At 39.3% G+C, this 63,507-nt stretch overlaps 1 protein-coding gene across 2 annotated transcripts; it reads right to left on the reverse strand.

The window, feature by feature from the left end:
* Positions 1 to 17,722: 17,722 nt before the first annotated feature.
* Positions 17,723 to 51,732, reverse strand: GXYLT1 (glucoside xylosyltransferase 1). 2 transcript variants are annotated; one of them, XM_059816633.1, is made up of 9 exons: positions 51,556 to 51,732; positions 50,996 to 51,027; positions 44,165 to 44,281; positions 31,284 to 31,458; positions 30,153 to 30,278; positions 29,034 to 29,285; positions 21,421 to 21,544; positions 20,958 to 21,130; positions 17,723 to 19,443 (listed from the first exon to the last, which is right to left on the reverse strand). In XM_059816633.1, the coding sequence occupies exons 1-9, from the start codon at positions 51,730 to 51,732 to the stop codon at positions 19,282 to 19,284; spliced, it is 1,338 nt and encodes a 445-aa protein (XP_059672616.1). In that variant the 3' UTR covers positions 17,723 to 19,281. The 2 variants fall into 2 exon arrangements, with proteins under 2 accessions (XP_059672616.1, XP_059672617.1); XM_059816634.1 differs by lacking the exons at positions 44,165 to 44,281; positions 50,996 to 51,027 and adding an exon at positions 44,106 to 44,117 and having other exon boundaries at positions 51,512 to 51,732.
* Positions 51,733 to 63,507: the final 11,775 nt, after the last annotated feature.

Raw genomic sequence — 63,507 nt, forward strand, 5'->3', positions numbered from 1 at the left:
TTCAGCTGCAAAGGGAATCTGTGATGAGAAGAAATATAACCAGAAGAAAAGCTGCCTGTGGTAGAATGGTAATCTCTTGTCAAAAAGTGCCTTTCATTCAAGTACAGCAACCTCACTGGCATTTCCTGCTATTTCAGCAGAGTCCTTTAAATGACAGAAAAGGAAGATAGTTTATTCCTAAATGGATGTTCTTTACAGGCTATTTGCTGTTTATATTCACATTCACACTGTGCCAAGAGTACAGCCATGCTTAAACTCAGAGACCTCTAAATATCTCATTCTCCCTGTACATGGCGTAATTCTCTCCCAAGTGGTATAAACTGGTGGGAGAACCTGTCAACATCGGCCCAAACATAAACAACACTGAAAGCAAGGTCAGAGAGGGGAGGAGTGGGCAGATGTTGAAGGTAATTATGCAAAGTGCACTATGACAATTATACAGTTACTTCTAAGAAACCCTCCTCTCATCCTCCATCGACTTCCCACATGCAGGTTCCTGCTGAGAACAGTGGTCTCGTGGTCATCAGAGCCCTCACCCAGAAAATTGGGGAAAGCGAGATTGGACCATCCTCCTCTATAAAAAATTTCAGGTGAAAGACTGTGTGTGCCCAAACAGCACTCCATCTAGCAGCTTTACAAATCGGGAAGTAATTTTACGTATACAGCCTGTACCAGGTTACAAATGTGAACTACACAAGCAGGTTCCAGCTTTCCTGTATCATTGCAAATCTTCATGCCATGAGTGATTCAGGAGGATGGTCTTAGACACAACATGCTAATCTCAAAGTCCGTTCTGTGGCAGAAGCAATGATAACTCACTTTACAGGAGGGAGGAGTCCTTATCAAGGGATTTTTTAAATTTAGTGCATGTAATGTCCTCTGCTGGGGACAAAAAGGGTTTGGGAAGAAACACAGAAGGACCATCCTTCAGGACAAGTACAACCATGGGCGGACACTTTATCCTGAAACCTTATCCTAGAAAAATCCAGCATATGAAAGATTAGCCACAAGAGTCCCTTAAGCTTTTTAACTCAAACCCTGAATTCAGATTTACAATGGTATAGGACTTCTAGATGCAAGAGCAGATGCCTTTAAACAAATGTACTACAGAAGCACAGAAGAAAACCAAAACTGTTTCTACAAGCAGGCATAAAGACAAAAATGTCTGCCAAAATAACTTTTACTAAGGTAACGGAGAGGTTCCAATTTTTTAATTTTCCATATATGCTAAATTGACATGGTGAAGGTTTCCTTGGGGACAACAGATCCCTGCCCACATACTATCCCCAAACTTCTATCACTTTTTTTTATACATGTGTGCCAAACAATGTCTTTCTTGCTATTGACACAGACATTTCTCACTATGAGTGAACAAACCAACTCCAATTGCCTAGACTATCCTGTTAACTTTCCACAATATGAAGTTGCTTGAGTTTCAGGGACAAGACCTTAGAGATTGCTATCAAAAGCTAGAAATTGTGGTGACTTCATACAGGAATGAAGGAAGTAGAGGAAAGATAATTTTGTGGGCACTTGGGGTAATCAGGATGCTTAATTTCTCACCTTCTGTAGTGCCCTCAGGCTGAGGGACAGAGTGGAGGCTTCTGCCAGATAGCCTCACCCTGGTATCAGGAAAGTGTCTGACATGTCTCAAAGACAAGTGCAGGCAAGAAGACCTTAACCTCCTAGCTTGCACAGAAATTGATATGAGGCTATCCCCATGGGGAAAATGATCTTTAGAGTATTGTGTCATTACCCATTGATGATCTGATGGTGTAAAATATAAGGCTGCCCACTAGGTGATGACTGGCAGGAGGGTTTGGCTCCAGCCACGTGGCATCCAGAGAGTCACCGTCTCAAAGAAAATACCCCAGAGTCACTGCTGAGCTGGATTTGCCATAAGCGTAAGGGAGAGCCTTCCACTGTGCTTGTATTTTGAGGACATTTATATGCAAGCATTGATGTATGAGTAATCAAACATGCTGGGCTTTTAGGGGACTGAAGTGGGCTAATTTTAAACAGCTTGGTTGACCACAAGAGCATGACTAATAAGTCAAATGGCACTATTTTTACTGATTTTTGCATAATCAAGAATTTTTCAGGATAAGGATGACTTCAAGTCATTAACTTCGGTGTTGTCTTCTTGTTTTTCATTTGAAGTTCTTTCAACTACTTACTCAACAAATCCCTTATACGGCCTTGACATTTACTCTTTTTCAACAAGTTGAAAAAGAAAGACAATGTTTATTTCCACAGCTTATTTGATACAAGCCTGTATTCAGCCCTGGATCACAAGACAGTAGGTGGGAAGTAGTGAATACTGTTTCCACAATGCTGAAAATGAATGCAGATCTTGAATATGACAATTTGGCAGACAGTTGTTCAAGCTGCTGTCTGCCAGTACTTACAAGCATGCACAGAGCACAAGTGAAAGGAAAGTAACTTTTGGAAACTTCCTAACTGATTTTGTTGGGCTAGATGGATTCCTTCCCAGAAATGAAAGATAGAAGGGCCTTATACCAGTCTCTGAAGTTGAAACTTTTTATTTTAATCATGCAATACCTAGATAAAGGCCTTCTTTTCTGATCAAAATGATATTGGCAAACTGAAACTGGCAGCCAGAATTAGAAATGCTGACTGAGGAGCAGACGTAGAGGTAACCATAATTCAAGTATCAGCTAACACTTTCAGAAGAACAATACTCTATATATGCAATGTGCAGATGTTATAACAGTCAGTTGACTGAAGTTAATTTGCTTTAGAATCATAGAATACCTAAAGTTGGAAGGGACCCACAAGGATCATCGAGTCCAACTCTCTGCTCTTCACAGGACCACCTAAAATTAAACCATATGACTAAGAGCATCATCCAGACGCTCCTTGAACTCTGACAGGATTGGTGCCATGACCACTTCCCCAGGGAACCTGTTCCAGTGACTGACCACCCTCTCAGTGAAGAACCTTTTCCCGATGTCCAGTCTGAACTTCTCTGATTGTTGTTAGATCACCTTAGAGGCTACTAACAAGAGTAACTAACACACAGTGGATTTTTAAGATCTATTAGCTAGGAAAAAAAAAAATTAGAATTACGGTTGTATTTGCATCAGAAACCCTATTACAGGATGTTTTCCTGCTCAGTCAGGAAACAGAACACGTATCACTTCTATCTAGTGATTGCTCTTAGAATAACCACAGACCAACACTTAGCAATTAAATTATTCAAGCAATAATTTCAAAGAAATATGTTTCAGAAAAAAACAACATTCTTTCCTGGACATATTCACAAGTAGTTGGAATGGAAAGGAATAAATCTTAAATGGATCCAGCGTTGGCAGGGATTCACCTTAGCTCACATCAGGAGTCTGCATTGTGGCACTTGCTTCTGAGCTATCTTCCTAGTCTGTATCAGTAGGGAAAAAACAACTACTTTTAGAGTACAATTTATTTGATTTATGTTATATGTCTACCTTAGGATGAGATGACTCATGCTGCAGAATTCTGGAAATCCCTATTTTCCTCCTTTCATTTAAATGGTGGTCTACCATCATTAGTTCAGAGAAGTTTGATGCTATGAATCCAACATATGTCTTCAGTAAAGAAACAGTAACATTTCCTCATGCATGGACTCCTTCATTATGTAGCACCAAAGAATATTTGAAAAGCAGTCCCTGGCATATTGTAGAAATAACAGCTGAAAAAACTTCACTTCCATTGCAAAGTTGTGAGTGTCAGTATTAATGAAGTGAGAAAAAAGAATTGACTGGTAGCTAAATTTTGCATGGAAAGAACAGAAATAACTATAGGCTACTTCAGAACAGGTTATCCAATGTAACTATACATAAACCGTTAGGAATAATTACATATTTCTGTATCAATACAAGGTTGCAACTTAAAGGACTGCCACATAAAAAGTAATCTTCTACAGGCCAGCTCAAGGACACTGCAGAAAAAAAAAATAGGGCACTCTGATGGAAATAACTCTGACTGTACCATTATTAGGATTTTTTTCTTCACTGCAGCAGAAACATTTACATGGAAAGAACATCTCCGTTCCTCCAAAGTTCATCATTTGCTTATTTCCTCATAATTTGCTGAGATATCATAATTAGACTGTTAAGGAAAAAATAAACTGCAAGACACAAACTGTTCTGAAGCAGGTACTGGCCTGGCCAGCAAGGTTTCTCCTTGTTGCAGTCTGAAGGGAATGGGTGTCATGCACACTCTCTGAAGGGTTTAGTTTTCAAATATTTTAACAAGAGACAACGGGCACAAACACACACAGGAGGTTCCCTCTGAACATCAGGAAACAACATTTTTACTCAAGGGTGACCAAGCACCAGCACAGGTTGTCCATGGAGGTTGTGGAGTCTCCATCCTTGGAGATATTCAAAAGCCATCTGGACAGAGTCCTGGGCAACCAGCTCTAGGTGTCCCTGCCTGAGCAGAGCAGTGGGACCAGGTGACCTCCAGAGGTCCCTTCCAACCTCAACCCTTCTGTGATTCTGTGAATTTTTAGAGGTTCTAGGAGCTACTTTGCTTGTTACTATTCCTGACCTGCATTTGGTCTCTGCTGCTTAGGCTCCAAGACATATTTCTTCTTATCCAGTTTACCAGGTATTTTACGTCCATGAAAAGTGGGTGCAGCATTTGCCAACATCAGTCATTCAAGTCTCACAAGTTACTTCTTCTCTGTCATGCCTATGTTCAATCAGGGTATTAAACCATTAGAAGCTGGGGAAGGGAGTGTTCTTCCTTATGTCTTTGTATTCATCATCCTACACACGCAGAGGCAACTTTTTGCACAAAATGAAGGTGATAGGGGTAGGGGGCATTCATTTTTTGTTTGATTTAATACCATATCATAACCTCTCGCAACCTTGTAGCACAACCTGAAAGAGAATAAAGGACTGGGGTATCTTCTCTTTTTGACAAGATGTCAGACTCCAACACATCTCCAGGACATTAGCTGTAAGATGATATTATGGCATCTGCACTTACTAATGTGAGCTGACTTGAAAGGACAATCTACCAGACAACGCTTCTTTCCACACACCCCACACTCCCCAATTCACATGTCCCTTCCTCCTGCACACTGACTATAGCAGACTTGAAATCTGTTGATTCTCCTGGAGGAAATCTCCTATACCAAACTGGTTAACCTGCTTCATATTGTCTGTGTGAACACACAAGGTCAAAGACTGGAAGCAAAGGCATTATCTTCTGGACCAGTTCATTAAAGTTTCACCAAACCTGGAGGTGAAAAGACGCAGAGAGTTAGCTGCAGATAACACCAGCTTTGTCCAGTACTCCATCTGGCAGACAAGCATCTTACAGAGTGACACAAAGAAGATGGTGCCAAGTGAAGTTTTCAGCAAGATAAAAATAACAAAAGGTAAAAATTAGAAATGACTAAATTATGTAGGAATTACTATAATGTTCATATTGCAAATTGACAAGTATTACATCTGGAGGGAAAAAAAAAATCCCTGCAGCTGACAGAATGAAGGTCTAAGAATACAATGCTGTAATTTTTTTAGTAACTTAAGAGCAAAGGAAATAAAACTGGTTTCACTATTAATGATAATGTTGTTGATAATGCAAAAACATTCAATTAAGTCTCTGCATTCAGAAATAAAATACGTTTGTGTCACATGAGGATGTTGAAATACTTTCCTGTCCATTAGCAAACCAGAAGAAAGTTAAACAAAGATTGACCAGATAAAAATATTTCAAAATCAGCAGGTCCAGACAATTTACAGTAGAAAACCATTAAAGAACTTCCCGAAGAATACTGCTGTTGCTAGTTCCAATAAATCTTAGCATTCCCAGAAAATTCCAAAAGATAGTCTAAATAAATTTAGTACTATTCAAAGTATTAAGTTACTTGTAGTCAGACTACTACAAGACTATTCCCACATAAAAATAATTACAAAAGTTGCAACACACTTAACTGGAATAGAATTAAAAGAAAACACTACAATCAGAAGTAATCAATGTGGTTTCCAGAAAAATAAAGCTTGTCAAACAAATCTGATATTTATTCCTGAATATACTTTTTTGTTCCCTGAAGCTGAAATTACGCTATGCAGAGAAAAAACAGAAATATCAAAAGCTTGCAGGATTAACTGGACACCCTCAACAAATAAGCTTTTATAGAAAAATATTATCAAGGAGCTGTTACCAGTGATGTTATAAAGGACATAACATTATTAAAAGCTTTCATTGGTGATTTGGAAGCAAATACAAAATCATGGCTGATGAAGTTTGCAGATGACAATACCTGGCAAGATGATAAACAGTGATAACAACATCAGTTGCACAAATGAATCTGCATTACTGTGGTGAAATGGCACCAGGCTGAGCTCATTTTAACAAAGACAAATGCCACCACATCGAGGAATGTAGATCTTGGGTTGATAGTTGGACTTGATGATCTACAGGTCTTTTCCAACCTTAATGATTCTGTGATTCTGCGTGAATGGAAAGTAAGCTAACACGAGCATTCAATGTATAAATTCAGAAAGGACCAGGAAAATTTTACCTATGTATTAGAATTACTAAGTCCTTAACTATACTGAAATCCTGTGTACCATCCTGGCGCCCATATTTTAAGGATGACTCTGGAAAATTGATGAGGGTAGAAAAAAAGAGCCACAAAACTTGAATGACATATGTTTTAGCGAGAGAGAGTTCATGAGCTCAATTTGTTTGGCTTATCCAAAAGGAAACTGAGAAGTGATTTGATTACAACATCTAAGTACCTCCACGAGGAAGAACTGCAGGATATTAAGGAGCTCTTTACCCTAGTGAAGAGAGGCATAAAAAGAAATCAATGGCTGGAAGCTAATGCCAGAGAAATTCAAATGAGACGCGAGGCACACACTCACCACTGTGAGAATGATGAACCATTGCAACAAACTGGCAAAGGGAAATATTTTCCCTCTTCATGCCTTCAGACCACACTGGACGTTTCTCTGAAAGGTGTGATTTAGCTGGACACAAGTTATGCTTTAGTCAAACAAATTATTGGGTTCAATACAGAGGTAACAGGGAGAAATTTAATGGCTTGTGATATATGACAGATGAGACTAGATGAACTAACACACACCCCAAGGCTAAACTCTATTAATCGATTTATCAGTGCTTTATGCTGCCATCCATTGCTACAGTATCTGAGCACTTCCATATTAAATCAGTAGCAACAGTAAAATCCCTCGTGGGCTTCAAGGAGCTTCTGGAACTTTTGCTTTTAGGAGTAAAACTAATTAGGGGAGGATTTTTGAGGTTTTCTAAAGGAGGTCAGAAGGTCTGTATTTATCCTTCTTGTTATAGACTGCATATTACTGTATTTCCTTTGTGCTTACATAGTATTTTGAAGCAGTGAGCTAGTGATTTCAGTCAGGCACAGTACTGCTAAATGGTTCTGTCTAAGAAACACTGTTACGTTTGTCTCCTCTAACACTTGCAAATATGCCAGTGGGTATCACGACAGAACTGTCTTCAGAGCTCTGCTTTTCAGTGTTGTTTAGGGTAATGGACACTTGCGTTAGCGATACTTGTGCTGTTTTTGTCTGGGGTAGAGTTAATTTTCTTCATAGTAGCTAGTATGGGGCTATGTTTTGGATTTGTGCTGGAAACAGTGTTGATAAAGCAGGGATGTTTTAGTTACTGCTGAGCAGTGCTTACACAGGGTCAAGGCCTTTTCTGCTTCTCACCCCACCCCACCAGCGAGTAGGCTGGGGGTGCACAAGAAGTGGGGAGGGGACACAGCCGGGACAGCTGACCCCAACTGACCAAAGGGATATTCCATACCATATGATGTCATGCTCAGCATATAAAGCTGGGGGAAGAAGAAGGAGGGGGGGACATTCGGAGTGATGGCGTTTGTCTTCCCAAGTAACCGTTACGCGTGATGGAGCCCTGCTTTCCTGGAAGATGGCTGAACACCTGCCTGCCCATGGGAAGTGGTGAATTAATTCCTTGTTCTGCTTTGCTTGCCTGCATGGCCTATGCTTCATCTCAACCCATGAGTTTTCTCACTTTTACTCTTCCGATTCTCTCCCTCATCCCACCAGGGGAGTGAGCGAGTGACTGTGTGGTGCTTAGTTGCCAGCTGGGCTTAAACCATGACAATACTAAGAAAATGTTTGCAGCCTCAAACAGTCGTGATTTAGATGAAGAGTAGTAGTAGGCGCAATGCACCATATAATCTAGTCCTTAAAAACGACATATTTTCAGAGACAAGATACCACTCTAAGATGATAACATGTCTGTTTACAATTCTCATTCCAAAGCAATTGGATTTTTCTATCTAACAGTTATTATAGACCTATGCTATAGGATGTCGTGTCCTCAAAATACATGTATTTTGCAAAAAGGTATTAATTCAACCTTAGAGTCTAAAAATGATAAAAATACAAAAGTATTTTTTGTACAAAAGTTCTTCCCAACGTACTATTTGACAAGTGTACATTAACAAAGCAACTTCTATTTAATTTAGACACTGCTTGAGGTCTAAAATACCAAAAATAGAGCAAATTCTCTAGATGTTTCATTTTTCTTACAATCACAAACTGTTAACACTTCATTCTTCAAGCTAAATCAATTTACATTAACTATACCCTATCATTCTGGCCAAAGAAAGATCAAGGTAGGCAAACAGGATTACTGCAGAAGTGCACTATTGATCTATTTTTTAAGCAATATCCTCCTATTACTTATTTCTGCTGTTTTATTCACTGTTTTTATGGACTTCTCAAAACCCTGTGTGTTTCAATGGGCTGTTTGCAGCTGTTAATTTTTCAGCCAGAACAATTTTACATACTGTGCCCTCTCTATTGCATTTTGTAATCCCTCCAAAACTTTGTTCGGGCTTTTTGAAGTCATAAATCAATTTTCTCTTTGTAGATGCACAGAAAGAAGAGTTGACTGAAGATCACTTTTCTCTCAGAGGTTGACCAGCACCTACAGGAACAGGGCAGAGACCAAGCCCCTCACGGCACACCAGGTGCGCTGGCTCTTGTCTTTTGTTCATGATGCTCTCTGAAGCCCTGCTGAGCCTGTCTGCTTCAGGCAAGCAGAATAGCTCAGATCACCTCTATTTAATTGTAACAGCTTCATCGGCCAAGCTTTCTTCCTGAAAGCACACCTCCAGTAAAAAGCCTTTATCTCTACAGAAAAATAAAAGATTAAAATTTTGTAATAGTCTACACAAAGCTGAAAGGAAAATGAAGTTTATTCCCTGAGCTACAGCCAAGATACACACAGTCCTGCTTAGAAACTACTTTGGGTCAAGAACATGCTTACGTGCCCAGACATGTGCTCATCCATTAGCACCGTGGAGAAAGCAGCATGCCCACGCCAGGCTGCCCTTTTGGCTTGAAATGGTAGTTAGATTATTACAGCAAACAGCCCAGTTCTGAAAGCACACACCTGGTGGCAGAAGCAATACTGGCTAATGGGCATTAACAGCCACCAAGATCCAGAAAGATCATCATGAGAAGAACAGATGGAGTGACACCAACTCCTGGAAAAGACAGACAGTAAGGAGACCGGAGGGGTACTGGAGAAAGGAAGCAAGCCAAGAACAGCAAGCAGGAAAGATGAGCCCCCATGGCAGGCAGTAAACCCCCAATACATCGAGTCTACCCACTAGACCAATGAAAACCATCAAATCAAAAGACAAATACAGTATAACATACCCTGAGTAGCAAAAGTGGTTTTCATTTCTTGGGTTTAAATCTGCAATCCTGATTCACCTTCAATAACACTAACCACGGCATAGAGATGCAAAATAAAACAATAAAAGAAAACATAGCAGAATATTTTTACATTAAAAAATAGGAGTACCAGTGACCAGTCAGAAACTGCATGACAACATACTTCTGAAATTTTACGACATCCAACAAGCAAGCGGAGCGTCTCCTAGGCACCAGGTGCTCAGTGAGACACAGCAGGTTAGCATTGTAAGGCTAAACCATCAGCTTTAATTAAATTTAATTTCCTAGTCTTAAATCAGGAGTTAAAACTGATTACATTGCTTTCATTTTCTTGGAAGCCTAAGAAAACCCATGCCCTAAATACTCATTAATTCAACCACAAAGATTTGCAGTTTAGGATAACTTCTACATCTACTTTTGTATTTCAAAGCAATTCATATGAATATTACAGACTGATTTAATGTGAATTGCTCTAGTAAAATGTGTACACAAATGACTGGCAGAACATTAAGATGCATAACACATAGACATAAAAAAATGAACCTGTTGTACCCAGATTATAATTCTGAGAATGAGGATATATTAAATGACCCAAAGGAAGAATAGGAGAGAAAATGACCTCCCAGAATGTGAAGGTAGTAGAAAATACATTAGGCTAGTCTAATAAATTGTTCATCGCGGTTTAATAATTTAATAGAAACTAGATAAAACAGAAAGGCCAGTTAGGAATACACAAAAAGCATTTTTAGAAATCAGTGTTCGATGCTAGAAATAAGTGAGGAAATTAAAGACAGTGCAATCTAGCAACACTTCTCCAAGCGGTGAGGAAGCCAGAGGTAAGCTCCACGTTTGTACTCCACGACCTTACAGAAGTCTGAAGTGCAGAAAACATCACTAGCAAACAAACTTCACAGTCCCTTTCCTTCCCTAGCAAAATACTGTTTGGTTTCAAGGGGACATTTATTAAAGCAAACTCCCAAATTTTTGTTTTTCTCTAAAAAGACAAACATATCAATAACTTATCTGTGGAAAACAGCGCATAGGGAAGAAAGGGGAATTTGAGTGAGAATATTAGTTCAAGAGGTACCTTGAAAAGCAGTCGTAAGTCTTAAAGACTGTAGACTTAGATTATACTCTTACAGGCTTCTAACAGACTTAACTTTGGAAACATAATATGGCTGTACCTTACAAGTTTGGCACTCTTAAAACAGCAAACTATATCAAACCTGATGAGTCCTGCTCTTGCAGACCCATTTTGATAAACTTTTAATCTACAAGAAAGGCCCATGACCAGTGAAAGCATGTTCCTAAATGAAGGTGTTAATGTCTCAGGAGAAGCTATCAAGTTTATTCTGCTCTGGCTTTGACCCAGACTCAGAGAGTTGGGTTTTGGTTCTTGATTTTTTTTAAGTGTCATGAGGAATTCTAAAGATAGTAGGGCAGGAACTAACAAGGAGATCCGAACAACTACATCTTTTCCCCTCCCCTTTCAGCATGACCATCAACAAACCACTAAACCCAGTATCACTAAATAGCAGTAACTGGGCAGTTTTTTACTACTTTCAAAGAGTTTAGATAGGGTCATATTAAGGATCTACAGTGATGACTTATGGTTCCTTTCCTTGGAGTTCACAGTAAACAAGGAACCAGTCTTTTAAGAGATACCTGCCCATCCCCCCACATAAGGGGCTGACATGGGAAAAGTCAAATTATTTGACTGAACCAAGGATGCTAACCCCTTACATATACCAAATCAGAAATTAGACTCAAGGGTAGAAGACTATTTCAAAATTGTTAATTACATTTCAGAAATCTGTAGTTCTCTAGTTTCTGTTGTGAAAAATTCTGCGTTCCTTGTTATCTCACTATTTTATCCCTATGGGTCCAGCTGGAAACTAAAACAGGGAAATGAAATCAAAGATGGACATCTAAAAGTGGAAACAGACTAGGTCCCTGCATTGTGCAACTAAGGCGGCACCCAGATACGGGATGAGCATTTAAAATCCAGATCTAGAAGAAGTGACAGTCACTGCTTTGATTAAAGGAACTTGCAATAATATAGATCAAGTAGGCAGACAGCAGCCAAGCATCTATCATTAAGAGAGGACAGGGTTAATACTAATTGATTCAGGGAAGAAACTACCAGATGATCACTCAAGGAACGTAACAACTTTACTAAATGCTCAAAAATTCCTCCCACCTGAACATCCTCAAATAGCAATCTGAAAGAAAAAAGAACAAATCCAAGAGACCTGTAATAATATCTCCCGTAATTTTTATAAGCATTCAAATGAAAGAAGAGCTTAGTGATTATTTTTTAAAAGCAGTGCAGGGAAAAGGGGGAGAGGAAAAGAAAGCAGCCTTGTAGAAATTTGCTAGCAAATATACACGAAGATGCACATTCATAAGTTTAAATGACGACTCTCTAAAGAATTGAATGCAGCTGTGCATAAAGCAACCACAAAACTGAAGAGACACAACTGAACTTCTTCAACACAATTATTTCCGATTACTTAATATTCCTTCAAGAAACTTAAAATTTTACTAGGCCCACAAAGGCCACAAATCTTAAATTTTATGACAACCTTGGAGGACAAGCTGTTCTTATATAGATCCACTGAGTGGTTACAAGAGAGAGATTTTGAGAACTACTTTAAAATGAGATTTTCTCCTCACTTCCTGAAGTGGAAAATTCACTATTACCTCTGCAAACATCATCAGTTTTTAAACCTGAGTAATAGTTTCTAGTGGTCTACGAGGACTACAAAGCAACGGTAAGGCAACCTGCAGTTCTATAGAAAATTATCCTGCATTATTTAAGATTTGGCAGTTATATACAAAAAGCAAGTTGTAAGTGTTTCTCTGTAGAGCTAAACTTGGATCAAACAACATTTTTCTTTTTTCTATGGGAACTTAAAGAATATACACTAGTGTTTAATTTTTTAAAATTTTACTTGCTGGGCTCATGCTTTGCCCACTTGGGCAACTTGAGCAAACAACTTAGCTGTTATTTGTGCAAAACTTCGTAGGAATTTAAGTTATTCTTCTCAAATATAAAGATAAATTCAGCTGGACAGAACTGAAGTGCCAGAACAGAAACGAAACAGAAGATACCCAAAGAGATTAGAAACATGACAGAAAAAGGTTCCTTTTGAAAAATACAAGTTATGACATCACTTGAGTGTTTCTGTGCACAAAAATGCTCAGACTGACAGTAACAGCCACATAAGACACATCTAAGATGTGTTCCAAGATCCATGGTGATGAGAAGTACCTGCCCATTACTTCATACTTCTACTCTGTGCTACGAAAGAATCCACTTGCTGCTAATAAAGAAAAAGCCATACCCTCACATTATAGTTCTCTGCAACTTATTTTCATACACAAAATTACTGGAGTTATTCCAAATGCCATCCATTCATGAAGCAGTGAAGTGGGCAGGGAAGCTATGATAATTACAGTAATCACACTAGATACGACAGGAGAGAATGTGAAAATAATACCTATTGAAAATGGATAATTTATTAAAAAAAATAAATGGAGACACAAACAGCCTACACATTCATTTAAATTATACAGGAGCATTCCACTTAACCAGGTAAAAAAAAATCATATAGTCAGTAAATGGATACTGTTAAACCTGCTTGATAGTTGAAAAAACTTAATTTGAAACAGAAACTAGACAATGAAAAAGAACTTAAGACTTCTAAGAAATGGAAATTCTAGATATGTCAATGCATTTGGAGACACCCTTATAAACCAGGTAGGAGAAACCAGAAGTCTAGTGTTTTCCTACAGATAAGCTAAAAAAAGTAAAGACTGATTTTACCCCTCAGTTTCACCCCATTTAATTCATCACATATACCATCACATCCATAAGCGTAAATAAGCAGTGGTGCTTCATTCCTATTTTTATTCAAGATAAGACAGCCCAATAACGCACATACAGGTAACCCTTCAGTTTTGCCTCTTACATGTACTGCTTCTAGACATTCCAAGCAGATCCAGACCCTTCCCTCCTCCCACCACTACTACATTGCAGTTATTTCCTTTCCCACACTGTCTAGATGGGAAGTATAATTTAGGAGGAAGAAAGACAACTGGCTTCTTAATTATGGAAAGTACACAGACAGAAGTGTGAAAAGCCTGTGTGGTTGGAGTATGTCTAGTATGGACAGAAACCTGGTACAAATTAGCAAAAATGTTGACAGTTCAGTTTTCCAAACAACATTTTGCCAGAAGTTTATACCTTGACCAAATTTAGGTCAAAACCAGCAAAAGGCAACTCCATATTGCTTTAAAATCTGTTTAAAATCAGAATACGGATTTCTTTGAAACCTGTTTTCTTAACCTTTCTAAATTTAAATCAAAAGCTTACCAAAACCAATTCAACTGGCATTAAGGTCACCTTCAGTCTAAATTTAGGCAAAACTACAAGTCACTGGGAAGACATTTTCATAAGGCTTATTATATGGACTTATTAACAGGCAGAGGTACAAGTACCATACATAAGGATGTTTCAGTCTCATTAAGGGACAGCTGGCCTTTCATACTACCTACAAAGAGACAGAAATTCATACAAATGAAATAACACATCTTCAAATAGATATTTCCTACCATGATACTGTGGTACCATGATATAGAGACAAATCAAGCATGATGAATACAGATTTATCTTAATTTAACCTGAATGTACATTTCCTACGCAACTTTAAACTTTTATAAGCATTAATTTTGTTCAGTCTGGAGAAGATGAGGCTAAGGGGAGACCTTATCACTCTCTACAATTACCTGAAAGGGGGTTGCAGAGAGGTGGGTGTTGGTCTCTTCTCCCAAGTGACAAGTGACAGGACAAGAGGAAATGGCCTCAAGTTGCGCCAGGGGAGGTTCAGGCTGGATATTAGGAAAAATTTCTTTACTGAGAGAGTGGTGAGACACTAGAACAGGCTGCCCAGGGAGGTGGTGGAGTCACCCTCACTGGAGGTGTTCAAGGAACGTGTGGATGTGGCATTGTGAGACACGGTTTAGTGGGCATGGTGGTGTTGGGTTGATGGTTGGACTTGATGATCTTACAGGTCTTTTCCAACCTTAATAATTCTGTGATTCTGTAATTAATTTTATAAATACATCAGTAAAAATGGGATTTCTAAAGTTCTGTAATTTGTCAGGTCTTACTTCGTTGGTTTCTTACTACGTCTCCAGAAAAAGCAATGTTTCTACAAGTAGACAGCAATAAAGATTCACAGGCTAAATATAAGTTTCTACACTTAAATGCATATAACGTTACAAATCAGGTATTGAAATGTTTGGGAGTATAACTGGTTTCTAGTCTTCTTGCTGTCTCCAAATGTTTTCTTTGTAAGTCAGATTTGTTTTTAAAGGTAGGTCATCTTTCTAAATTTAAAGACATACAGATTACAGAACTAAAAATTTATTCAAAACAAATACCAGGAGAGTTACTTAACGGAAGCTACTAAGCACTTGCTGTTTTTTAAGTTTTCTAAAGTGTTCATGAACAGAATCACAGAATCACTACGGTTGGAAAAGACCTGTAAGATCATCAAGTCCAACCTGAAAAAAAAAAAAAAAAAAAAAAACAAACAACCCACGCAAGCCAACCACCACACAACAACAACATGGCACAACACACCAAAAACCAACTCACCCAACACCACACAGCACCATGTCCATCAAGCTACATCCCACAATGCCACATCCACACGCTCCTTGAATACCTCCAGGGAGGGTGACTCTACCACCTCCCTGGGCAGCCTGTTCCAATGCTTCACCACTCTCTCAGTAAAGAACTTTTTCCTAATATCCAGCCTGAACCTCTCCTGGCGCAACTTGAGGCCATTTCCTCTTGTCCTGTCGCTAGTCACTTGGGAGAAGAGACCAACACCCACCTCTCTGCAACCCCCCTTCAGGTAGTTGTAGAGAGCGATAAGGTCTCCCCTCAGCCTCCTTTTCTCCAGGCTAAACAACCCCAGCTCCCTCAGCCGCTCCTCATAAGACTTGTGTTCCAGACCCCTCACCAGCTTCGTCGCCCTTCTCTGGACACACTCCAGCACCTCAATGTCCTTCTTGTAGTGAGGGGCCCAAAACTGAACACAGTATTCGAGGTGCGGCCTCACCAGTGCCGAGTACAGAGGCATGATCACCTCCCTGCTCCTGCTGGCCACACCATTTCTGATACAAGCCAGGATGCCGTTGGCCTTCTTGGCCACCTGGGCACACTGCTGGCTCATATTCAGCCCGGTGTCGATCAACACCCCCAGGTCCTTTTCTGCGGGGGAGCTTTCCAGCCACTCGTCCCCAAGCCTGTAGCGTTGCCTGGGGTTGTTGTGGCCAAAGTGTAGAACCCGGCACTTGGCCTTATTGAACTTCATCCGGTTGGCCTCAGCCCATCGATCCAGCCTGTCCAGATCCCTCTGCAGAGCCTTCCTACCCTCAAGCAGATCAACACTCCCTCCCAACTTGGTGTCGTCTGCAAACTTGCTGAGGGAGCACTCAATCCCCTCATCCAGATCATCAATAAAGACATTAAACAAGACCGGTCCCAAAACTGAGCCCTGGGGGACTCCGCTTGTGACCGGCCGCCAGCTGGATTTCACCCCATTCACTACAACTCTCTGGGCTCGGCCATCCAGCCAGTTTTATACCCAGCAAAGAGTGTACCTGTCTAAACCACGGGCCGCCAGCTTCTCCAGGAGAATACTGTGGGGAACAGTGTCAAAGGCTTTGCTGAAGTCCAGGTAGACAACATCAACAGCCTTCCCCTCATCCACTAGGCGGGTCACCTGGTCATAGAAGGAGATCAGGTTGGTCAAGCAGGACCTGCCTTTCATGAACCCGTGCTGGCTTGGCCTGATCCCTTGGGTATCCTGCACATGTCCCGTGAGCGCCCTCAAGATGAGCCTCTCCATAACCTTCCCCAGCACCAAGGTCAGGCTGACAGGCCTGTAGTTCCCCGGATCCTCCTTCCGACCCTTCTTGTAGATGGGCATCACGTTGGCAAGCCTCCAGTCATCCGGGACCTCCCCCGTTGACCAGGACTGTTGATAAATGATGGAGAGCGGCTTGGCAAGCTCCTCCGCCACCTCCCTCAGCACCCTTGGGTGGATGCCATCAGGCCCCATAGACTTATGAGTCTCCAGGTGGCATAGCAGGTCGTTAACTGCTTCCTCCTGGATCATGGGGAGCCTATTTTGCTCTCCATCCCTGTCATCCAGCTCAGGGAGACGGATACCCTGAGGATACCTGGTCTGGCTGTTAAAGACTGAGGCAAAGAAGGCATTAAGTACCTCAGCCTTTTCCTCATCCTTCGTGACAATGTTCCCCGCTGCATCCAGTAGAGGATGGAGATCCTCCTTGGCCCCCTTTTTGTTGTTAATGTATTTATAGAAGCTTTTTTTGTTGTCCCTCACGACCGTGGCCAGGTTGAGCTCTAGCTGGGCAACGTTACTTGGGAATGGATAGTTGAGGTGAACTTAATTTAATTTAACTTATTTTTAATTTAATTAAACAAAAAATATGGCATAAGGCAGTATATTCTGTATAAGCAAGTAAGCATCTCTTGAAGTAAGCAGAAAGTAAGAATTTTTATCCTATGATAAGCTTCAATATTAACTCTTTTTGTTCTAATCCCCCCCAAAAATGAAATTTAAGTGGAGAGGTTGCTGCTAATGTTCACATTCTATTTTTTTTCCTAAGATGGCTCATTGGGTTTTAAACAGCTATCTTCACATACATATAACACATTAAAAATCAATTCAAAACTGAAAGTTTCTGCAAACATGAAAAACAGCAAAAGAATTTTTGAATACAAACACACAGTATGAGTAAAAAAAAAGCTGAAGACAAATTGATATAAAAATCAGTATTTATGTAAAAAAATAATGCATTGCATATCATAAAATCAGTCAATAACAATATTCACCTTCACACAGATTTCTAGATTTTCAGACTTCAAAAGGATACATAGCAAGAAAAAGAGACCGTAACTACATGCGAGGCAGACTGCTTCCTGGTTTCCATCCCAGAAATTTATACCCTGAGCCAGCAGGGAGATTAGGAGCGGAATATAAGCTCTGCTTATGATGGAGTGTGTTTTTCTACTGCTAAAGCATTCATCCAGCTCACATGGATCTGGGAGTCAGAGTCAGCCTGCCTTTGACAAAGAAACAGCCACAAAAATTAAGCTTAAAAATGGGGTTGGTATGAAGGTGCAAGTCAGTGAGTGGATCCTCCATGTTCAACACACAGGAACTTTCCTGGAATCCAAAAAACCCACTTTATGAAGACTTCATCTCAGTTAGACAGTTATCCACGTTCAAATATACTTTACAAATACATTTCATACCATGCAAGTTTAAATAATATTTTACTGTAACACTAGAACTCAGCCTTTTTCTTCATGTTTTTCTCTGAAAAAAGTTTGTATTACATAAACAGAACATTTTTTTTCTTTCACTAAGATAACTAAAGAAAGCCTAATCCTTACCTGTTGTAAATCACTACCATCCTACTGACAGTAATGCATTCATGTAGTTGAGGGTCTGCCCCAAAACTATTTTAAAGCCATGTTATTAAAAAATATGGTAACAGGATATATTCTCTAAGAAACCCATCTAATATACAGTCTGATGAAGCATCAGAACTCTTTTCACTTTTAGGTACTACTTTATAATAATCAGGCAATAATTCTTAGTAAGGAAATACAACAGCAACAGCTTTCCACTGTTTTTTTTTTTTCCACTTCCAAAATGCCCTATAAAGCTGCAAAACCATATAATTTTTAAAAAAAGTATTAAGATGGACAACTTCATACTGAATTTTTGCTAACACCTCAACTCTGCTCTATCTTTTGGCCATGATGGCTCAATGATGTTGAAACAAATGCTGTAAGTCTCCGTTTCTACAGAGAAAACTAGTATCACATACTAGTTATTTTCTCAGAAAATCGTATTTATAGTGTGCAGTTTACATCCAAGATAAGCGAAACAAGATTGTCAAAACAGTACTTCAACATGTAAGAGATGAACATATAAAGGCACGTACAGATTGTCAATGATTATATCACATTTCTTTGAAAACAGAGTATTTTCTCCACTTGTAAACAACTTTGTTTACATAAAGGCTCACACCTTTAAAGTGAGGTTAGTGCTGCTGACTCAGTTATTGCTACATTCACAGTTTAACAGAATTTTAGACAACATGAGGTACACTCCCAAATACAGCCATCTTCATTTCTTCCTTGTTCATTTGATCGTTAGATAACTGAATTATGCAGACTAAAACTACTGACCATAGAAGCCAGTAACACCCAAATCATCGTATCCAAGATAAACATTAGCAGTGATTAAACTTCAAAAGAGCAAATAGTCACCTTTACAGAAAAAAGTTCCTGTTCTTCATTACATGAATATTTTCTTCATTTTTACGTATGCTAGTAAACTTTTATCTGGGCACATTAGGAGCCAATTCAAGCCATGTTAGAATTTTTGCACCTTTTGACCAGTATGTTAATTCAGTATCTTGATTTAACAGCTTGGAGTAAAAATCACCTTCCCTTTGATCTTCTGGCATCTGAGTCTCTTATGCTTTTTGTTAGCTGCTTTATGAATACTTCGTATACTCTTCCACAGTATGTATGCATGGTTTTCCGTAATTCCACTTCTAGGGGCTGCAACAGGGAATGAACCAGATCATCTCCAAATGAATACTGTAAAGAGGTTAAGAAAAAAAGATTTAAGGTCAATACAGAAAAGTGTCATTATTCAGAGTTATTAGAGAGTTTTATAAAAATGCCTTTGAACATTGTATTTGCTTTCTATAGGTTTATTAAATGCTTTCAAGAACTCTGAGAGCTTCTGAATGCAGTTTTTGAAAAACACCTCTAAATTACAGATACATTCTCTAATGCTTTCAAAATAAGCTTAACAAGTGACTTTTTTTTTTTAAATGTAAGCAAACCCAGCCAGGCAAGGAGAAAATTTTAAATTACCTTATGAAATTAAAAATTTACAGATCTAAAATGATTTCTGGTTATTTGTTTGTTGAACAGTAACTTTCTTGAATGACATACAACTTTTAAAGAATACAATTCTTATCAAATTATAATGAAACAACAGTATGAAAAGTGGTACTACTGAAGTTTCATTAAACTGAATGATGGTCAAACACATACTATGTTTAACATGGACATGAAATAAAGAAGTCATTAATTCAACAGTGCAATATTTTTTATAAACAAATGATAAGCTAAAACAGCATTTCAAAGTAACATAATTTTGTTCATCTTATTACCACTGAATCAGCAGAGTTTTACATACTTTCTCTGACATATTCATAAACCAAAAGGGATCATAAATCAAAAGAAATAATTTTTTCTTCTGTTTTTGACAATGCTCAAAGGAAACAACGAAATCGTATTTTTATGGAAACACATTCACTTTCCCTGCAATGTATTCTCAGACCCCCAAAAGTACTTTTCTTCATTTTTATATCCATATGACAACATGTAATAAAGCACCATTAAAATATACTATTGATTTTTGAAGGTTATACACACACAATAGCCTGCTACATTAAAATGTGCATCAGTGCTAAATTTTACAGCTCTTCAGTGAGTATACTGATGTAGTGATAAATAGTTTATTAGATGACTTATTTGCAGAATGAAAAGGCAGCACTGTGCTTAGTATTTAAAGGAACAGCAACAACAACACTGAATCTCCAGAAAAGGTCAAAACACAGTAGAAAAAAAAAAATTTCTACAATCCAAACCTAGCTACAATTAAATGTTAAAATGTTGCAGTAAATACACACAAACTTTGGGAAGAAGGGGGTTTGTTTCTGCATTTTAAAATCTCCAGAAAAATGAAGCTTCTGGTGATCTCCAAACATCATACCAACAGTTTACTAGATGTATTTATTAAAGGAATGGGAATAAAGCCTTTTAAATAGACATTGACAACTACAGGCAACGTATTGGAATCCTAACCTAGACATAGTCTACACTATGTTTTAAAAGATGCTCATTACAAAAGGAATACACCGGAATTCTATCCAAGCAGTAAACAAAAAATTGGTGAAACACTTAACATCACTTAAAAGAGAAAACATTACACTGTTGCAATCAAGGTAAGTATCAACAAAACCTACAAAATACATGCAGCACTGTAGATAAAAATACATAAAAAAGTAACTTTGCACAAGTACAATACTGACACTTACATTTTTTATTGCTTCATAGACAGCCCTAAAAGTTGGTTGTTTATCATCATGGTAAACACCTCTGTTTCCGTGAAGAATAAATATACCTTCTTCTTCAGCTGCTTTACAATTGCTTCCATAGATGCAGTGGTCAGGCCGATAATTCCATTGGCAAGGAAAGACATAAAGACTTTCTGTGCATAAAAATGAGAACTCTGGATTAAGTATCAAAATACTTTCAGGAAATACACTAATCTTCTCTTTTTTTCTTAAGGCTGCTTCATAAATTTCTGTACAGTTGTTTTGAAACCTAACAGCTAATTACACTCTAGCAAGCTCCAATGCTGTCTCTCAAGTAAATAATTTTCAGAAAGTGAAACAAGTGAAAAGTCCCTTGAATAGTTTCACTGATCAGTTTGCATTTTTGAATATCATAGAAAAGATCAACTTTGCCACATTAAACTTAGAAACAATGTGGATTTACCTGGATTGTGAAAAAACATAATGTTCAATAGATCCTGATCACCCCATGTTATGTTCAACTTGTACTTCTTCAGCAGTGGCATAAGAATTTCTCCCCACTGTAACCGGACTGGTGTCATATCATTCTTTTAAACAAAACAAAGAAAAACAACATGCATTCAGGACAAATATATCTATAAAGAAGGAAATGCCCTACAGAATCACAGTAATTCACTTTTCAAAGTTACAAATCTCAAATGCATAGATGATTTCTTCCTTTTAAGCAAATGAGCACATCTAAGGTAAATAGTTATGGGGATTTCCAATATGCTTTATTTCTCAATTACTACCTTATAAGGAAAATTATACGCATCTCCTACTTCTGTTTAACTGCCACATTAAATTTTTGTCTTCAAGATTTCCCTCAAACATCTTAAACCAAGAGTTCTAAGAAATAGCAAGGGTCTTTTATACAGCAGTAGGATCTAACACAAAAACTGCATTTAAGTGATGCATGCAAGTAGATGGGCACTATTTAAATAACTGTACTTCATGCAATTTCTCTGTCTTTATCACAGAGTGTTAATATACACAAGTTTTAAAGTTAACTTCAAAAATTCAAAACAGATCAATATAAAATTAATCATTAAATAGTTTCAAACACATACAGCTAAAAAATATTCACTACAAAGCAGTGTACGAAAATACGGAAATCCTTCAAAGGTTTTCAGAAGAATTTTCATTGAGTTGAACTGGTTTTTTTAGTTACTAAACTTGAATTTCCACAGCAAAGGCACAACTTTTCACTAGCAAAGGGCAGTAAGACTCTAAATCAACAGCTGTTAAATTTAATTCCCAAATTCTTGATTTAGCAAAATCACTTCAAAAGAAAAGGAGAAGGAGTTCTAAGGTTTTGGCTGAGGAGGTGGTACTTGGAGTAAGCTGGCCTACACTTAACTCCACATTACCAAAGGGGTTACAGTCTGCAGTATAACAGGTTACATATTCTAACTAGAACAGAAAAGGAACAAGGCTGCTCACTCTATACCTTCTAATTCAGCTGGGAGAGTGAGGATGGAATAACAGTAAGTCCCAAAGAGAGAGAATTCCTAAACAAGTACAGAATTGTACCCTTGATTCTTTTTAACCAAGTTGCCAAAGAAAAGATTAAATTAAAACTTCAATATGGTTTGGGATCTGCATACAGAAACACCACGTTAAGAAACAGAAAAGATTACCAGGAGCAAAATATTCAGTTTTAGAATTACAGTATCAAAGACTTCTCCAAGCTTTCAACTGGCAAACTAGAAAGTGCAAAAATTAGCAGTTCAGTTTTTAGTCTTTCCTCAAATCATTTCAGCCATCAAATATGAAGGGCTTTCAGAACTGAAGATTAAAAAAATAAACACTATCAGATTTCAGACAAGAATTAATACAAAAAAAGATCTATAGCTTCTATAATATAAGAAGCCAAACAGAATATTACAGTCCCTTTTGTCCTAAAAAATTTATGACTATGATTGCTTGCAAGTATTCGATGAGAGCAGGCATAAGAAATGCACAAGAGAATTCTTCCCTAGCAAGAATTATCATTAGGCTCAGTGCAATGTGATTAAACAAAAGAAAACACAGGCTTAACACCAAGCTAAAACCTTCCAAAAAGCAAGTCAACCAGACTGAATCACAGTGGGTAAATATTACTCCCTCACCTGAACTTTGCCATCCATAGAATATGTTTAAATATTCTAAGAATAGGTTTACATTTAGACTCAATGCTAAGAATTAAAAACAGAATTAAATTAGCTCACTGATACCAGGATAATCATGATATCAGAATATACAGTAGTAAATAAAGTTTTAGTTTTAAAGTTCTTAAAGTTTTTAAGTTAAAGTTTTAAATTGTTTAAGTCATTATTTCATATAATTTTAATTTAACTGGTATAGTTCTAATATCAGTGAAGTCCAGAGTATATCCCAAAGAGATGCAAGGCAGGTAACAGCACACATCACATTGCCAGATGTCTAGAAGCAATGCTACTTGACAAATAGTGCTACGAGATTTAAGAATTGGAAATTGTAATATTTCAATAACCTTTCCATAAATAGAAAAGAAGTATATGTTAATTTATTAACACTGATGTATAACAAAACCAGTGTAGGCACCACAGAGCAAGAGAAACTATTTGAATAGTTATACAGTCTCCTCCTTTAAAATTCTACTGTAACTTGTAACGAGGTCAAAAGTGTGAGAAACAGAATGCTCAAGTTCAATCAAAATTGATGATCAAACTGCTTTTCAAAAGTTACTCCACTACATATGAGAAAAATAACTCTATGATAACTTAAGGATTTCCAGAATATAAACCTCCTGTCCAATATTCAACAACTTGCAAAGAAGGTTAAAGAGGTTTAAGAAGAAAACCCACAACAGTAGTGGGCATTTCTGTGATGCCATCAAGCCAATACAGACAGGCTCTTATAAACCCTCAAAATTCTACTTTGTTTGAGTGGAAGAAAATGTGTAAGAACAAAAATATACACAAGGACATCAAGATATTCTCCTACATGTTGTTTTTGGTTTAGATGCTGTGCTTTAATTAGTTTGGTCATTATTGATTTCTGTCCGAGAAGACTTCCGCCTGGCAAAGGCTGAAGTCAGACTTACAAGAGCTGTCACATTTAGCCTGTAGCAACTTAGTATTACCTTTCTCTTAATTCTAGTAAGAAAATACAAAGCTGAGGAAAAACACTCAAATCATACAGCAATATCTAAACAAACTGCAGCTGTGTCCCACAAACAGTTGAGCAATTTAAATTTCCTGAATGCCAAATGAGAGCAAGCCCTCTTCCTTCTAGTTACATGACTCTATCCTGTTCTTGCATTAACAGTGTAGTGCTAACACTCACTAAATGTTTTTGTGAGCTGATTTACTTCAGTAACCCAGCAGAAGGATTTCTTTTTTCTATTGTTACCAAATTTAATTGAATCACAGAAGGGCCCAAACAACACCAGAGGCTAGGACAAAGTAAATAAGAAAAGCAGGGAAAAGCAGCTGGTAAGATATGGGAACCTTCCTTTTAGAAGCAATTAGCTTTTGCACAGGCTCACCATATTTCTTGGAACTATAGCCTTAAGCAATATTGAATGGTTAAAAAAAGTGTATACAGCTTAGGTCATAGAAACTCTCTGAACTTTCATCTTTTCTTGTCTAAAGCATACCCATGAACCTCTCCTTTGCACACACCATCTGGAGTTATTTTGTTTGGGGCTTGTTTGATTTTCTAAGAGCTCGTTCCTTTCCATGACTGCCCACACCTCAGGCATCACAACGAAGTTTCTTCATAAATTCGATAAAAGTCATTGTTCTCTATTCACAAAGCCTCACTGGTTTATGACTTTTTGCTAAAACACTGTATCTGTGGTATTTGCTACATCTCTTCCAGTTTAAAAGTATCTATATCTGTATGTACACAAATATAAAAAAAGTCACCTACTATTACCTCTTCCATCTCCTAATACTCTTGCATGTTTTACATCCCCATTTTCTAATTGCTGCTTAGCAAAAACAACAGGCAGGCACTATCAGAAGCTTCATTACCCATTCCAGTCTTATGTCCAGTTATGCACTGTTTAATGACCACACTATATTCAATAACATATATATGCATTCATATATATCTGTATATATGTATACACATGTGCGCATATATATGTATATATACAGTGCATATATTTGTACTGTATACATACATAGAGCCTCAAAACACACAGAACAAATAAGATAGTTAGGACTATTAAGCACCATAGATAGCCAAGTAGCTAGGATGCTTGTCTGAAATGAATAGACCTGACAGTCCTGAGAAGATTGAGGCTTGAATAAATAAGTGGATAAAAGAAGACTTAATCCTGGAGCAATACATGGAACTACAAGTTTTCTGCTACCCAGGTGAGCACTATAACCATTGGCTAAAGTTCTCCTTTTAATTTATTCATCTTCTGGGTCCTCCTTACTCTTACAAATCAATGTGACAACAGAAGAAAGATACTTAAAGGCCTCAAGCAGCTCAGTCTGTAATTTCGGGCTGAAGAAACTACAATAGACAAAGATCCTACAGTTTTCAATCCATCGTATTGGAGGAATATACTGATCCAAACAGTCATACAAAAAGGTCTACAAGCAGCTTTTCAAAGATACAAAAATTCTCAGAACTTATATACTCTGAGGAATTTGTTGACTCTCCTGAATGAATATAAACAAATTTGAACCCTCCTATAAGACAATGAAGCATTTTCTCATTCTACTACATACATTTGACTCGAATAGTTAATGGGACACGATATGGGACAGTATCTGTAAGGTCCAAAAGCATTTGCAGTGTTGCTGGCAAGAGGTATTAGGATACTCCCTACCCTGAATTTGGTTTACCTCTCTTCTAAAGGCTTGAGACTAGTAACTCCTTTACTATCAGTCAACAAGGGAAGCCATACACTCTCAGACCTACCGTGTATAGCCTCAACTACACTAAACACTTTTCAAAGCTTTGCTGTGAAGCTTGCAATTTTTCATATTAACCAATCCTCCTTTTATGACATTCAAGGAACCTGAAGATGAAAACGAAGTCTGCAAGTCTCCATGAACAGCATCATTTTTGTAATAAAGCTTGTGCATCTTAGGGCCCTGTGATGCTCTGCAAGCTTGTGGGATCACACTCTAGGTACTGGGGGAGCGTAAACTAAATGGTTCCCCTGCTGAGTGCTTTCTAAGCCAAGATCTCAATAATCAATATCGTAAAACAGAAACTCATTTCCTGCTTAGTCATTACCCAGGCTGCACTATCTAGCCGTGACATGCAAGAAGAACGATCAAGCACTATCATTCCTAAGTTTCAGGTAACCTAGTAGCTCTCCGATTAGACATCCTCGAACTGTTCTGACTGGGCTGAGCACGCTACCACAAGCCTGATACTATAGGACACTTCTCCAGCGTGTCCAACAGGTGGAAGGACTAAGTCAGCAGCATGGGTTAGAAATCATGAGGTAGTCTCCCATCGGAAACAATTCTGAGCCTTCCAATACCAAAAAGTTTCCACAGATAAGAATGTTGGTCACTGGCAATAAGGTCTAATGCAGAGTCTTAGCAAGCCAGTCACACTGGAAAAAGCATCTGTATCTCTACAAATTCAAAACTTGAACAAGTAACAAAACGTTACACTTGCCAGAAACACACAAAGACAGAGGCAAAAAACCTGGATGCTCAGCTAGATGCTCAGCATTTGTTATACAAGGCCCTGAAAGATACTGTGGCAAGGTTTTAAATCAAGAAGGGTATCCAAAGAGGGCATTTCCAAATGCTTCAGCTGAACCAGAAAATCCATTTATGTCAAAACACCACTCATCCAAACATTATATCCGTGTTTCTTGCTCAAGATAATTAGACAAAGATTCCAGGAAAGATGTACAGGGTCATGAAAACAGGGCAGGGGGACCAGGGAAGGTATAGGAATGGAAGGAAAAAGATGAAATTCATGCAAGAATAAGTTCCCAGCAACCATGTTAAAAGCTGTACGCACACATAAAAAAAAACAAAAAAAACCCCCAGGTATACAGAACACACCACCTTTTGGATTTCTTTTTTACTTCTTATTATCAAGCAAGAGTGAAAGAGTATTTCTTTATGCGCACCATTACTCTCAAACGTTTGAGGAATAGCCACAGTGCGCACACAAGCATTCCTGGACAGGTATGAAGTTCAGAAGACAGGCAAAAGCAAGGGCCAGAAGTATATATGCATCAGACAGAGAGGGGAAGTCTGAAGTGACAGTAAAGCCCTGAGAAGGATGCCAAAAAATGATGACTAATAATTAAGGGCAGAAAATGCTGTATTTCTAACATTTGTAACAACTGAAGTGGAACAGGGGCATGAGTTAATTGCTTTTTAAAATTTTTGTTAACTAAAGCCATCAAAAAGGGCTTTGAATCATGTGCTTTGCTATTGGGAAGCTTTGCAATGTTTCTGCCTCCCCTTCTCAAGTGCCCTTTCATAATTCTGAATATTTAGTATACTTGCAGAGCACTGGTTAGCTCACTCCAATCTCAGTTCCTTTCCCTTAATTGTATGAATGCTAAGCCTGCAACTCATCAAGCAGACTTGCTTAGTACAGTACGTACTGAACAATTTGGGAAAGAGCATTAAGATGAACATTTTCAGGACAATTTAAGACTTTTTTTGTTCCGATTCCCCATACCAGTTACTACAGTCCATCTGCCTCACTACAGAAAGCGGTTCAGTGGCTCACTTAGCCAGGAACTGTACATCATGTTAGGTATACTGAAGTTTGCCAGCAGGATCATGAGAAAAGCATATGGATTTGTGCCTTGCCTTACAGCTGAGGTCTTATAAATCACAGATATTCACTCCCATAATAAAGAGCAATTGTAAAAATTCACTTCCTCCAAGGCTGGTTTTGGTTTAGCAATCTGACATGTTTCCTTGCATAATAAGTGTTACAACATGGCAACAACAGGAATATGTAGCAAGTATTTTCAGGACCTGGAAAATACTCCAGCCCTCTAGTACCAAGTGAAGGCACCAATATTCCATTTTGAATTTCAAAATATTCACAAAGTATTTCACCTACTTAAATTGCATAGACAGACTTAAATTTTAAGAAACCACTGCTTTTAGATGTTAAGGAAAAAGGATTTTATATTGTCCTCTAGAAAACTGCAGTTAATTTGAAAGACAATTTGAGTATCCTAAATAGCCTGTATATTTTTGAAAAGTTTAACTCCGATTTTAGTAAAAATGCATAAAGTTTCCAGTAAATTGATGACTTAAATTGTACTGAGAAGCCCAATAGGGAAGAAGTAATGTCTACTGCAAGTTTATATTGCCCCTCTTATGGGTGCACCTTCCAATAGTTTTTGACTGTATGATTATTTTTCCCTAATCAAACTTCTCAAACAGAGAAGTACTTTTTCTCCTAGCACAATCACATAGCACTGCTTTTGTACTTAAGTATGTAAGAAAAAACTTCCCATCTGTGAAGCAATGACCATGGCTGCTGCTGCACGAGCTGGTCTAGTAAGTACTTTCATGATGAACTTATTTCTCTACAAAAACTATGATTTCAAAGTAAATCAAAAGGTACTTAAGGTGATAATCACTTGATTACAGTGTAAAAAAAAAAAAAAATCAAGATTTTGAAACCATACAGTTAAAATAACTTACTGAATGTTTTAGCACCACCTCCTGGTCATACTACTACACACATTTTTAAAGTTAGTTTACAGTATACATTAACTGTTTTCTGGGATCTCCACAGTGAAGAAAAAATACCAGAATATCTATTGACAAATGTAATTTACAGCAAACTGTATTAAGTCACAGGATCTCTCAGAACTAAGAAAAATCTAAACAATCAAATACACTTGATATTCAGGAATTCCAGGTCTTACAGTGAATGACTTAAAAAACACAAGTTACATACCATTTTAAACACCGAGTATTTTTAGAGCATTATTCCAATTACAAGAAAAATACTTTGAAAAATACTGCCCCACATGCATTTAAAACAGGATTAGAACTAACAGATGTACAACCACAGAAAATGCAATAAAGGCAACACACGTACCTTGAAATACTTTCTTCTAATACGTGTCATATTCATTAACATGACTCCAGAATTTATTCCAGTTACTCCATAATAGGGATGTCTAGCAAAGCGATTATACCACCCAATACGAGGCTCTTCATGTTCCGGTGCCATTGCAGCAATTTGTGTGGAGTTGAACTTTCCCAGAAAAGACCAAATATCATCAACAGGTCTCAAAAAAAGGATGTCAGTATCAACATACAGTAGTGAATCCACATTTTTGAGGATCAACTGTGAGGGAAAGAAATTTAAAACCAAACTTGTAAGTTTTATTGAGCTTCTCTTCATAAAACAGAAGTTGCTGCCATTACACAATAAACTTTAATACATTTTTATCATATGCGAATAAATTCACTTTAGACTGACAGTTTGCAGTCAATAAATTTGTCATCATTCTTTCTTCTCTCCTTTTGGAGAGTTTTTTGTAGAGTGAAACAGAGGTTTTCTAGAGACTAGTAATGCAAAAACACTCAGTTTACATTTTATATCCCAGGGCTCCTCAGGAGTAGGTTGCAGGCCAGGTGAAACATTAGTGTAACAGGAGCTCCTATCTTCCTCCTGTTCTCTTGCTTTCCTATGCATCTAATCAAACAAGGGAGAGGTGTAAGGGAGCCCCAGAAGATACAGTATTTGGGAAATAGCTGCCACTGCTATAATTCACTTAGCCTATAGTATGATTTCTGAAGTGTCTTAGATGAGCAAAGAAAAGGCTGCACAAAACACACTGACAACAATAGCCCATTTCTTGTTTCATTTTCTCTTAACACTTCTCAGACCCATGCGTGCAGGAAACTTTCCAACTAAACGAGGAGATGAGGTGTGATAAATCCTTCTTACCTCTGAGAGGATGACATGACCTGTACCTCTCACTGGGCATACTGTGCCATGATGCAGCAAGTGAGAAAACGACTTTTATTCCATAGTGTATTAGTGCCACAGAAGGTGGTTACATTCAGAGGGGTTTTTAGGATGTCAGGAAAGCAACTTTTAGGAGTGGTAGTAGTTCTTAATTTAAAACTAAGCAGAAACTAGATTAACAAGGGCAGCTTGCTGCTTCCTAAACAGACTTCTGTGTTGTCCTATTACAGAATAACTTACTGGCAAGAACAGCCTTTGTGAAGCACATGGTTTAAATAACTTCTTCCATTCTGCTGCACTCTCAGTTGGAAATGTTATTGGATATAATGTGTAATTAACTTTTCCTTCATAGGGGAAGTCATCAAGCTATGTGAAAAGAAGAGATGACAAAACTTACTTCAGTTCAATTCTATTACAAAAAAGAAACCAATCCCCCATTCAAACTGATAATTGAACACAACTGCAACACCTCTCTTCGGTAATAGAAACACTTCCTGAACTACAAGAATCTGCCAACTATTCAAAATACTTGAACAAAAAGTGGCACCTGCAGGCCACTATGAAGAAAACACATCATATCAGATCATAGACAAAAGTAAGAGCAAGTAAAATAAGTTAGTATTTACAAAAAATAAATACATCAAATAAAACTTTTTCCCCTCTTAACTAGTTTCCAAGGGAGAAATACCAATGAAGTCTTTCTCAATTTAAAATAACTTTAATCAATTTTTGCCACAGTTACTGTTCGCATGACATTAGTGTATATGTATTACTACGTATAACATACTAATGTCATAGTTAGTATGGCATTTTAAGTACAAAAATAGTGAAACCCTCCACAGCTGTATACTAGTCAGCTTCTAATTCTGCTACTCCAGTCATGTTTATTCACTATTCCAGTTCATTAACCAGAATTTACTAAAATTAGATATAACCATATCTACCATTTTCAAAGACTGATGTTTCACTTTGTTTAGACAATGTAAGGCTCACGCATACTGTAAGCACAGCGACAGAAAAGAACAGCTCTCTTTTTCTCTTGTAAAACCAACTTCAAATAAGCTCACACAAGATAACTGTTTTGTGTCCAGAACATCAGGATTGTATTTAACAGATTCAAGGTGACGAATCAGGAAGTTTTGGTCTGTCTCTATAAAAAGCTTTGATATTAGCAACTGGCATTTTTTCACAGGAAAAAAAAATTCAAAAATCCCCATCCAACATTACTAAAGACTTGCATATTACCTTATTTTTAGACCCCTGTATTTCTGCCACTATATCTAACAATTACTACCCAAAGAAGCAGAGAAATTACTATATATTACTCATATTGTACTACAAATTGATTAAATAAATTATTTCGGTACTTACTATGTCTTTGAAACTCCCATGCAATTGGTCCTCTGCAAAAATATGAAACTGGAGAGGTTTGATGCTGAAAATAAGGGCTGATCTCAACATAGTAACAGTCTCCTCCAGTCTTTCACCACAGGCAACCACTGCCAGATGCATTTTCTCAGAAGGCTGTGTTTTCATATAATCATATCTGATACAGAAATATATTTTCATTTGACATTATTTCTAGCACAGGCTTAAGGATTTACTATTTACTGCAGCATGTAATTTAACAAAATATCCTTTATCATATTTAAACCAGCAAAGGATAACTCAAACAGAACGTATAAACTACAGCATTACAACTCCTATGTAGGATTACGTTTAATCTGAACTACTCTCATATTCACTCCTGCCATCCCAGACTATGAGGGAAAAACAAGGTATGGAAAAGCCATACAAAAATTAACAAACAAACATTTATTTTCTTAGTAATCTATTCATTACTAGCAAGGAATTCCACCAAAATAGCTATGTTAAAAGAAAGATCACATGAAGTTACATTGAAATGTGAAAGGCTGACAGGACATTAAGTCAATGCATGATGAGTTCATTTTCTCCTCTTTCCCTGGACTCAGTACAGAGATATGTAAACATGATAAATATAGCAGAGTTAAAAATCAACAACAGAAGTAAGATAACCCCTACTTTTAAGAAGTTCTGTTAAGAACATTTTTTGAGTGATCTAGGCGTTTTGTCCATTTTCTGCCTCAGTAAGTCCTTTTGTCAAACCCATTCTTCAGGGCATTGAGCACTAAGCACTGGCAAAATGCAAAAAGCTTTCTCCTCAATTTCCATCCTTAGGTTGGAAGGAAGGGGGGGGAGGCGGCGCAAACTAACAGCTCAATGGCTGTGTGGGATGTCCTGGTGCTCCCCGTGGTTCCGGAAAAACCCTCAGGTACACTGACCACATGCACTGCCCGTGTTGCCCATGTTCCTTGGGGCTAAACCACTGTAAGGTGTGGGGACTGGGATGTCGTTTCTCCCTGAAGACAGCTGTCCAACAGTAATGGTGAGAAGTGCCTGGTAGGTATTATACAAGGTACATTTAAAAGTTATTATTTTAATACAATAGGCTAAAGTTATCATGGAGAAAATACCATTAGCTTGGTGGAAAACACAGTGCGCATACTAAACCTAAAACCATGTTCTCCTGGATGTCATATATTTAATTAGTGAGAAAAGCTTTTAAAGGTTTTAAACATAAGTCTACTCAAAGCCAAACTTCAAAACAATATTCTGCACTTCAGCTATTCACACAGACTATGGCAGGAGGGGGGCTAATAGAACTAAGAGTATCTGAATGTTTAAATTACAAGTTTAATTCCGAGTCATGCAGACAAAAAAAAAATTCTGAAGTTAGAAAAGACTTTCCCAAACTAGCAATAGTAGAGAAATGTTTGGCAAACATACCACCCATTCTTAGAAACCTGCCAAAGAGAGAGACACTTCAAGACAGAAATTAACAGATATGCTTCTCAGCACATAATCTCCACCCAATTTATGTAACTAAAACATATTTAGATGCATACAAGCTTTCCTTTAAATTGACAAAAGATACCATGTAAATATGCCTTTTTTTCTTTAAGGCACGGAAGAGCAACACACACTATTTGAGTTCCACGAGGCAAAATACAAGCAAAGATATCACTGTAAAACTGCTGAAGTTTAAAGGCATAAATAATGGCTGCATTTAAAAAAACATTCTGAGTTTTGGAAGAGTTCAATGCCCTGGAACTAAAAAACTCCAGCATCCCAGGCATTTAAGACTAATAAAATTTTAATTAGAACATGCAGTCAATCTTAAGTCATGGTTTAGGGCATTATTAATAATCACAGGGATGAAAGACCTCATAGGTAGGATTCAGATCCAAAATAGGACACCTAACTGAAGATGCTGACATACGAGATTGTGTCCAAAGTCTCATTAAAGCCAATGGAGACCTACTGAGCAGGATACAGAGAGTAGACAGCAATTGACCTTATTTCAAAGTAAATACCTGGGGCTTGATTCAATTTTTTAACATAGGTATAGTTAATAAGCTCTAGAATATCCCACCTGACCTCCAGGTGCCAGTCCGAAAGAACTGGGTGTCTCAAAGATCATGTTGTATCTACTAGTCCTAAGGAGGCATCTAGGATACCCAAGTGCTTCTCAATTAACACCAGCCATTTACTTCTCGGCAACCTAATGGCTAGTCACCTGGATCATTCTTTATGCTCTTTCAATTTTAATGACCACTTAAGACCTACTTGACATAGACACCTGTATGCAGTTGTCTATATTCTGATGATTTAATCCACAGACTGAAACCTTTTATAAGTCTTGCAGCAAAACCTGAAAACTTAGTTCAGCTTAACAGGAAAAAAAATATAAAACAGAATCTTTAAGTGTAACTGAGGCATGCCCATTCAGACCTTGATACATAAAGCTAATTTAAACATTACACCATGTAGTAAGTAGCTAATGTAAAAACACAAAGCAAGCTGAATGTGATGAGCGTAGCTGAAGCCCACAAATAAGTACACTGCTGCAGTCTGAACAAGCTGCAAGCAGCAGATTAGCCTCATCACTAATCCACTGAAAAGGGAATTACAATAATTAAGCCCTGAAGTCATGAGAGCCTACAGTGATATTGCAAGGTCATGTGATAAATAAGGGCACAACCTACACAAACTGCATAGCTGAAAGCCAAGTTCCTGAACTACATGTAACATATGGCTTTCCATAAATAAGGTATGATGAAAATTACGCCAAAGCAACTCTAAAATGCATTGAGATTCAGACACTGTATTTTATTATTTCTACATCTAGCGACATTGGCAAATAAAAGAACGTTTCAAGCCACACAACAAAAACCAGACTGATCATATTATAATGCTTTTACAGTCACTTTGTTCACACAATCTCTGTTCTATGAGTTTCTGACTTCATGAGTTCAATTTTTTTAAAATCTGTGCTTAAAAATATTTTTTTGAAAAGGCAAAAAAATATTTAGAAACAGCTAGTAACAACTAAATTTCAGCTTGCACAATATGGGGAACAGCTGGACTCAGATCTGTAAGTGCACAACACAAAGCTTTATCCCTGAAGCACATGGAGCAAGAAGCCATTGGAAAGAACAGGCCACCATTCCCTCTGGGGACTATCCACTAAGAAGGGAATGAGACATATTACGGTAGGAGAAGTCATGAGACTCCAGAATCGTGGTTCTTACTCCAGACTCCATGAAGAGAATTTCGGGGTGACGGAGCTGAGGCCCGGGGAGCGGTGGCCGCCGGCAGCGCGTCCCTGGCCTGGCCGGGCGCCTCCGCAGCCCCATGGCCCAGTGCATCCTGGCGCTGGCGGCCGAGGAGCCCCCCGAGCGGCTCCAGGAGGCCCTGCAGAGCCTGGGAGAGGCTGGGCGATACGGTGACAAGGTAGGCCCCGAAGGGGAGGGAGACAGCAGCTTTGCTAAAAGGGACCTTCAAAGGCTCCCCTTGTTCCCAGCAAAGCGGTGTTCTCAGGAGGCTTCAGGTTTACAGGCACTGCATCCTGCTAGTGGAGTCAGGGGACCTGCATTTGGGCAAGGTGTCTGAAATCATAGCACTGCTGATGCTGGAGGCTCGCCAGCGGCCAGGCCATGCGTTGGCTGAGCTTGCCACCCTGTTTGTTGATGTTATTAAAGGCGGCAGCCTGTCTAACAGGAAATCCTTGGAGTTGTTTTCCACTGTTCTCACTGCATTGGCTGGTTCAAAGGAGAGCCTGGCTTATGGGAAAGGTGAACTGAATGGGGAAGAGTTTAAGAAACAGCTGATAAATACTCTCTGCTCCAGCAAGTGGGATCCTCGGAGTGTAATACATCTTGCCAACATGTTCAGGGATATTCCACTATTGGGAGAGGAGCTGCAGTTTGTGATGGAAAAGGTCCTTAGGATGTTCTCCAAATTAGACCTGTAGGAAATTTCCCCCCTGGTCTATCAGCTGTTGCTGCTTTCTGCAAAGGGCAGTAAGAAGACTGTTTTAGAAGGAATCATCAGTTTTTTCAATCATTTGGATAAGAGACAAAAGAAAGAACAGAGGACTCCACAATCAGTGGACCTTGAGATAGCCACAATGCCCCTAGACCAGCTCTGCCATGTGGAAGGTACCGTTATTCTCCATATCGTTTCTGTTACCAACCTGGAACAGGACCTAGGCAAGGAACTAATCAGACATCTAAAGACCGAGCAACAGAAGGAAAAATTTTTAATACTAAAGTTTTTAAAATAAAAAAAAAATTAAAAAAAAAAATCCCTCACTACAAGAAGGACATTGAGGTGCTGGAGCGCGTCCAGAGAAGGGCGACAAAGCCGGTGAGGGGTCTGGAGCACAAGTCTTATGAGGAGCGGCTGAGGGAACTGGGGTTGTTCAGTCTGGAGAAGAGGAGGCTGAGGGGAGACCTTATCGCTCTCTACAACTACCTGAAAGGGGGTTGCAGAGAGGTGGGTGTTGGTCTCTTCTCCCAAGTGAAGAGTGACAGGACAAGAGAAAATGGCCTCGAGTTGCTCCAGGGGAGGTTCAGGCTAGATATTAGGAAAAATTTCTTTACTGAGAGAGTGGTAGCACAGTGGAATAGACTGCCCAGGGAGGTGGTGGAGTCACCCTCCCTGGAGGTATTCAAGGAGTGTGTGGACATGGCATTGTGGGACGTGGCTTGATGGGCATGGTGTTGAGTGGTGTGGGTGGGGTTTTTTTGTGTGGTGTATTTTTTGTGGTGTTTTTTTTTGGTTGTGTGTGGGTTTTTTGGGGGTTTGGTTTTTTTTTTTTTGTAATGGTTGGACTTGATGATCTTACAGGTCTTTTCCAACCTTAGTGATTCTGTGATCCTGTAGTGAGTGGAAGCTGCATTTGACTTCCCTGCATACAGACCACTGGCAATCACAGCCTCCTTTTTAATAATCAGGCCTCAGTGCTGCTCTTCTCCCTACATATACATCTCTCTCCACTCCCAGAGGGAAATCATTGCCCCATCTTCATCCAAGAGCATTAACTACTTATACCTCTTGTGATGAAAGATGCTAGCAGCGGAGGATTAGCACTTTTTCCTCCTCCTGCCACTAGAAGCAGCATAAAGTTTAAGTTGTCCAGCAGTGCTTAGTAGCTTGAGCTCTGCAGTCTCATCTTCAACGTTAACGTGTCCCACCCACCGAGCCACTTATCTATGTCATGACTTGTCTCACTCCCTTCTTCAATACTACGTCTACATGACTCTGGTCCTTCCCCTAATTCCTTTCAAAATTATCCACCCTTAACTGCTCCCTTCTCTACTTCTCCTTCCTGAATTTCCCAGCCTCTGTAATCCTTTTCCCCATCTTCCCTCCACTGCTCTCCACTGCAGTTAGTCATGAAACTAGCTCACCAGAAGACAGGGAAAGGAAAACCTTGTTCATACAGATTTTTTTTTTTAGCAGTTCAGTAGCTGAGTTGACCATGAGCAAAACAAAATGTGTTTTATGAGAACTGTAACTTGTTTGAACCTGAGCAAGTTTGGTATCAGAGTATCACAGCTCTGGTTTCAGAGCAATACCCTTACTGAACCTCAAATACAGGTTCTGAAAGTGTTAAGACACTTCCAAAAAAATGTTCAATGTGGAAAACACAAAAATACAAATGCATATTTTTATATGCATGTTTCTAATTACTAGTAGCCTGATGTTCTGGTGTGGGAGAACTTAGTGGAGAAGCTGGAAAAAGCAACAATAGAGTGAAATACAAACTGTATTTTAGTAAGGCTTTTTGATAGACTAACAAGGAAAACTTGACAGCCCTCATTTCTAAAGAAAAAAACCTCTCCAATAACATGGGAGTCCTAGCTCCTGCGGAGAAAAAAAACCCTCTGGTAATTAAAATGGAAGAGCAAAGAATGCACCTGTAATCCAATAGAAGATACTGAGCAGGAAGCCATGATAGGATTTGAGTGTTTAGGGACAAATAAGAGAACTTCATTTGTCTGAGGATATTAATTACACATGAGTGGTAGGGACAGTAAAAATAAATGAAACAAAACACTTGAGAAAGCGCACCACACATACTCCCATGAGTTTAGAAAACACATTTAAAACAATCCACTTTGACACTGTGAAAGCAAAAACATATACTTTAAAACATGCTGCTCATCAGCAGCATAAGGCCAGGTACAAGCCTTACCCTGAAGTATTTCTGTTTTGAAGTGTAGACCTTTATTCAGTACTGATTAATTCTGCTGTGGGGTTAATAAGCTCTGACAGAGGGACATAGCTGGATATGCTCAATGAATCTGCTACAAGATTTTCCAGACCCTGTCTGTCAAGACTCTGGCTTATGTTTAAAGATGTATACCATGACACACTGTATATTAAATTAGCATTTCTAATTATGAAGTAATAATCTGGTAGTAAGCTACAGAGGTATGTTTTGATGGACTGTACTCTTCTATAGCCTTCACTGCATCCCAGCTGAACTTCTTGGAAAAAACCGAAACCCCCAATGGTATCATCGCTAAAATACTCATCAGCTCCACAGAGATCTTCGCTCTGCCCTTGACTTGGCACAAGGTGCTGCAGCAGGGGGTCTCCTGCATACATTTAAGGTAGGGTTCTCCTATTCTTATGTAATACATTAATAGCACAGGTGAGAGTACCAAACCCTCAGGAACAGCCAGACAGACATAAGGAATCCTGTATACAACTCCATCTAATTCGTGATCATTAAGCCTGTCCCAATCCTAGTCTGCTTTACGGAGGTCACAGTACAACGGCTTCTTCTGCTGCATGCACACACTGCCGCCTTCTGAGCTCCAAACCTTCCAGAGAAGCCACAGTGTTACAGCATCTAGTGTGACCTGGGTTCCATTCAAAGAGTTGTCAGTGTGACTGAGGGCAATTTTATCTTTCTCCTTTTTTAGGCCACATTAAGCATTGGGGCACAGTTATTATGGAAAGCCACAAAGGAACCACAGTTAGCCTTAACTCTGTGTTGCAAACTTTGTGCACTAGAGTTCCTTTTTCCCATCCGTTGATGTACTATTAAGAACACACCTAGGGACCAACAGGAAGCTCCCTGCCCAACTTCACTGGCAATCAAGCTGTCCTCTCCTATTCCCTTAACATGGTTGGGGAAGCCAAGGAAAGAAAGATTAGCATCCAGGTCCTGAGAGCACAGAGTTGTATGACTAACTGAAGCAATAAATTGACCTCAGTTGTCCTTTCAAATTTTACTCTGGCCCACTGAGGAGTTACATTTTTAATATAATTGCATGAGTTTTGAATAACGTAAAAATATTTGTCATTTTCTCAGAAAACTGCTGTCACCCTAACTTGCGCCACTGGTTTTTATGTACAACCACCACCATATTACATAATGGTAAAACAAAGACGCAAAAATAATTTTGTAGGTTACAAACAACATTTTAAAAATTATTCTACATCAAAACAAGTTTTCCTACATTGGTTCTGACAGAGCTACAGCCTTGCTTTTCTTTGATCTTTACCCCGTGGTCTGTAACATACATGAGGCATGCAATATTCAGCTTTCTAAACAAGGTGGCTTAATAAGTCTCTCAGTCCTTCCACAACATCATTAAACTAACTTTCCTTGATATTATAACCAAATGGACTAGGTTGCCAGCCTCAGCTGTGTTAAAGTTGTTTACACTTAGAAAAAGAACAAACAGAAGCCTACTGCAAATGTGTTTTCTTCTTCACTATGAAAAGCTAACCACATTATCAGTGCAAATATTTTACCCATACAAGTTTTTTGACAATTAGCATGGAAAATGCAAATTATATGTTAAAATATGCAGGGAAAATGTTTTCATATAATCAACCTGTATTATTTCAAATCTGGCACCACAGTGTGCCTCAGAAAAACAAATGGGAAATATGTAAATACAATACAGATGGCTTACTTATGGCATCCTTTTTTCTTTTAATGCTTTGTGTTTGATCTAAATCAATTGATCATTAAGGAGCCTAACCCAGCAGCCCTTAGTCACCAGAAAAAGAAAAGCAAATAGGCAAAGTGAAAAGACAACAAAGCCTACACTGATTAAAATGCAACAGTTAAATCATTGCCACACTTATTAGAAGTAGGATCAAGATAACTACAGAAATTATCTGGATTTGAAAGTGATGAAAATTTTAGTTTTTACTCAGCTTCTTAATTTCTACTACTGCACTGAATTAAAAACAGGTCATAATCAGAGCTTATTTTGTAAAAGTATGCTAATGACTACCAGTGCATATGATGTCCAAATGTCATCTGTTCAATTACAAGCCCAACTAGTAGATTATGTTTGAAGTTAAAATATATTAGTCATTTAAAAAATAGAAGTCCAAAGCCCCATCCTCCAATGAGCTAGCTAGTTTAGAGGACAAGTCTTGTTTTTCAGGACTGTCACAATTCATGTCAATATATCCACACCACCAGGACCCTCAATATACTCAAAAAAAGGTGAAACTTATTTTTTCAGTAGGCAACGCGAATTAAAACCTACTTAGAAACAACATCCAACAACTGAAATCAGGCAGGTCAGATAGCCATAGTAATCACAGAATCATTAAGGTTGGAAAAGAGCTGTAAGATCATCAAGTCCAACCATCAACCCACCACGCCCACTAAACCATGTCTCACAATGCCACGTCCACACGTTCCTTGAACACCTCCAGTGATGGTGACTCCACCACCTCCCTGGGCAGCCTGTTCCAGTGTCTCACCACTCTCTCAGTAAAGAAATTTTTCCTAATATCCAGCCTGAACCTCCCCTGGCGCAACTTGAGGCCATCTCTTCTTGTTCTATCGCTAGTCACTTGGGAGAAGAGACCAACACCCACCTCTCTGCAAACCCCTTTCAGGTAATTGTAGAGAGCGAGGTCTCCCCTCAGCCTCCTCTTCTGCAGACTGCACAATGCCAGTTCCTTCACCTGCTCCTCAAAGACTTGTGCTCCAGACCCCTCACCAGCTTCGTCGCCCTTCTCTGGACACGCTCCAGCACCTCAATGTCCTTCTTGTAGTGAGGGGCCCAAAACTGAACACAGTCACTGAACTGAACACAGTGACCCCTAAGACTTTCTTCTTAATCAGTCTCAGTAGGAAATAAGCAGCCATACTAGCTAGATGACACTGAGCACCTTGAAAGGTGTACTGGAGAAGATACGCATCATCTAGATCATGCAAAACCTGAGCCTCTTTATCAACATTTTCAAAAATTTTGATAAAATCTATACCACTATATGTCAAAGTGATCTCATGCTTCCTCTTATCAATATTCTGTACCAAAAGCACAACACAAGACGTTCTGTCTCAATAATGTTGATAATCAGAATGGTGGCAGCAGAGTAGCTCCAAAATCCTTCCCACATACAGCGTAGGCAGTGTAAGATCTGTATCTTACACTGATTAATGTAAAGAGGCAAGATCCTTGTTACCCATTATTAGAATCAGCAACTGCTCAGAGCTCATAGATTTCAAATGATGTTGAATTAGCTGTAGCATGATTCATGCTGAAGTCTATATATACACCTCTCTCCTAAAAAATTTCCAGATTCCTTTATAGGTCTCCAACACTACCATTATAGTAACTTAAGTCTTACAATCAACACAACATTAGTTGTCACTTCACGCATTATACACTTGCAGCTACTCTGAGGAAATGACGTAGTAAGCTGCATTTCAAAAATGTCTATGCCAAGTTCTTTCTCTCATGGATAAACAAATCCCTGTGGTTCTGATATCCAGAAGAAAAAAAAGGCTACTGGAATTTCAAGTTAGAACAGAGAGAAAAAAGGCTAAGTTTTTTTCAAAGAAAAGATCTGAAAATCCAAAAGCTGAAGGACTACCTTCCAGTGTTTGGAAAACTTCACTGGTAAAGGGAAAGGTGACATTTTAACATTGACATAATTTTTTTGAATCTATTATTGGCAAAGAAATTCTGGCTGTACGATTTGTTCCTCTGAACAAGCTCATTTGGTTAGTTTATTGAAACAGCAAGAATAGAACACCAGAATCTCCATTCGCAAACTGATTTATGATGTGGATAGTGTAGTTCTCTTTTCATGGATTAAACCAGGCCAAATAGAATATTTGAGATAAGTGTTAGTGCAGTTCAATGATCAGACTCTGCCATTTCTATTAAAAGCAAACTCATTATTTTGCTGGCACACCTATAGGCAGTGGAGTTAGCTATCCTAAGATTTCAATCAGATATGTAACTCTTAGGTTTTTCTCATATCCCTCTCCCTATCCCAGTCTCTTCAGAGTCCAGCTTTATTCTGCACCTCACTACAACAACTGCACTTAAGAAGAACACAAAGGCTTAATCAACCCAGAATCAAATTATTTGGAGTAAGACACTATGGTAGAACTCTCACTCCTTTCTATTTCAAAAGATACCCTATTTAGAACCACAATATTGCCTCTTTACAGAGAAAGTTTTCAAGAGGCTTTATCTTCATGAAGAATCCTGAAGAGGCCCTACACATACAATCTCAGAAAACAAGAACGCTAGACTTCATTTGCTGTGGTTAATAAACTTGCACGGAATTAAGTTCATTCCTCTTCCTCCAAAAATCTGACTGCAAACTTGAGAACAACTACTACAGTATCACATTCGAAGCATAAGATGATATCGAAGGTCTAAACCCTTCAGCTTCTCAGTGCACCTAATACAACTCACATCTTTTTTTTGAGAGTTAAACAAAATTATAACTCATATCCAAAGCTGAAACCGAACTGCAACTATCTTCTGTGTTACTCCAGCACATACAAGAAAATGAGGCTTAGGCAGCAGGTTCAGTGCCGAGCCATTGTAATTGCCTGCTGCTATCCGAAGAGGGAGCACTTTCTCCTCCTCTCTGCCATCTTCCCCACCTCTTCTCTTGCACAAACTCACTGCACCTCTCTGAAACCAACTCAACTTATTAAACTGAGCAAGAAATAAAGAAAGTTTGGGGGAGGCAAGGCGGCCCCCTCTGAAGTTAGAGCATCTCACTGAGGAATTCAACAAGCACCAGAGTCAGCACAACATACGGGGATTAATTTAATAGTAATATGGTAGTAAGTAATAGTAATATGATGGTTGGACCTGATGATCTTAGGGGTGTTTTCCAACCGTAGTGATTCTGTGATATTGATAAAATAATCAAACTCAATATGAAATGATTAATCTGAACACCACATCCCCTTTACACATTTAATCAGCTATTTTCTTTCCATTTCAAAATGTATAAACATGAACTTTCGCAAACATTAGGGGTTCACTATGACAATTGTGTCACCATGAAAGAAACTGCACTCGCCCAGTAATGTCATAATCAATGCACACTTTAACAGACTTGTCTTCACAGCCACATATGCCATTCTTAATAGAATAATACAAATTACAGCTTAAGGTATGTGCAAAGGAACTGCATGGGGTTTCTCCGCTTCTGGTTCCAAGGTTCCACTTACTGGCCTGAGGCCTGGCAGACAATCCAGAAAGGAAGTTTTCTGCTATTTTAGTTACATTACATTGTACTGTGGAGAGTTCGTGGACATCATCACAGTCAATGGGGTCAGAAGACAGCAAGACCCTCTCCTTTCTTAGCACTACACAACTGTTAAGACTGGCTCAGATGTCCATGGATGAATGAAACTTAGAACCACATCCTGTCCCTCCACCAAGCATAGGCTAAGCCCCTACACCCTCCACTTCAACAGCACGGACATTTGGTTTACCTCCCTGTGCTAAACTTCATAAAGCTAAACTCCCAAAAGCTAACCTTTAAGGAAAAAAAAGTGAATTGAGTCCATTCAGACAGCTAAATCTGCCAAAGAGAAAGTCAGATGAATCCCTGTGGATTGACACAGTGGCTACCAAGGGCAGTGAGAAAAACTCAGCAGTCCCAAATTACAGGTGCAGTTCACTAACAGACTAAAAAAAAAAAAAATCAATCTAAGCCATCTCTTTAAGTAACTTCTTGACAACTTAAAAAGCACTGACAGCACACAAGCAGAGAGGAATAGGGGACAGATCTAAAGTCTTTCCCACAATCATCATTTTCAAAAAAACATTAAGCCTTGTGAAGCTAAACCTTTTTTCCCTTTGCTTCTCTAGAAATATTCAAGCTTCAGACTAAGAGGAAGAGATAACCATATCAAAGGATGATCAGTAAAACTTTAAATATAAGAAAAACTGACTTACAACTTTAGTTATATACTAAGGAGAACTATGGTTAGAGAACATATCTGTCAAGCAGCTTAAGGCTTCTTCCATTTCTTTTCCAGCTACTTCCGTAAGCTGACAGCCTAAAGCATCTGAACAACCACATCAAAACATTTAAACTTATTGTTAAACATGCAACTTTAAGGACACAGTCTATGCTTTAACATACTGTATCTTAAAACACATTCTAAAATGGTTGTTTCAGTGCTTTTGGATGAAGTACCCTCCTCAAAGTCTATAATATGTAACTTGAACAAAAAAGCCTCCAAACTTAACTACTAAGCATCTCTGCCAGTTTTTATTGCAAGTTATATCATGGGTATTACTGTGCAGTAAGTTCTATTTACCAAAAATAAATTTATCAGTAACTTTTCAGACTATATTCAGATAGACTTTTTACCAATGTTAGCAAGTCTCTATTTCATGAAGCAACATAACTGAAAAAATCTACTCTCTGTAATAACACTTGAGTCTACAATTTTAAAAACATAACAGAACAGGAAAAAGCTTAGCTAAAGGCAACCATAATATAAGCAGGTGAAATGCATGTGAAGCAATCAAAATATTTTTTGTCACCTTGCTAAACAGCCAAAAATACTTATCAGCTACACTTGTCTGCAATCAAATAATAAAGTACTATTTAATAACAGATCCTACCTAAAAGCAGCTTCCCAAAAGCAGTTCATTCCACAAACATCAGAGGGCAGCATCCAATAGGAATTCCAGAAAGATACAGACAAATTCTTACACCTAACAGAATAAGACAAAAATAGCCTATATAAATGTTACTGATTTTATGGCAATGTTAAATGGATTATTTTCTAGCTCAAACATAACTGGAATAGTTAATTACACGGCAGAAGACTGGCTATGTAACAGAACTTGGATAATACAAAAGAGGAGGTATTAGGTGCCAACCAGGAAGAATGGTCCCCATCCTTTAGCCTTTCCTCTCCACACATTTTCAGAGTGAGAAAAACAGAGGGGCTGGGATTTTTGAGGGTCATTCTATATTCTTGGCTTAGTACAAGTCCATAGGTAATAGAATGGACTGCAACACTTACTGCTGGAAAGAACTCCTTCGCCTTTGCAATACCTTTGTCTACTTCAAGCAGAGGAGCAAGTAGAACATCTAATTTTCAAAGTTACACGGTTCATTTAAACACAATCCCTATTTATCCGTGACTCTTTTCGGTGCAAACCTGCAAAGCTCATTTTTAACAAAAAACAGGGCTTTGCAGCACCAATTAATCCTACTGTTTCATAACAAAAGGTTAATGCAATACAAAAATAATCACCACACCTGGCAAGTTTTTCTTCTCCATACTAATGACAAGACAAATAATTTTTTTGACTTGTGCTACACTAACAACTGAAAAAGCAGGTTTTACTAGTCCACCACTACATTTTATGCAACAGTAATATCAGAAATATTTTAAAACAGCAGCAGAAGTATATTTTAAAGGTTCTGGTGAGGAAATCAACATCAAGATTTAAAATCTTAAATGAGCAAGTAGAATATTGCAAAGCAAGGGGTATACTCGAGTGACCTCCTCTGCTCCCTCTTCCTGCCCCAGTGACACAAGACCAATAGTGTTTATCCTCCTTTGAAAGTCGGTATCTGTGAATGAGAGACATGTGCAAGAAGAAAACCCACAAAAAAGCTTGATGATGAAAAGGTATTTAAGGACTACAGCTCAGAACTCTACTGGAAGTTGTCTTTGCAAGTTTAAATTTAATCAGCACCATCTTGGTAGGGTTATCAGGTATCTGTAAAGGCCAATGTTTTGTGAATACCAGATTTAATAGATTAATGTAGCATAAAAAATGGCAAGCTGTATAATTTCAACACTTGAGAAAAATGACCCAATAAACACATAGTGTTTCACAAAGCCTCATTAAGTGTTGGGGGGTGGAGCAGTTCTTTGGTATAGATCACAGGAAATCCTCGTATCCTGTAGATACACATGTTTGCCAGAGTAAGTCAAGTAATTCTGTCTCATGACTTAAGAATGGTCTCCATAAATAAATATCCAGGTACAAAAGAAGATAATGTAGATTGTGACTGGGATACCTGCACTACTCTGGGGAAAGTAAATGGTATAAAACCCACAAGTTCTCGCTGACAGATTCTTTCTTACATTCACCTTTGTGGCTTTTGAAGTTTCTTAAAAACTTCAAGGCACACTAAGACTTTGCGCTTACCTTGTGCTTATCTGAAGAACAATTTTTACAATCTCCACCGTGTACCTTTTTGAAATAACTGTCTCTCATTACTTTTAGGACACTGGACAGCATTTCCTTCTTGTTATTCACAACAAAATCATTCAAAATGCCACTCATGAAGATTTTTTTTTACTTGAAATAAAACTTGAGGCAAGCTTAGACTAAGTGCCACAAGCGCTTTACAAAGCTAGGGAGATGCTTTGTATCTGTTCATCAAACAGGCACAGTCATTGTCACCTGAGCAAGGTTATAGTCAGACAGGAATAGTCACCTTCAGCATTAGGGAGGGATATTTTGCTCCTATCTATTATAGGTTAAGTGATTAAAGGCCAGTCTCCACAAATAGAAAGCTGAAAGTAACGTCAGGTGAAGGAAACTCAGCAATCCAACCCAGGCACATGGAGCACCCTGACCCAGCCCCAGTGCAGGAGAGCAGTCAGCCCATGGGCCAGGTAGAAGATCCACCAGATGAGACAACAGGAGAGGCTCTCCAGACCACCTTACCGACTGCCTACAGGGATTACTGCCTGCAGAGGTGTGGGGTTCACCGTGGGATCAAGGCAGAGTCAGGGAGGAATGAGAATGCAAAAATAAAGAGAAGGTAAGAGAGTCCAGTCACATGTAAACAGGTTGCCAGTCAATACAATTGGCCATGTTGTGTGCCTGATCACCAGCCTCCTTATTAAACTCCCTAAGTCTAATCAACTGCAAGAATCGACTAACAGAGACAGACTGGTGTCTCTCCTACAGCATAATGCACAATGTGCAGCAAACCAGGATGGATGCATTTTTAGTTCCCTCCTGCTCATAATCACAGGAGTAAAAATTTGGGAAGATAAGAGATGCTCAATTCAACTCCCAAACGCACTGAGAATTTCTGATGCTTCTGAATAGCTTTTCCTGAACTTTTGCAGCAATATCACAAATTTGTTACGATGTATTTTGTCAGAGAAGCAATGGCTTTATTAAATAGGAGACAGCAGATGTAATGTTAAATGTCTGACACAGGACAAACTTTTTAACTGGAAAAATCTTGGTAATATTTCATTAATTTACAACATTTCTATGTAAAATAACATTTGCTAGTCAACTGCTTGACAAATTCAGCAGATTTTTTTTTTTAAATTAAGTTTCAACTTCAAAGTGTTCAATGTTTCATCATTTAGAAGTTTTACTCATATTTTGAAATGCTTAGACAGTTTCTAGACCAATTTATTAAGGCACAGGAGTAGCCGAGAAGCATACTGGTAAAACTGCTGGTTAAGTTCTGACACAGACAAAAATAGCTGCGTACAGTGCAAGGAAAGAACAAACTACCTATTACAACCACCCTCCCCTGCTGTCTAAGCTTGTGGGTATACTTCCTACGCTTTTGCATGCACTATAATCCACTTCACTCTCCCTTTGCCAGGATAGTTAGAGAGCAAGAGACAGATACAGTCAGATATCAGTGTGTCTTGGTTTCAGCCGGAATGGAGTTAATTTTCTTCCTAGTAGCTGGTGTAGACTGTGCTTTGGTTTTAGGATGAGAATAAGATTGATAACACACTAATGTTTTAGTTATGGCTGAGCAGCGCTTAGACCAACTCAAGGACTTTTCAGCTTCTCACACTGCCCTGCCAGGTGCACCAGAAGCTGGGAGGGGACACAGCCGGGACAGCTGACCCAAATTGGCCAAAGGGATATTCCACACCATGACATCATGCTGAACAAAAACAGGCAGCACGGCCGCTGCTCAGGAACAGGTTGGACATCAGCCAGCGGGTGGTGAGCAACTGCACTGTGCATCACTTGTTCTGTATATTCTTTTATCATTTGGGTTTTTTTCTGTTCTATTAAACTGTTTTTACCTTAGCCCCCAAGTTTTACTTTTTCTCTGATTCTCTCCCCCATTCCACTGGAGGTGGGGAGGGAGTGAGCAGCTGGGCAGTGCCTAATTGCCGGCTGGGGTTAAAACACAACACAGTGACACACATAACAAAACAGCATGGCTGGCTGCAAGAAAATGCTTAACTGCAGCAAAATGGAAATATGTTTCATTTTAATGAAATTCACAGAATTCACAGAACTGATGACAGACTGATTCCTGCTCTACTTCTCAAACTTGCCATTAGGATAGCACTTCTTTGGACCTCAATAGAAAGATGAACATTATCTGCCTAATTGAAGTGGCAATATTGATAAAATTAACAGAAGATTCACTTCTCGTAAGCACAGTCTGCTAATTAACTGATCTGAAAGCATGTAGAGAAAGACTGACTTGAAAGGATACTCCACAGACAGCAGATTATAGCACTATTAAATGACATACATGTAGCAAATATGCATTTATTCACTCTATGTTTTTTTCATTTTTTCACAGCCGCCTTCTTCATCCATAAATCATTCTAGCAAAGGAAAAAAGTCTGACTACATATACTGGCTTTTGACAGACTTTGTATCTTCTGGAAGTAGACACTTCGATATTTTCTTTTTTTCAAGTTCAGATCTATTGTTCATTTAGCTATTATATATGACAGTACTGACCATTACTACTTTTCTCACTGGAATGAATAATCAGAAGGACAATTTACCTTCAACGTTAATCTTTCTTCATAGCTAAAACCCAACCTTAGGATTTAGCTAATAAATTCCTGAAATGTTTTCCAGCTATTTATATCAAGTTTCAAGATCGAAGCCTTTAGTTTCCAGTCACCTTGTTCCTCAGGCTACTGTAGCCTTTGAAACAAACAACTCCTCACCGAAGGGATTACCCAACAAGCTCCCCTGAATGTTTATTGGAGGATCTTGCCTCAACCTGTAATTCTAGTTTCAATATGGTACTTCCTTTTTAATTAAAGGTTTTCTATTTAAAAGCATCATCACTATTGCAAGATTATTTCAGGTGTGGCATGCTTAAGCTTTATTCAAAGCTTGCAGTTTTTATGTCTGCACACTTCTGAAAACTACCAGAAATCTCAACTTCCCCCCTGCCATCACAGAGCATGACTGAGCTCTTTCTGCCCTTATGTCATATTACTAAACTAGATTATTCAGGCAAAGCAAACCCTTCTTGGCTAAAGAGAAGAGGAAATCACTGCTGAGTGTATAAATGCCTTCAGATGGCAGTTACATTTGCTTTGCCAAACTGCATATTAAGGCTATCCGTGAAAACAGCTGAAGTAACCCATTACTGAAAGTTCCTATTAACGCATATGAAATGTTAAACTTCAAGAAGGATTAGAAGGTTTACACAATATTACACAATCACAAGATGGTCAGAAGTGGGCACAGAACAGCCATGTGGCTGTCATGCTCAGTCTCCACTAAAGGAAACAGCTGAAGTATAAAAACTGATACATTCACCAAGATGTGTATATCAATTACACAAGAGAATGTAACAGCATTTAATACTTGAGAATAACTGAAACATACATCTAAAGGAACATTCAGTGGGGCATTTCTTAACTGCCACAGGACAGATTTTTTTTCATTAAACAAAAGCCTTTTACAGACTGTTCTAAGGGACTGACTCGCACCTGAGTTTTGCACAGACTGTTTGCACAAACAGCATATAAAACTTCAATAATTTACAACAGGATGATGTTCATCCTGAGCCTTCAGTTTGACAGCAGTTTATAGGTAAAGTATTCCCACACAGGTGTCAATAGACACTGCTTTGGCAAGGAGATATGCCCCCATGAAACTGTATGCACAGGAATTATCTGCAGCACTTAAGACCTTTGGAAACATAACTTTCTCAGTTTGTAAAGCTTTTCCACATTGCAACACAGGGCAGATTTATATCTCATTTCACCTCACTGCAGCAAGCAAGAAGCTTCTTGCACTTTGTTGGGGTTCTCCCCCACCAGTATCTTTTACTTAAGAACTACACTTTAAAACAAACACTAAAAAAGAAAAAAGTACATCTTTTAAAATAAACTTGGTTCTTTTGCTAATCAGGAGCATGATGCACCTGAAAATAATTTCAATGTTTACTAATACAAATTATTTAGATTATCATGTTACCCAGCAGTTTTGATGATGTAAATCACATATTTTCTTCAATAAAACAAATATCATACATACGATTTTTTCCCTCACATTTCTATTTAAACCTGATTCAGTAAACCAAAGAAATCTTACATAAAACTATTAAAGTTAACTCTTTTATTCCAGTTATGATGTTCTTCAGAACTAGTAGATTTCAGCTTCTCACAATGAGTTTTTAATCATGAACTAGAAGTGTGGAATAAGCATCTGCACATTTTGTCAGGTCTTAATCTGTATTAATCTGAACCAAACCAAAAGCACGGGGAAAAAAAACCACTTTCTCTGAAGTAGTTACACCAGGCAAAAGCTGGGTTTCACATTTCAGCTGACTCCACCCTTAGCAACTCATAATGCTTGTTCATAGTATTTTAAGATGATTAAGTCAGACCTTCTACCATCCTCCATAACTCCTCTGCACCAGCACCAACACTTTCGTAATTACATGATGAGCCAATTCAGAGTGCTGAGCTGGCCAAAACCGAGGTAGTTTTCAAGCAGGTCAGCATGCCAGATCAACCCACTTGTGTGATCAGAGGAGCACAAGCAGTGTAAGGAGAGAGGGTGCCAGAGTGTGTCCAGCACTGGGAAGGAGGAACAGTCACCAAACCATCAAACTTACATTGCTCTACGCTGCTGTGGAATCTAAGCAGAGTTAGAGGCAGGATGGCCCAGAAAGGCCTGGTCCTAATTTCTCCTCCAGCTATAACAACATTTCTGTCACTCCTTTTTTCCTGGCACTAGCATTCGGGTAGCCACAGGTGAACAGGATCATGAAACGAATCTAAAGGAAAACTAGTATTTTTTCATTCCATAATCTCACTCACCTCTTGACCACATAAAAACTTCTGCTGACGGGAGGCAGGCAACAGAAATACGCAGCTATGCAGAACATGAGCTGCTCAGAGTTAGACCACTTTAACTGCTGAACTGAACTCACAGTTCCCTGTGAGGAGACTGCCTTCATTAAAGTATCCCACCATAAGTATTTTTGCTTAGATAAAGTTATATTAGATAATAATGAAGTTATCAAGTTTCAGAACTGAGTAACATCCTGAAAGTTTCTTCGTTTGGAAAAAGAAAATGCACCCGCCTCACTCCATCTACCCTGTTCCAACAAGGAAGCAGTCTAATTTTAACACCGGACGACTGTGAAGTTGCAGGCCAGCTCCCGAAGCAGCACGCCAGTTTCCTCCGGTTTTGCTGCTGCCCTGCCTCCCCGCGCACATGCACGCGGGCGGAGCAGGGCCTGCCGGCAGCACAGCCTCACCCGCGCCGGGGACGGGCACGGGGGCCGGCGTCGGCCGCAGCTGGCCCCGCGGTGGCTCCTGCCGGCTGGCCTGCAACGCCCCTCCTTAAAGTTGTCTTTGTTTTTAAGGCTTCTTCAACCTCTGCTCCCCGGTAACCGGCCCGCGGGACGCCGGAGCTGCTCGCGGCGGGGGGGGAGCACGCAGCAACACCACCACCCCGCTCCCTCCCGAAGTGCTTTCCCGGCCCCGCGCCGCGGCGGCAGCGGCAGCCTCGCCTCCGCCCCGCCGCCCAAGCGGAGCGGCCGCGAGGGCGCCGCCGGCCCGCACCCAGCAGTCGGGGGCGCCCGCGGTCCCCGCGGGGGGCGAGCGAGGACGCCGAGCCCCGCTCCGCCCGCGGGAAGGCGGCCAGCGCGCTCCCGCGCCTCCCCGGCCCTCCCCGCAGGAATGCGGGGGGAACCACCGCCCGCCCGCGCCAGCCCCCGGCCCCCACGCCCCGTACCTGCCGGCCCCCGCCTCGCCTCGGCCCGCGCTTCCCGCCGCCACCGCCCGGCCGCCGCCTGCCTGCCGCCGGGCGCCGGGCGCGGCGGGGTCTCGGGCCTGCCGCTCCCGGCCGCCGCCGGGCTCCTGCTCCAGGGAGAGGGCCAGCTGGCTGAAGCCGTAGAGCAGCGAGCAGACGCCGCAGCCCAGGCACAGCAGCGCTACCCGCGCGAACCGCCGCATCCTCCCGCGCCGGCCCCGGCAGCGGCGCCAGGCGGCGGCCGGGGCCCAACCGGCAGCGCGAGCCCCAACGGACGCGTCGGCGGCGGCGGCGGCGCGAGCCCCGGCATGCGAGGGGCGGGGCCGCGCGGGGGGCGGGGCGAGCCCTGCGGCGCTCGGAGCGAGCCAGGTGCCGGCGGCGGGGGGAGGCGGGGCCGGGCCTAAGGGGGCGGGGCGGTATCGTAGTGGCGGCTACAAATCCCCGTGTAAGCTCCCAAACGTGAAAAAAGCCGACAGTCCCCTTCCACGGCTGCAAATAGCCCGGGGGGCCCCTCCCCTCCCCTCCCCTCAGGGGTGCCAGCTGGGCCCGCTCCCCTGGGGAGGGCCCGGCAGAAGCTGCTTACCTCCACGGAGGCCCCTGTGGTCAGCCTGGTCTCGTCGCCCTCTCAGACCTCTGGAAAATGGCGTCCCTGGGAGGCAGTCGAGGGAAGAAATGTCCCAGGCCGATGCAGTGACCAGTCTTGACAAACTAGAAGTTCACAGGCTCAGCACACAGGCTCGTGTCTCGCCTTGTCTTCGCTAAGGGCAAAGGTGAGGCTAAAGCCCCCCGAAAATGACACTTATTTTCCCCACGCTCAAGGTTTCTGTTGTGGCATCTTCGACTTTCCTGCGTAAAAGCTCCACGACTGCTTCTTCACAAGGATATTCCCTCACGTTCGTGAGGCAGCTGGGGTTACATAGGCATCCTTTCTCCTTGTAGAGACACACCCTGAGCATGCAAATTGTTTTGGACTCCAGCCCCTTCCCTCCTGTGGCCTTGGCACACAGGGGACTGCGCAGCGCTCTGACCCGGAGAGCGGGTGCCCGCTGGGCGTTGGGCCGGGCCGATGCTGGACTGGAGAAGCTTGGTGAACTGGGCCTGAAGGATTTGTTTGTGGTCACTAGCAAAGGAGGGCTATCTTGGCTCACCAAGTCACGCTTCTGGAGAACAAGAAGTAGGTCCACTGGGTAGAAGAAATAATAGGTGTGTGTCCTGCTAAACAGGGGGATGTTGGTTGGGTTTCGGCTGAATCCAATACAGTATCACATCCCCTCTCTCTGGCCCAGTCTGCTAAGCAAAGGCCTAACAGCCTAACCCACTGTTGCCAAGGTAAGTGTTTTAAAGTCATCAGTCAGCGCTTCTCCCTCAGCTCCTGGCATTGGTTTAAAATAAAAGACAAATTTGAAATAATTCTGCTTGCCTTTTTGTCCTTACTGTGCATTTGGTTCACATTTCCTCTATGGACTGGATTTTTTTTCCTCTATGGACTGGATTTTTTTCCTCTATGGACTTCTCTCTTTTTTTTCTCTATGGACTTTTTAAAAATAAGCGATGACATCCCCACTTAATCACATGAATTCAGGACCCTGCATTTTAAGAAAAATGCCCATATGATTTACAATAAAGCTCAAAAAAATAGTTCTATTGTAGATTCTGGGGCCTGAGGGTGTATGTATGTCATATGTGAATGCCCAAAAAACCTGTGCCATAGCTTACTCCTGCTCTTGGCTGTGTTTAAAAGAAGGGGGAAAGCAGAATGCCAGCTGGCAACTCTAGTAGCTGGAAGAGAAGTCATGACAAAATTGTCCTGCCAAAATTTTTCATCACCTCTTCCTCAAAACAAAAGTAGAAGTGAGGAAAAAACGTGGCCCTCAAGTACTGGATACTCAGCTATGTTTGCAGTGCAGATACCAGGATGATTACTAAGAGGTACAAGCAGGGAATTTGGGACTGAGGAAAGAAGAAGTAGAATCCAAGAGAAGTAAGGAACTAGGGAGGATGAGGAGCAATGATGAGAATTCAGGGCCAGTCATGGCAGGGTGATGATGGGAGAGTCATAGATGAAATGGGGGAAGATTTGTGAAAAGGACTCTCTAGAAAGAATTTGTTTCATGAACTAAGGGGAATTTATGTTAGTGAGATCCATGTGCTGGCATGCATCACAGAAAGAACCAGCTCTGAAACTGCCACTCGAAGTCTTAGCTGGGCTTTCTGCCCCTCTGTTTTCTGTTCCTCTGTGCTTTCTGCCGCAGTGGATGAACCTGCTGGAATTTGTGTCTGTGTTCAAAACCTGGCTTATTGCTCTCGTTGCACACCTGCCTGCAGACCTGTGTCATGAATTCGCTCACTGTCCCATTTCATAACCCCTTACATATACTATCAAGCCGATATGGCAGGGAATAAGTAACATAGCAATATGAGAGTCAGAGTGGAGAGATACACTGGAGTATTTACTGACAGTGAGCATAAAAACAAAGACCAGCTAGTCCCTACTGAGGTGTGACACTTGCCTTCTGTATTGAAGAGTGTTCCAGTTAGGGAAATGAGGTCTGAAGGGTGTTACAGAGGGACCAAGGATGAATGTGGCAGCTGGGCAGCAATAATGCTTTCATGCTTCAGAAGAACAAAGTATATTCTTAGATGAGAAAAGAAGAAATCAGGAGTGCTAAAGAGAGATTATATAGGGAGAAAAAGAATTTTTTTTTGCATTATCAATCATACCATTTCCCAAATAGGAATTTACAGGATTCTCTTCATTCAGTGCTGTCCAATAATGCCTGAATAATTAATGAGTGAGAAGGTACCTGCAATGCTCTAAAAATATAGCTGAGGCAAGGTCAGAGAGAAAGTTAGTATCTTTTGCTAACGTATCCAATGAGATTGGGGAAAAAAAAAACCAGATGAACTTACTCACACACAAGCCTTTTTTCACACTGCAAAATCTGTCCATTTAATCTAACTATCAGTTGGTCTGATAAAAGATCAAATGCTCCTCACTAGAAACTTGGCCTTGTGAATAACGAAGATAAACACAAGTGACTGAAATGTCATACCTAGGTTGTATCACTGAGAGAAACACTATCGGATGGTATCCAGTTAGCTAATTCAGCTTTTACAATTCTTCAAAGAGAAATAATTACATATCTTTATTACTCACCATAAACAGTTAATAGCAATACATAAACATTTTATGCTATAACATTTGCTAGTCTTTAATAAACTTAAAACGTGAAGAGGTACAATTGGATGCAAGGTTCTCTCCATTTATTACCAATTTTAAATCTTGAAATCCTTTTCTGGACTGGAATTTAGTTACTTAGCCATGGTACCTTTTGTGTATCTAGGATTCAATTCTATTTAGTATGTTTAGGAAAGAGCTGAAATCCAGAAAACAGTAATCTCAGTGAACTACAGATGTTAAATAAGTAGTTAGGACAACTGAATTCTTAAAAGAATCAGCATCCTATACCTCTGCAAGTGTGTTCAAGGGTCATAAGAGCAGTTACTATGTGCCAGAAAATTTTAACAACTCATTAGATCAAGACATAAATCAGATCAACTGAAAAAAGGGAATTACTCACAATTATGGAAGGGGATTATCTGATGCAGCAGAGAGAACAAAGAGAGAAATCAATTTCCACTCCAACTTTCTGCTAATTAAAAAACCCAGTCCTAATCAGATGCATTTGTATCATTCCTTCTGATTTTGCTCTTTCAGGAAATTAAACCATTAGTTAAGTGGGCAAAGCAGTAAGATTTTGTGCTGACAGATTTGTGTCAATGCTGCCTCGTGTGCAGACCAGTTAAGGGTTTTTCAAAGGCAAAACCACTTTCTTTGATGTTCACATGCCCTCTCGTACAACCTGCAGTGTCAACACTTTGCTATGATAGATTGCAAGGTTGGGTAAGCAAGGGGAAGCTGCTTTACTACCGTGTGTTGTGCATATGGTATCATCAGACTTCTTGGTGCAATGTTCCTTTTCTGCTGCTGCCAGACATTGTTTTTCTTTCCTTCCAATTCATTTTTAAGACAAGGATTCAGTTTGTTACAACTGCCTTCTACTCTTATTGTATCTGCTCTTCAAGTTGCCCTACATGAGCCCCCAATGTTAAAATGTTAATAAAAATTCTCAAAATCAATTTTTATTGATGACCAAAATATTATTGCAGTCCCCCATTTCTTCCCTTTTTAGCTCTCTTTTTTTTTTGTCATTGTAGTGTGCATTTAACCTATTTAGACTATAAGCAGGAGCTTACAGTATTTTGCATTACTCTTGGTATCAGCAATATACACACCCGAGGACAATAGTACACAAAATTAAATAAGCTGCATTGTAAGCAGTTTGGCAAGCGGTGTGATACTTTGCAAAATTCCTAGTTTCTTCAAATTTGAATCAATTATTTCTTCATCAGTAGTACAATTTACTTCAAAATTTATTTAATAGATCCTCTGGGAACACTTATAAGTTATTAAAGAGTAGAGAGTAGAAATATTTGTATCATTCCTCTTAAGAAAGTTCAACTTCTGTGTCCTAAATAAATAAATATGCATCTATGTATGTAGACTTGCACGATTTTTAATGCTTTACTACATTAACAAAAGCAGAAATACTTTCTAGGAGCATAAAGAGAATTTTCTTTTTATCTTTCTTCTGCATTTGTGTGTCAAAACCTTTTTTTTTCTGTAAAGATTTCTAAATATGGATCTCCAAAACATTAGTCCAAAGGGGATTCTCAGTGTTGGGCTTTTGCTTCTTCGCCTCATCTAAAATTCTCCAAGGACCATACCTGGCACAGGTATTTGTGTTTAAAGTACTCCTGGAAGGAGTCAAAGCAAACTTATCTACTTATGCAAATATGTACCATGTACAAAAATACAGAAATATGGGAAGCAGGCCTGACTTTTTGTTTGTTTTTTTATATATAGCATTTAGTGCTTGAATGATGAGGAAGAAGAGGAAAGACAGCAATACTTTCTTTTGTACTGACTGCCCCTTTTAAAACTGAGTAGAACAGCCACATAACACAAAAACACCCAAGGTATCAGGGCATATACTTGTATACCAAGGTGTAACAGGCTTAGGTACCAAGTATCCTTATACTTGGTCAACAGTCTTACTCATGTCTGAAGTTCACAGAAGTACTTACGGTGAGCAGCTTACCTTGCACAGTCCCGTGCCACTCCCTGGAGCGCACAGACATTACATTGATTTATCTGATTTGTCATTAGAATTGTGTTCTCAAACTATTCCACTGCCCAACTGGCAGCAGAGCTGGTGAGTAGTTGGGATATTGTGTTGTGCAGAAATTAGAGCCTGAAAAATCTAAGATACCATCAAGCGTTGCTGGCTCACGATTGCACTAATATATTACTCAGCCTTCCTTCACCCATCCTTTATCTGTAACTTTAGAAAGATTTTTTTTAACTTTTTTATTTTCTTTCAGGTCAAGAAAGATTAAAATAAAATTGGATACTGTCCTAAGCTATCTCCAGGCACCAGGCACATAGTGGAATGCTGTGATCTCCCATAGCTGCCAAAACATTTGTGTGGAATTTAAGAAATTTGTTTTGATCTTCAGACCCATAATTGCGTAGCAGATTTTCCCAAACAGTCAACAGAGGAAAGAAATTAATAGTAGGGTGATAGAAGGGCTTTACAGCTTGCTCTCCTCACAGACATGTAAATAGACTAAATTAGACTCCCTTAATTAGTGACAATAGCCCCATTCTGGTATCTGATACCAATTTAGTCTTGTACAAATCAGTGTTTCTGCTAGTACTGAGCTTGGTAGTTAATGTCAACAGTTTTCTACCACTTGCTGCCTGCACTTCGGGATCTGTACCCAACACTTATAGGGTGGCATTCAAAGCATTCTGCACCTGAGGATGTATCAGCCTCACACATTGCCTCCTCCTTGGAGTGAGGATGAATTTACATACTCATGGCCAACACTTCAGTCACCTGCTACAGAACTGGGAAACTCCGACTGTCTTTACAAGGGAACCAGCTTCTTTCAAGAATGCCTTGCAGGATTTCAGCCTCACGCTGCAAAGCAACACAGACGACAAACAATTCAGAGAGAATCAAACACTGGAACTGTATGTAACTTGAAGATAACTTGAGGCACCCCACACAGGCCATTTTTTTTTAGAACCTGCTTTAGTAACAAAAAGAGTATTTGTATGTACAATGAGATGAAGCCTTAGACTAAGCCTTCTTCTCAAGCTTCTTACCTCAGTTGTTACTTAATTTGAAAGCATGGAAACTTGCATGCATGCGAGTTTCTTGCCTCGGAAGCAGTACTCTCAGGAGTATCTCAACTTCCATCATAGCCAAAAGGGGTCATGAATCACCTGTGCCAGTAAATTAGCAGAGGCCTCTTGGCATTTTGAGATCAAATTCCTTAAGTCTGCTGTTTATCCCCAAATTGCCCACTTAATTTCTTGCCCTTTTTCCTAGCCCGTACAAATAACACATTCAGAGAATGGTTCTGAACAATTTAATAATTTTATTTATCATAACACACCCTAAGCATCACCACTGCCAGTCAAGATTGAATATAGTGCACCAACTATTTTCACCAAAAATACTTTCTTGTCAGATTCTTCACAGACAAGAAGTATTAATTTATTCCTGGAGAAGACATTTCAATACATGTCACCATTTGGGCTTCAAACACATCTGTTTATGTTCATCTGAAATCAACTGTATGTTTATCAAACAATATGAAATTACTATAGAGTTATTAATTTTAAAACAATTCCATTATCATTAATTGTGTGGCATTTATTCTGGAAAAAATATCTTTGCACTGTGATTCCGACTGTTTCTTTCTTGCCAGCCCCTTCCCTTCAGCTTTTCTGCCAAGCTTTCAGAATTTTAACTTATTTAATAATGTCTTTGAATTGAGGTCAGGAAGAGGTGAGTTTAAGGCAGTGTCCTAATGGGTTACTATACACTTGGCTAAATGCAATGTATTGTCATCTTTATTTAAAGGAGTGCTTAACTGGAATTGAATATAGTTTATCAAACAGAAAATTTGTAGCATGTCATGATGCAAACTGCTGACTGCTACACAGAGACCTTTTAAGTGTAGGCCAATATAGTGGTTATGTTTTTCTTAAAGTACCTTTAGAATTTTTATTACAAAATTGTATATATTAAAAAATTACAACCACACACAATCTTTTGTTCACGGAGATGTTTATTTTTGTCTTCAATGTTTGTAGGGAATACGATTTCACTACAAAAGTGTCTCAGAGAAACTCCATTCAAAGTCTAGGCTTAAGAATGAAGGGAAAATATACTTTCAGCTGTACCAGTCCTGAGCAAAGTTTAAAAAAAAAAAAAATTCTCTAGAGATAGGAAGCAGCACCAATAAAACCAGAGGGCCTCTTACTGATACCTGCTCATACTTTCTTTTCTGCTTGAGATTTGGTAAAAACTTAGGTAGGAAGAATTACTTTATTATAATGTGGACCTAAGATTCACAGTCCCCATCTCTCACCAAATACCATGCATTCTTTTACAGCCAGAGTTCAGGGCCTCAGTTTTACTTTCCATTAAGTAGTCAGGACTGCTAACAGCAAGACTGTTGTCCCCATGGGGTAACATTTTCTCTTACTTAAATTGGTAAATAAATATTTATTTAATATACTTCTTTTAATAAATATTTATTTCCTATCAATATCAAGTTCCTGAAAAGTTACATTGTTCTTAGAAGTATACTATTCATAGCAGTTATAAAACCTCTGATAACATCAGGTCTCAAAATAATTTAAGTGGCTTACATTCTGTCTCTTGTTCTTTCAGTGAAAGGATTTCAAGCCATTGGTAACACTCAATAGTTGGTTTATCCAGGACATTCAGATTCAGTCTGACAAAGTAAATACTTCTAAGAGTCAGAACAGAAAAGGCACTTACTCATTTTGGGGAAGACACCTGGCAGGTAAGATTTTTGTTTTCGAAATAACAAGCCCTTTTTCTGACAATAAAGTCCTTAAAAACTACTGTTGGATAAACATAAACCCTACGAATATAACCAACTTATGTACCCCTTCCCAAGAAAGGTAATACTGCTCTTGATTGAGAAATTGAGAAGTGTGAAAGCATCCAGAAATACTCGTAAGTTTTATTCACTTCTGTGATATTCCAATAGGCTATCACAGGTGACTAAAGAAAAAAATCTTCAAAGAATGTATGTTTTACAAACTGAAAGCCTCAGAAATTTCCGGACTGTTTCTTATCAGGTACTTGTATCAGCAATAAAATATAAGATTCTAGTGTGTTATAACCAGGAACATCACCTTGGTTACAACTGATAACCTGTGACTCCATCCAGAGGAGTAAATCTTTTATCAAACTTCCTTTCAATCGAACCATTGCCTCAGTGATGCTCTGTATAAGGCACTTAGTAAATTTTAAGAGCATCTGACAGTGCTGTTGGTAGTTCTGATTTGTCTGTGAGGATGCTCTACCAACGCTTCAAGACTAACGGGCTAGGGTGTGGAATAATCACTGAAAACAGCCATACGAAATGCTGGCCACAAAACTCTTTTCAGAAGCCGCATCTGTTCTAGTCTGGGTTCTTATTACCTTTCCAACATAAAGTTACCCTTTTTCTGGTAATCCAGGAATCAGACCCTTTAAAATTGGGTAGTGTCTAAATGTACAAGAGGAATCTATTTTTTCCTGACTAGCTCTTTAATCAAAACTACTGCCCTTTCAATAAATGACCTGTACTCAAAGAGAGAGAAACATTCATGGTATTCACTATGAAATTCACAAAAACCAACACCTATCTTTAGGCCAAAAGTCACTGAACCAACAGGTATGAAGAATTATAAAGCAACACACACCTATAAGTGTGGGATACTGCCTACTTCATACAGCACACAGAGAAAGGAATACTAAACACACGAAGAAGCCATTATATAGTGGCTTTTCTAAGTATTATTCTGAAAACACGTTTTCTTTGTTCTTTTCCCTCCCTTATCCTCTTTTTGTTGGACTGAGGGTTTTTGAAGGTGTTTCACATTTTAGGAACAGAAGCTGCTCATTTCTGTAGGAAAGCTGAGAAAGCGCCCAGTACCTGTGCATGCTCCTCAGATTCCCTTCTCCAGCTGGCACCCAGAGTGTTTTCTTGCACCTTTCAAAAAGCCTCCAGGTACTGCAAGTTACTTGGCAACATTACACCCCCATCAGTTAGGAAGCATTTTGCTTATTTTTCCATGTTTGGAAGCCTCCCAGCAATAGAATCAGACCACTGCAGACATGCAGATATGAAGACCAGTAATTAGCATCCCAGAATGCCAGCTACCTTGGCCAGAGTGCTTGAATAGTACCGGGTTGGTGTAAATAAGTTTGCTCAGCAAGAATCTGTTCAGTAAGTCAATTATATAGAAACAAGGACAATGGTGACAAAATTGATAGATGACCTCTAAGCTCCACATACCATTGGCCGTCCTACAGAAACCAAGATATAGTCGAAGAACTGGGAACAGCAGTCAAATTCCCCACTACAAAAGCAGGCATAATACGTTATTTCAAACTCACTGCATCTACCTATACTATAGATGTATTTAAAAAAAAAAAAAAAAGAAGAAATCAGAACGTGTTTCCTTCAGAAGTGGGAGTAGTGATACTCAACAAATACATGTAATCTTAAGAGATTTCCCTTGCTAAGATTAATTCATAGCTGAAGGCTGTTACAGTAAGAGATGATCAGTCAGATAGCAGATTTTCTTGCTCAGAGATCTGTGCCGTCAGGAACTGGGCTTGGCATTGAAGCATTTTGATTTATTCTGTGCAAAGAAGCATCAGCTTGAACTAGATTATTCATGGATGGTAGTTATATATTAGATGCATATAAATAGCAAATTAGATCTCTGTATTCCCAAAGTGGAATTGGCCTGACCACTCACTTGTCCTAACAGATGCTAAGTGACTGAACAACTCCATCCTTTTTTAGTGATAAAGTACGTATGACTGCCTTCGAACCAAACAGAATTTGTAGTTTGTAGAATCTAGTGAGCTTGGGAAGGGGGTAAAGAGCCAAATTTCACTAGCCCTGGTTGCATATATTTCCTTCTTCTGTATACTTTTGCTTCTTCATACAGAAGAGGAAAATTATGAGCACATGGTTAGCAGGTTATCAAAAACCAGATTAATACTCTTTTTTCCTCAGTTGTCTTCTCAATAACTCCATAAGTTTGGTCACTTTGCAAGCACTTTGACTAAGGTCAATATTTATACACAGAGAACAGTGTAATTAAAGATTACACTTTTCCAGATGGACTAGATCCTGAAAACATAGTCCTGAAGGGCTTCTTGCTCAGATATTCCTACCTCTGTCAAGATATAGAATACTTTCCACAAAATAATTTACATTTTGGAACTATTCTTTAAATTATTGTTACTGGAATATTATTTTTTCTGGTGGCAATTTTCTTTTTAAACATATGGGACAAGGACTGATTAGATAGTGTTACCGTTTTGTCTTTTACAAACCTAAATGGTACAGCAATCTCTTGTGATCATTCTTAGTAATACCCATTTGAGCTATGAAATATGCTTTTGCCCTTCATCTTCCATGTTTAACTCCTTAAAAGTACAGCTAAAACTTCCTGTGCACATTAAACTGTCTCCTTTTAAAATCCCCTGTGTCAGTGGACAGAGCAAGTTCTTTCAGATTACTTTTATCTGTTTACCATAATAAAAGGGGCAAGATTAGGATCGAAAACATCCCCTGAGGGACTAAGTATTATACAGTGGTGGTTCATTTTAATTAATTTTCACCAATACAGTTAAACAGAAGCTGTAAACAGCTCCTGCATTACTAAGACTCTAGGATCTGAAACTAATTTATTTATTCGCTGCGTTTTCTTTCACTGTTTGAATCCAGTGGTATAGTTTAGGTGGGAGAGTGGGGTACACCTGGACTCCTAGGCCTTGTTCATAGACATATCACAATCTTCTTGTGTAATGTCTTAGGAAAGTCACTTAAACATCACTTGCTGTTGGATAATACCATTTACTAGCAAGTGTGCAGCTATCCATTGCTGTTGCACCATTTACTCCATTTGTATCCATCTAGACAGGAAGTTACAATAATTTCTGTAAAGCATTGATTTGTAATTAACTTGTGAAGTACTTTTCCAATTTTAACTTACTAGTTAAATCCTGTTAATTCTTATTAAAACATGGGTTCTTCTTTAGATGTCACACTAAGCTCAATATCTGATTGTTGTCTTGGACAAATCTCTTAAGTCTCTTTTTAACAAGAGGAGAAACTTTCTCCTTTCGTTAAAACTTTGAGAGTATAAGAGAAAACCAGCTGAGCTTCCTCAGTTTGACTGATTTTACTGTACAGCTTTTGCTAGTTTGTGAAGTTACACCCTTTCAAATTGAGACTGCTTGATGTAAGTCAGGGCATAATTTCAGGTAAGAAAAACCTTTGAAAGCTCAAACAGTATTTCCAGCACACCCAAATCTTAACATTGATAGAAGTATGCATTTGCAAATTATCGTAGCCAAAACCAGCATTAACTTTTTATCTTACCTATCTTATTCCTGAGTAAGCACAGGCCAAATTTACTGCAAGTACAGCACTTGCTGCTGCTTTTGGAGAAATTAAATTAAATTACTTTTCTACTTCCATATAGTTTCTGATATTTGAACGGAAGCATACCCAGACTCCCTAGTAGGGAGCAGAGTCAAACAAAGGCATGTGACAGAAAAAAACAAGCAGATAAAAGAACCCTGGATGTACATATGTAGTACACAATAGACAGTTCCGTACCAAATACATCCTGTATAACAAAATATAATCAATTAGCATGATGTGGGAAACTGTCAGGCATTTGAGACAGGAGAGAGAAAAATTAAACAATCTAAGATGCAGAGCCATACACTTGTATCAAGTTTAGAAGACCTGCCTGAACACTATAGTGAACTGGTAGAAACAAATTATAAAAA

The sequence above is a fragment of the Gavia stellata genome, chromosome 4 (assembly GCF_030936135.1).
Source record: "Gavia stellata isolate bGavSte3 chromosome 4, bGavSte3.hap2, whole genome shotgun sequence".
Classification (NCBI taxonomy): Eukaryota; Metazoa; Chordata; class Aves; order Gaviiformes; family Gaviidae; genus Gavia; species Gavia stellata.

Bases quoted from the DNA above. Each gene is read 5' to 3' on its own strand.
- GXYLT1 (XM_059816633.1), bottom strand. From the start codon at position 51,732: ATGCGGCGGTTCGCGCGGGTAGCGCTGCTGTGCCTGGGCTGCGGCGTC. The intron at 44,282-50,995 runs GTGCATGTGCGC...ACATTTATATAG, and splicing joins GCAGGCCCTGCTCCGCCCGC to GCTATTTTTGTCTTATTCTG. The intron at 19,444-20,957 runs GTAAGTGTCAGT...ACCTCTTTACAG, and splicing joins TCTATGAAGCAATAAAAAAT to TATTCATTTGGAGATGATCT.